At 39.2% G+C, this 72,089-nt stretch overlaps 3 protein-coding genes and 1 pseudogene across 4 annotated transcripts in view; all 4 read right to left on the reverse strand.

Moving 5' to 3' along the window:
• Positions 1-3,240: 3,240 nt before the first annotated feature.
• Positions 3,241-4,877, reverse strand: LOC113052810 (fibroin heavy chain-like; the record flags this gene model as incomplete). Its single annotated transcript, XM_026217266.1, has 5 exons — positions 4,865-4,877; positions 4,599-4,736; positions 4,371-4,526; positions 3,636-4,148; positions 3,241-3,437 (listed from the first exon to the last, which is right to left on the reverse strand). Coding segments are annotated over exons 1-5 (1,017 nt in total), but the record flags the coding sequence as incomplete, so codon positions are not given.
• Positions 4,878-5,279: 402 nt separating this feature from the next.
• LOC113052662 (fibroin heavy chain-like) lies at positions 5,280-7,712 on the reverse strand (annotated as a pseudogene).
• Positions 7,713-36,685: 28,973 nt separating this feature from the next.
• Positions 36,686-39,969, reverse strand: LOC113052836 (thyrotropin-releasing hormone receptor-like). Its single transcript, XM_026217285.1, has 3 exons — positions 39,809-39,969; positions 38,317-39,135; positions 36,686-37,042 (listed from the first exon to the last, which is right to left on the reverse strand). Exons 2-3 carry the CDS (start codon positions 39,085-39,087, stop codon positions 36,686-36,688), a joined length of 1,128 nt encoding a protein of 375 aa, XP_026073070.1. The 5' UTR covers positions 39,088-39,135; positions 39,809-39,969.
• An 18,469-nt stretch (positions 39,970-58,438) lies between these two features.
• Positions 58,439-72,089, reverse strand: part of LOC113052663 (phosphatidylinositol 4-kinase alpha-like) — a 47,181-nt gene continuing 33,530 nt past the window's right edge. For both annotated transcript variants that reach the window (XM_026217056.1, XM_026217057.1), the window contains 19 exons: positions 70,648-70,806; positions 70,160-70,239; positions 69,864-70,063; positions 69,242-69,332; positions 68,008-68,175; positions 67,856-67,909; positions 67,569-67,689; positions 66,577-66,706; positions 66,424-66,494; positions 66,270-66,342; positions 66,114-66,184; positions 65,221-65,321; positions 64,499-64,603; positions 62,621-62,746; positions 61,709-61,829; positions 61,479-61,638; positions 61,304-61,393; positions 59,245-59,328; positions 58,439-59,152 (listed from right to left, as the gene is read on the reverse strand). In XM_026217056.1, coding sequence (XP_026072841.1) covers positions 59,101-59,152; positions 59,245-59,328; positions 61,304-61,393; positions 61,479-61,638; positions 61,709-61,829; positions 62,621-62,746; positions 64,499-64,603; positions 65,221-65,321; positions 66,114-66,184; positions 66,270-66,342; positions 66,424-66,494; positions 66,577-66,706; positions 67,569-67,689; positions 67,856-67,909; positions 68,008-68,175; positions 69,242-69,332; positions 69,864-70,063; positions 70,160-70,239; positions 70,648-70,806 — 2,057 coding nt within the window. In that variant the 3' untranslated portion in view covers positions 58,439-59,100. The remainder of the gene's footprint in view (positions 59,153-59,244; positions 59,329-61,303; positions 61,394-61,478; positions 61,639-61,708; positions 61,830-62,620; positions 62,747-64,498; positions 64,604-65,220; positions 65,322-66,113; positions 66,185-66,269; positions 66,343-66,423; positions 66,495-66,576; positions 66,707-67,568; positions 67,690-67,855; positions 67,910-68,007; positions 68,176-69,241; positions 69,333-69,863; positions 70,064-70,159; positions 70,240-70,647; positions 70,807-72,089) is intronic.

Genomic DNA, 72,089 nt, shown 5'->3' on the forward strand with positions numbered 1-72,089 from the left:
CATGCCCTTCTCTCAGTGGTGGAGCTACCTCGGCATGTCCATTGGTAAATATCTTTTCCATAAATGCCACATACTGTTGCTGCATCTCAGGTTTTCTCTTCAGCGTCCGTTGCAGGCATGTGAAACGATTAACAACTTGTTCCTTATTGTTTGGCAAGGGCTGGCGTGGTTCTCTGAATGGTAAAGGAGCTACCCAGATTTTGGGTAGATTGGTGCTACCGCATTCAGAGCATTTCACAGAAGACTTGCATTCCTTGGCAAGGTGAGAAACAGAAAAATAGCATTTGATACATATTCTTTTCTCCTTGAGGAAAGCCTTTCTGTCATTGAGGAGTTTGTTTCTGAATGTTCTGCATTTTTTCAGGGGGGGTGGTTTATTGTGTAGTGGACATATTTTGTTAGGGTCATCACTGGTTGCACACACATCTGTTTTGTGAACTGTGATGGGTTTGTTGGTTTGGAAACTCTTTACCATGGATCTTTCTGGTTTCGTAGTTGTTATAACACTGCTTTGATGCATAAAGCTAGGGTCATTTCGCTTCTTTGCTTCGCAGCACACAAAGTTAAAGAAATACTCAAAGGAAGGAAAGTGACCATGATTTTCTTCCTTGTACCATGACCCAGAAGTCACCCACTTGTCCTGAAGCCCATATGGAAGGTTATCTACAATTGGTGCGATCCCACATGAAGTGTCAAGGTATGACAGACCTGTTAGATAACAGTCTTCTTTAGCAGCTTGGATTTCCATAAGCTAATCCCCGAGTAATTTAATGTGGTCTTTAGCTGAAATCCTTGGAAAACTGTCCAATCGCTGAAACAGTGACCTTTCAATGATTTCCGGTGCAGCATAGCACTCACGTAGTCTTTCCCATGCTTTGTTTAAAGCAAGATTGGGGTTACTGACATGCACTGAGCGGGTCCGCTTGACCGTTTCGCCAGATTCCTTTCCCAGCCATTTAGTCATGAGGTCTAATTTCTGGGTTGCTGTAAGGTGAACTTCACGAGCTGCACTGGTGAATGAGGAATACCATGAACGATAATTTTCAGGCTTATCGTCAATTTGGTATAGTCCTGAACTAACGAGGTCTCGTCGAGCTAAATACTGTGTGTCAAAGGCTCTGCCTGAGGTGGTGTGCTAGCTGGAGGAATGTATTGAGCAAAGTAAGGCTTATCAGGTGTATTCATGATGGGGGTGGTCCTTCCAACTTCTGATTTAATCACACCTGAAGACAGATCATATAGGTTTCTTGCAGGTATGTGCATTTCACCATTTTCAGACTTTGGTTCATTTTTGATAGACTATGCTTGTGAAGTGTCTTTCGCAGCTGGACTCCATGTTACGAAGCTGGTAAGAGTGGAGGGGGGAGCATGATCCTGTAGGTTAATTTCAGAAATGACAAATTCACTGGTATGTTCAATTTTAACTTTCTCTGATTCAGATCCTCCTCTTTCAACTGCAGCATGCTTTGCTAATTCAGCATCTTCCAACTCTTGTGCCTCCACAGCGGATGCATCAGCTTCTCGTTGTAGTGTTAACACTTCCAACTCAGTGTCTATTCTTACTGTTTCCAGCTGATTTTGAGCTTCTCTTGTGGCCTTTCCCATTTTCAGTTTAGCCTCTTAGCTGGCATAAGATGCTCCCACTTTGGCGGCTTCAGCTCTGGCTCGGGCCCGGCCTGCACTGGCCGATGACGCAGATGACTTGCCACTTCTTGCACTGCACACAGATGACTTGCTGCTTGTGGCCATCTTAACCACTTAACCATCAAATTATGCCTTTTCACTGTAGTGTTCTCATGCAGTGTGTTGAAACTCTGCCTAAACACCAAGTTAAACCATAGCCAATTAAGACAGAGTCGTAGTAAGGTTGACAATTTACGGTCACTCTTCCTCATTAACATTTGTGGTGAAAACTGTAATAAAACAATACAGCAATATTCAGTGTCCAGTGTCTTGACTAACATAGCATTATAAATGACTTTAACATAAGCATAAACCGCTGTTCTCTTTGTAGCAACAATTTCAATGGCTATAACATTGCTGAGAGCTTGTACACAATGGTAAACAACAATTTTTAGTAACTTATCAAAACAACATCTTTTTAACAAAATCATCACTAATATGTGATCTTTAACGTATCTAGTGTCATATTAATGAACTTACGGCATTGCTGTTTGCTTTATTCAGCCTGTGCAAAAGGCTCATGACACTGATTTATAATGCAGATGCACAAAAGCATGCTCTTCTCCATCACTGGGAGTTTTAGTTCAGAATTAATGAGATCCTGACCTCAGGCATTCATAGGCTTGTTTTTAAGACAAAAAAAAAAAAAAAAAAACCTGTAGAAGGTGCAGAAAACAGGTGGTGCCATTTGAGCCCCCGTGACATGTGGTATATTTTGTGTCAAAAATGGTCTAATACTGCAAATGTCCAGGTCTCATGGAGAGGAACTTACACAAAGCACTGATGCCAGAACTGGGTTATGCGAGAAAGTCAAACACCACAACTTTCAAATAAAGCAATTTTCTTTTTATTTAAGGGAAGGAGGCAGAGATGGTCTTTCTGAAATGTTAGAGCAAAAAGGGAAAAATCCTTATGAACATAGCACTGAATTGAAAAGATCCAGAAGACGTTATGCAAAATTCCAAGAAAAGTTTCAAAGACAATTTCCCTGACCACAATCACAGACCGCTTCCCTGGCCACTACCAGATCCCTGGCCATAGCCGCTTCCCTGACCAACTCCCTGTCCACTACCAGATCCCCTGACCAACTCCCTGTCCACTACCAGATCCCTGGCCGTAGCCACTTCCCTGACCGTAGCCGATTCCCTGACCAACTCCCTGTCCACTACCAGATCCCTGGCCGTAGCCGCTTCCCTGACCATAGCCGATTCCCTGACCAACTCCCTGTCCACTACCAGATCCCTGGCCATAGCCGCTTCCCTGACCGTAGCCGCTTCCCTGACCAACTCCCTGTCCCTGACCAACTCCCTGTCCACTACCAGATCCCTGGCCATAGCCGCTTCCCTGACCGTAGCCGCTTCCCTGACCAACTCCCTGTCCACTACCAGATCCCTGGCCATAGCCGCTTCCCTGACCGTAGCCGCTTCCCTGACCAACTCCCTGTCCACTACCAGACCCCTGGCCGTAGCCACTTCCCTGACCGTAGCCGATTCCCTGACCAACTCCCTGTCCACTACCAGATCCCTGGCCATAGCCGCTTCCCTGACCGTAGCCGCTTCCCTGACCAACTCCCTGTCCACTACCAGATCCCTGGCCATAGCCGCTTCCCTGACCGTAGCCGCTTCCCTGACCAACTCCCTGTCCACTACCAGACCCCTGGCCGTAGCCACTTCCCTGACCGTAGCCGATTCCCTGACCACTACCAGATCCCTGGCCGTAGCCACTTCCCTGACCGTAGCCGCTTCCCTGACCAACTCCCAGTCCACTACCAGACCCCTGGCCGTAGCCGCTTCCCTGACCAACTCCCTGTCCACTACCAGATCCCTGGCCGTAGCCACTTCCCTGACCGTAGCCGCTTCCCTGACCAACTCCCTGTCCACTACCAGATCCCTGGCCATAGCCGCTTCCCTGGCCAACTCCCTGTCCACTACCAGATCCCTGGCCATAGCCGCTTCCCTGACCAAAACCAGTCCCCTGACCGCTTCCCTGTTCGGCGCCCTGTCCGCTTCCCTGGCCCTGTCCGCTTCCCTGGCCCTGTCCGCTTCCCTGGCCCTGTCCGGCACCCTGTCCGCTTCCCTGGCCCTGTCCGGCACCCTGTCCGCTTCCCTGGCCCTGTCCGGCACCCTGTCCGCTTCCCTGACCGGCACCCTGTCCTGCACCCTGTCCGCTTCCCTGACCCTGACCGGCACCCTGTCCGGCACGCTGTCCGCTTCCCTGTCCCTGTCCTGCACCCTGTCCGCTTCCCTGTCCTGCACCCTGTCCGCTTCCCTGTCCGCTTCCCTGGCCCTGTCCTGCACCCTGTCCGCTTCCCTGGCCCTGTCCTGCACCCTGTCCGCTTCCCTGGCCCTGTCCTGCACCCTGTCCGCTTCCCTGACCGGCACCCTGTCCGCTTCCCTGACCGGCACCCTGTCCGCTTCCCTGACCGGCACCCTGTCCGGCACCCTGTCCGCTTCCCTGTCCCTGTCCTGCACCCTGTCCGCTTCCCTGACCCTGACCGGCACCCTGTCCGCTTCCCTGACCCTGACCGGCACCCTGTCCGCTTCCCTTGCCCTGTCCGGCACCCTGTCCCTGTCCTGCACCCTGTCCGCTTCCCTGACCCTGACCGGCACCCTGTCCGCTTCCCTGACCCTGACCGGCACCCTGTCCGCTTCCCTGACCCTGACCGGCACCCTGTCCGCTTCCCTGACCCTGACCGGCACCCTGTCCGCTTCCCTGACCCTGTCCGCTTCCCTGACCCTGTCCGCTTCCCTGACCGGCACCCTGTCCGCTTCCCTGGCCCGGTCCGCTTCCCTGGCCCTGTCCGGCGCCCTGTCCTGCACCCTGTCCGCTGCCGGCGCCCTGTCCTGCACCCTGTCCGCTTCCGGCGCCCTGTCCGCTTCCCTGGCCGCTACCGCCGCACTGGCTGCTTCCCTTGCCCTGTCGGCTTCGTTCACTGCATGCATGGCCACTGGTGGTTGGGCAGCATTTCTGTGTGGCAGGACACTGGCCATCATGGACACAGTTTTTAGCAGACAGTGGAATGTTCTTCGGGTCAGGACATTGACCTGGTTTCACTGCATGGACACAGACGTTCAGCTTTAGTTTATGCGCATAGACTGTATGCCATGTCAATATACAGCAAAAGACTTATGCCACAGAGTGAATTTTATTCCAAGAATTATTCCAGTGTATTTTGTAAAGCCATCCGGTGACATGTGGTATATTTTGTGTCAAAAATGGTCTAATACTGCAAATGTCCAGGTCTCATGGAGAGGAACTTACACAAAGCACTGATGCCAGAACTGGGTTATGCGAGAAAGTCAAACACCACAACTTTCAAATAAAGCAATTTTCTTTTTATTTAAGGGAAGGAGGCAGAGATGGTCTTTCTGAAATGTTAGAGCAAAAAGGGAAAAATCCTTATGAACATAGCACTGAATTGAAAAGATCCAGAAGACGTTATGCAAAATTCCAAGAAAAGTTTCAAAGACAATTTCCCTGACCACAATCACAGACCGCTTCCCTGGCCACTACCAGATCCCTGGCCATAGCCGCTTCCCTGACCAACTCCCTGTCCACTACCAGATCCCCTGACCAACTCCCTGTCCACTACCAGATCCCTGGCCGTAGCCACTTCCCTGACCGTAGCCGATTCCCTGACCAACTCCCTGTCCACTACCAGATCCCTGGCCATAGCCGCTTCCCTGACCGTAGCCGCTTCCCTGACCAACTCCCTGTCCACTACCAGATCCCTGGCCATAGCCGCTTCCCTGACCGTAGCCGCTTCCCTGACCAACTCCCTGTCCACTACCAGACCCCTGATCTGGTCCGGCACCCTGTCCGCTTCCCTGGCCCTGTCCGGCACCCTGTCCGCTTCCCTGGCCGGCACCCTGTCCTGCACCCTGTCCGCTTCCCTGACCCTGACCGGCACCCTGTCCGGCACGCTGTCCGCTTCCCTGTCCCTGTCCTGCACCCTGTCCGCTTCCTTGTCCTGCACCCTGTCCGCTTCCCTGTCCGCTTCCCTGGCCCTGTCCTGCACCCTGTCCGCTTCCCTGGCCCTGTCCGCTTCCCTGGCCCTGTCCTGCACCCTGTCCGCTTCCCTGGCCCTGTCCGCTTCCCTGGCCCTGTCCTGCACCCTGTCCGCTTCCCTGGCCCTGTCCTGCACCCTGTCCGCTTCCCTGACCGGCACCCTGTCCGCTTCCCTGACCGGCACCCTGTCCGCTTCCCTGACCGGCACCCTGTCCGGCACCCTGTCCGCTTCCCTGTCCCTGTCCTGCACCCTGTCCGCTTCCCTGACCCTGACCGGCACCCTGTCCGCTTCCCTTGCCCTGTCCGGCACCCTGTCCCTGTCCTGCACCCTGTCCGCTTCCCTGACCGGCACCCTGTCCGGCACCCTGTCCGCTTCCCTGTCCCTGTCCTGCACCCTGTCCGCTTCCCTTGCCCTGTCCGGCACCCTGTCCGGCACCCTGTCCGCTTCCCTGTCCGCTTCCCTGACCGGCACCCTGTCCGCTTCCCTGACCGGCACCCTGTCCGCTTCCCTGACCGGCACCCTGTCCGCTTCCCTGACCGGCACCCTGTCCGCTTCCCTGACCGGCACCCTGTCCTGCACCCTGTCCGCTTCCCTGACCCTGACCTGCACCCTGTCCGCTTCCCTGACCCTGACCTGCACCCTGTCCGCTTCCCTGACCCTGACCGGCACCCTGTCCGCTTCCCTGACCCTGACCGGCACCCTGTCCGCTTCCCTTGCCCTGTCCGGCACCCTGTCCGCTTCCCTGACCGGCACCCTGTCCGGCACCCTCTCCGCTTCCCTGACCGGCACCCTGTCCGGCACCCTGTCCGCTTCCCTGTCCGCTTCCCTGACCGGCACCCTGTCCGCTTCCCTGACCCTGTCCGCTTCCCTGACCCTGTCCGCTTCCCTGACCCTGTCCGGCGCCCTGTCCTGCACCCTGTCCGCTGCCGGCGCCCTGTCCTGCACCCTGTCCGCTTCCGGCGCCCTGTCCGCTTCCCTGGCCGCTACCGCCGCACTGGCTGCTTCCCTTGCCCTGTCGGCTTCGTTCACTGCATGCATGGCCACTGGTGGTTGGGCAGCATTTCTGTGTGGCAGGACACTGGCCATCATGGACACAGTTTTTAGCAGACAGTGGAATGTTCTTCGGGTCAGGACATTGACCTGGTTTCACTGCATGGACACAGACGTTCAGCTTTAGTTTATGCGCATAGACTGTATGCCATGTCAATATACAGCAAAAGACTTATGCCACAGAGTGAATTTTATTCCAAGAATTATTCCAGTGTATTTTGTAAAGCCATCCGGTGTTTTAAACCATCCTAAAAAGGAGAAATTCAAACCTAAATCTAGACAAGGAGTAACAGAAGGCAAAATGTAACTTCCTAATTAAAAAAAAAAAAAAAAAAAAAACACACACCCCCACACATGCATTAGATTTTTTTTTTTGGAGGACCCTAGCATCCATTATAAAATGGAAACTCACTTGAACCAGGCTCACTGGAAACAGGATCACATTGAAATCGAGAGCAGTCATGTCCTTCAGAGCAGTCGTGTCTTTCAGAGCAGTCATGTCTTTCAGAGCAGTGTCTATCATAAGAACATCCTCAATGGGATAGAAAGTCTTTCAGCCTCAGCAGACCGCCAATACCTTAATACAATATTACATATTTATCTGCTTCAAATCAAGCATTTTAAAAGATCTACTACCCATTCCTTATCCTACACACAAAGATGAAGGGTCACTTATTTTTTGGGTTTCTTCAGGCTGCGTAATGAAGTCAACAGATCACTCACCTGGAGTAGCATCTGTTATGTTCAAGTTTCCAAACAGACACAATAAAACCGCACCAAACAAGCAATACATTCGAGCTGTCATCCTCCCAGCCTACAATCTCACAATGGCCTCTGCTGGAAAATGGGCTGAATTGGCAAGTCAGAAGGAGAAGATAACTAAATATAGCCAAAGCGCATAAAACTAAAACAAATAAATGGTGTTGTTATAACAGCAGCCTCTGTAAATGGGGTTTTAAAGATCCAAGGAGATAAGGTCAACTCCAACTCTGATCAAACTCACCTGCCAGTAGCTTTCTAGTAATCTGAATGGAAGGCCTTGATTAGCTTGTTCAGGTGTGTTTGATTGGGGTTGTATGAGGTGAGCTGCATTCAAACCATTCACGTTTTTGGTGTCTTTCTTATCTGATGCACACATTTGAGGTCTTGGAGTTTTCACCAATGAGTTGATGAGTTAAATCAGGTGCGTTTGAATAGGGAGACATCTACAATATGCAGTGTTGGAGAGTCTCCGGGACCAGAATTGGGAACCACTGGTATACAGCATGGAAAGAGCGCTCCCTTAAAATGTATTAAAAAAGGTCACTCTTTCATCACAACCTCACAAAGTTAACCATGTGTCTACACAATGTGTTTTTACTCACTTAAAATGTCTACACAATAGAAAGTTTTTTTAAATTCATTTTTTATGAAGTTATGAGCATGATTTAACTCAGGTTTCCAACCTAAATACAATGCTTTGTAGAAGTAAACAAACATGTCTGTGATTGGCTACTTTGCTGCCCTCTGTGAAAATGCTTTATAAAATCATATGACGCTTTCCAAAACAGAAGGGCAGATACACTGGATTAATTTCCAAATAGACTTCGTCGTGCTATTATTACAAGGAAGACAGATCCTAGACCAGGAGTTATGGGCAGCTAAAAACAATCAGTTAGACCAGTGGTCACCAACCTTTTCAAGCCCAAGATTACATCCAAAGTCCAAATGTAAACCGATACACCACACAAAAATTATGAAAAAACAAGGCCACAATGTAAGTTCTACTTTGAGATTCTTTGTTGCCTGTTAGCACTAGCAAAATATTTAACTATACAAACTATCAACTATAATTCAACATTTTCAACAGTAAAATAACATTAAGTATTTCCATAGGCTTATTATTCATATATAAATCCAATAATCAGTCAATTACAGGCCTAAGCCAATAATGTACTGTTGCACATTCCCTTTTAAAACATATTTCAAACACTTCAAAATGGAAATACTCAGGTTAGTGCAACTAACATACACAATATTATGACTCTTTAGTCCGGATGACATCGCATCCCATTTTTCCAAAAAGAACTTCAAATTGTGATTCGTCTGACCACAGAACAGTTTTCCACTTCGCCACAGTCCATTTTAAATGAGCCTTGGCCCAGAGAAAACACCTGCGCTTTTGGATCATGTTCAGATATGGCTTCTTTTTTGACCGATAGAGTTTTAGCTGGCAACGGTGAATAGCACGGTGGATTATGTTCACCGACAATGTTTTCTGGAAGTATTCCTGAGCCCATGTTGTGATCTCCATTACAGTAGCGTTCCTGTATGTGATGCAGTGCTGTCTAAGGGCCCGAAGATCACGGGCATCCAGTATGGTTTTCCGGCCTTGACCCTTACGCACAGAGATTGTTCCAGATTCTCTGAATCTTTGGATGATATTATGCACTGTAGATGATGATAACTTCAAACTCTTTGCAATTTTTCTCTGAGAAACTCCTTTCTGATATTGCTCCACTATGTTTCTCTGCAGCATTGGGGGAATTGGTGATCCTCTGCCCATCTTGACTTCTGATAGACACTGCCACTCTGAGAGGCTCTTTTTATACTCGATCATGTTCCCAATTGACCTAGCAAGTTGCAAATTGGTCCTCCAGATGTTCCTTATATGTACATTTGACTTTTCCGGCCTCTTATTGCTACCTGTCCCAACTTTTTTGGAATGTGTAGCTCTCATAAAATCCAAAATGACATTTGGCATGACATTTCAAAATGTCGAACTTTCAACATTCGATATGTTATCTATATTCTATTGTGAATAAAATATAAGTTTATGAGATTTGTAAATTTAATTCCTTTCCTTTTATACTTACAATTTTTTCAGTGTCCAAAATTCTTTTGGAATCGGGTTTGTAAATTTTATTGAAGCGTGAAGAAACTTTCTCTTGAGTGGAGTAGCGGTTCATGAAATGATGCAAGCAATGTGATTGGCTGATAAATAAAAATTTTTGTTGGACCCACTGCATTGAACTTTTTAATTTTTAACACGTTTATCACAAAACAACACACACAAAAAATGCATGAAAAAATTACTTGTCCATTTTTAAGAGTGCATGACTTATTGATCAATTTTGGATTTGGATTCGAATTGAAGCCTAAGGATCCAATGAACAATTCACAAAGAACCATCTTCTTCAATCCTGAATGAATCAGCCATTTAAACAAATAAAATGAATGAATAAATGACTCGATGACTTAATCATTAAGACATTTACCACCAGCTACTGGCAGTTTTAGTTTATTATTTAGAGCAGTGGTTTTCAACCTGTGGTCGCGGTGGTATTGCAGATGGGCCGCCAATTACTATTAAAATAAATAATATTGTTAATGTAAAAATGTCTAAGTCATAACATAACATCATGTTAACGGATCAGAGCGTTCACACTGCACCCGGTAAAAGGCTAGAAATAAAAACGCTCAAAATAATTAATATCTAACACATGAGCCAGGGGTGCAACTATCCAGTGTTAGAGGGGATAGTTACCTAAATTTTATCCAGTTTTTGTTTATGACCATTTAATCTTTAGACACTTAAAAATATTCTCCCATTTTTTAAACAGGAGTGATTTACCATTGCGACAATACCTCAGTCTTTCTAGAGTTACAACTTCAGATATCATAGATTTCCACATCTGTTACAAAAGCTTTTTAATCAAGAGCAGTGAGTGATTTCTTTGTTGTTGCTGTTCGATTAATATAAAGACTGTCACTTTAAGATAATGCACTGATACAGTGGCCTGCGTTCAGCCGGGTATGTCTGCTGTAGGATAGGCCTACTTACCAAAACGGGCATTTTGACATAATTTTTGTCTGAATTTGTCCATTTAAATAAAATACTTCAGAGAGAGCTTATATTTGCGCGCGTTCTGAGGCGCTTCTGTTTGCGCGCTTCGGATGAGCGCATGCACAAACTTCTCACTGCGCGCGCGAGTTCGCGTACTCTGACTCTTAAATGTTTTTAACGGACAAAGCTTAAATTAGTTTAGTTTAAACACAGATATCAACGTGTGCTGTTTTGGTCTATCAGCACCCGGGTGATGACGGAATAAATGACTGCTCATATTCCAGTTATATTCTCCGAACATAGACGCAGAGCCGGCCCGTCCAACAGGCGGTCACCTGGGTCCCTCTTTGATTTGAGGGCCCCGCGAATGATGTCACGCATTTATAATTATTTTGTTTTATCAAATGTCCACATATAGTATGAGTGGTAATGTGTCATTTACAGCGCTTTTGTAATGCACAGACCCCATTAAACACGATACAATTCACAATGATGGTGAGCAAAATACAAAACATATTTTATTAAAAGACCATCTCTGAATAATTCATACATGACAAATAGCTGAAAACGATAATGAAATAATAATAATAATAAACTGTCTAAATAAAAGCGGAAAAAAGATTAGAAACATGCACATCAGCACCACACTCTATTTAGCATAACACCTCCCACAAAAGGCTATTGGGTGAACTAGAATGTTGTAACGTATTCCTAGTACAGATTCCACATATTCCACTTAGCCATAACTCTGCCATAACTCTGTAAATTCCTCGAGAAAGTTTCTTAAATAAGTCTAAAGTTATATAACGTCATAAGTCTGGTTGATATTTTTATCGACGTATTTCTAATTTATGCAATGCACATTGATGCTATACGATATCTTTCCTGAGCCGAAAAAAGAAAGAAGAGAAAACAGATGAAGAAAAGCAGGCTCAAAGTAAAGGTATGTTTCGCTAAACATAATACATTATTTATTCGTGTAGTATTAATACTTGATTTAATAAATGTGATGATGCCCATGATCACAGACATACTGTACTTGTGTGATATGTGAGAAAAATAAGGCCACATTCAGCATGTTTCATTAAATAATCAATTAATTATCCATCCCACTAATTCATGCAAAAAAAAAAAAAAAAAGGTCTCCTCCTCTTTCCAAATTTAAATCTGATTAAATATTTTTACACATGTATTAGGCCTACATGTTGAGTTTGTTACAGGCAATAAAAATGTATACACTTAAATATTGAAATTGTATTTTATGTGCTCTCTTCTCACTGTTTTTACACCAGTTTACACTCAATTTTTTTTTATCTCGCCTAGGGCCCCACAACCCTTCGGACCAATTTGCTGCCCTAGGCAAGATTTTACCTGGCGCCCCATGCATCACAGCCCATTTCACTCTGTCATTGTGTTCATGATTTAGCATTATATATATATATATATATACACACACACACACACACACATTACAGCAGAACTGTTTCCAACACTCATAATAAATCATCATATTAGAATGATTTCTAAAGGATCATGTGATAGACTGGATGTCACATGTGACACTGAAGAATGGAGTACTGCATCACAGAAATAAATTATAATTTAAAGTATAATAAATTGAAAACAAATCAACAAACAAATCTGTATTTTTGATCAAATAAATGCAGGCTTGATGAGCAGAAGAAACTTCTTTCAAAAACATTAAAAATAGTAATGTTTCCAAACTTTTGGCCTGTACTGTATCCCCCCAAAACTGCACAACTGTACAGTAAAACATTAATAAAAAAGTGATAATAAAAAATGCGTCTTAAAACTGACATGATTGTACAAAATCACAGTCTGGGGACTCAGAACTCAGAACAACTGCTAACGTTAAGTTTAAGGTAAAAATAACTGCCATGAAATTATAGTATCTTACTCCTATGCAATAAATTGTTCTTTACATCTCTTTACCTCTGTCTTTATTCTCTTCTCTTCTTTTTGGCACTGTATCTATCGCAGACTATGCTCATTTATAATGTGTCATGTAAATTCGGCTTTCCGTCACAATCAGGAAACTTTCACCGTGTCTAGAACTGGCGCGAGCTGCCAGGCCCGTTTCTACGAGCTGTGTGTTAACAAAAGCAGTGCTGTCTACATTGGATGCGGCGTCGGGCACGCTACACAACAAATTACCAACAACTGATCGTGCGCGCGCTCTGTTTCTGACGCACTTAAAGCACTCGATGGGCGGGGGAAGATTGAAGAGCCGGACTTTTTATTTTTATTTTTTATTAATGGTTATTAAATAGTAGCCTATTATAAAAAAATATATATATGTAAAAAAAAAAAAAATTCACTCGTTCACTTATTCTGGCGCCCCTATGGATGAGTGGCGCCCTCAGCATTTGCCTGTACCGCCAATGCCGCGGGCCGGCCCTGGCCGGCACTGCATAGACGTCACATTTTAAGTCCTACCTGTTGCCTTTCACCAATCACTTATTTAGCTGCTGTCGCATCCCTTGACATGTCATCTCCTTTTCCCTCATTCTTTTTCTATTTTTAGCCCCCAAGAGCTTTTCTGTTTCATCCATCTTTTTCGAGTTTCAACGACAACACACTAACATTACTGCTGCTTACTCAGCGCTCACGCCGCCTGTTAGTCCTCTAAAAAAATAAATAAATAATAAATACATATATATATATATATATATATATATATATATATATATATATATATATATATATGTATGTATGTATGTATGTATGTATGTGTATGTATGTATGTATGTATGTATATATATATATATATATATATATATATATATATATATATATATTTAAGTACGCACACGCAAAGCAGTGTGTATCTGATGAAGCACGTCTGGTTTTGTGACACCGCAAAGGAAATATGCGTGCGAACAGAGAGACTCGCGCTCGTGCATTATTTTAATGTGCTTTCTTGTTAGGGCTCAAGCCCGAAGGGGCGAAGAGCCCTATTGTTCTTCTAAGGATTATTCTTATTAGGGCTCAAGCCCAATGGGCGAGAGGCCTATTGTTTTCCTTAGGATTATTTTTTATTATTATTATTAGGGCTCAAGCCTGGAGGGCGAGAGCCCTATTGTTTTCCTTAGGATTATTTTTTATTATTATTATTATTTTTTTCCAACGTTACGGGGGCTTTTGGGGTCCTTAACATGCTCGAAAACTCTTGAAAATTGGCACACACCTTGGAACCTGCGGCCATTAGGGCTGGGCAGAGACAGATATACGGGCGTGGCACAGGGGCTCTACAGCGCCCCCTGGAATACTGAGGGCCATATATCATACATACTTGCACGTAGACACACGAAACTCGGTACACATGTAGATCTCATCAAACCAAACAACTTTCGTACTGCATGTCATAGGCTCCGCCCAACAGGAAGTTGGTTATTTAGGGTTTAGTATTCATATTTTTCGTCAAAGTTGTGGGGGCTTTTGGGGTCCTTAACATACTCAAAAACTCTTGAAAATTTGCGCACACTTTGGAATCTGTGGCCTTTAGGAGCCTGCAGAGGCTGGGACCCGGGCGTGGCACAAGGGCTCTACGGCGCCCCCTGGATCACAGTCAGAAATGTTGATGTATAGCTCACACATACTCACACATATGCATATGAAACTCAGTACACATATAGATCTCATCGTGCCGAACAACTTTCGTATCGCATGTCATAGGCTCCGCCCAACAGGAAGTCAGCTATTTAGAGTTATGTAAAAAGCGCATGCTCTGGAATTTGAAATACTTGTCATAGGTTTTTTTGCAGATTGCCACCAAATTCGGTCAACATGATCTCAAGACATTGGGGATGAAAAATTGCCAGGGGATTTTTGATATCTCTAACGGTTTGCTCGTGGCAAGGTGTTGAAATTATGGCGAGAAATGAGAAACAGGAAGTGTCTAATACCATCCACATACATTTACTGATTTTAATCAAACTTCATCAGATTATTCTTTGTATGATGTCGATCGCATATATGTGACTATTAGGAGTCAAAGTTATAGCGCCACCAACTGGCAGCAGGAAGTGTGTCATTTTCAAAATGCTTTGAATTCAGCATCTTATTATTACTCAATTTGCTTCAAACTTCATCAGAATAAGGTTAAAACACAGCCTATATAAATCTGCTGGGGGGATATTGATATCTAAAAATATTGTTGCCGTGGCAACATGTTAAACTGGAATACTTCTCAGGTGATTTTGAGGCATATAACATGCTTAGAATTTCATCAAACTCAGAACACATATCAGTATTTATGATAACTAGACACTGGCAAAAGTTCATAAGAGGGCGTGGAAGAGGCACTCTATAGCGCCACCTTTTGTCAAAAGTGGGGGGGTTAGTTTTAGCTACAGACACCAAACTCGGTACAAAAATTGTTCTCATCAAGACGGACAACTTTCTAATTCACAGTCATCAGCTACGATCAACAGGAAGTCAGCTATTTTGATTTGAATGTGGATTTTTTTTTTACATTTAGCTGTGAATTAATGCATACTGCTCAGAGGAGAGTAACACTATACACACCAAACTTTGTCTACATGATGCCAAAACATTTTAAACAACTTAATTTGCCAATGGATTTTGGATAGCTTGAACGGTTTTGTCTCAGTGATTTTTTTTAAATGACATTAAAAATGGAATTATTAATTTTCCTGCATTTTTTAATTCCAAACACTTCAAAACCTTTTTTCATACAGACAAAAAGTCATTCTATGTAAATATGGATAGTTTCACGACTTTACAACACTGTATGGGTAACAGAAAATTAAAAAACTGTCAGACATCTCATCTCACTTCTGTCCCTCTGTTTGAGTGTATGTGCTTAGACTTCCATTGTCTGAGAGAAATTGCGCCCCTACAGGTGCAATTACCAGAGTTTTAGTTTCTCTTTTAAATCGGTTAAAATACAAATAAATACTTAGATTTAATTCACACTGACAAGCTAAACCAACATATATGATTATTACCGGGTCAGGGCTCATTAATAATTGATGTGTGGTCAGTGATACGTGAGAAACAGGAGAGATTAATCACCGCTCTGAGCAGGAGCGTGTGGAATGACGAGCTCAGAAAAAACGAGTTTATTCTTGTTTCATAGCTATTAAGAATAAAGTATTGCAGCGATATCACACAATTCACAAATTAGAACACACCAAGAGCTAAATTAAGATGTTTTTGAACTGTTTGTGTGAAAATTAAATATTTGTGGCTGCCTATCTGAAATCACCGCTCCGATCAGCGCGCACAGTGTCACAAGTTCAAAACTAACGAATTTATTCTTGTTTAAGAGCTTTTTAAAATAAAATATTGCCATAAATGCACACAATACACACATTATAACACAACAAGAGCTAAATACAGGTGTTTGTGACCCGTTTAAGTGTGCAAGACTATTTGAAAGCGCGACTGGCACAATAACATATATCTCTCGAGCTGCAGGATTCTGCCGTTCGTCGTACGAACGAACACATCACGGACAAGATTATTTCAAAATACATAATAGCTTGGCGAATATAAACGAAAACAGCCACGTGAACATAAACTGTTGAGAAATAAATCTGAAGTGGATCTACTGGATTTGAATATTAAGTGACCGCATATACCAGCTGCTTCTGTCTTCAATTTTAATCTATATATATAAAAAAGGAGACTCATTTGTCTTGGCTGCTTTTTTAATGTAGCGTATTTATTTATTTACTTTTTTATACATTTTGTATAATTTCATAGTTTATGTATTACAATTATAAAAACAAAAATAAATTTAGCCACTCACATAGAAATATCTTAGGCCTTATCCTTTTCTGACAGTTTTAGGGATTTTAAAAAATCCTAAAAAACCTTATTTGTGCTGCAAATAATAATTTCAAACTCATTTGATATGACATCCTATGACATCCTCTGACATGCTATTTATTTGAATTTACATAATGTCATGGATGTAACAGTAAATCTGTTCAGCTCACAGATGAAGACTAAGCTGTAATGCAAGCAGAACACTTATAAATCATTTAAGGATTTGATAACACTGTAAAATAATGTCTTATTTGCTAACATTAGTAAATGCATTGGTAACACTTTATAATAACTGCACTCATTAGTAAATAGTCAGTTCGTGCTTTATAAAGTCTTGTCCCAACATTAATAGTCATTAGTAAGCAGCTTATAAATACAGCCATAAATAACTTTTTCTTGGTTTATAAGGACATATTTTAAAAAGGAGAGTAAAGGGTCAGTTATCTTCCTAAGAAAAATAAAAATAAACAAACACAACACAGATTGATACAGAAATATTTATTTCAATATGCAATAAAAGGAAACTGTACACTTGAATTATATATATATATATATATATATATATATATATATATATATATATATATATATATATATATATGTGTGTGTGTTGGTATGTGGGAAGCACAGTTTTTGAGTGCACTGTAGACTTGCTCTCCAGGTGGATTCTGGTTGTATGCAGTCCATAAGGTATGGCTTTGTGTGTACATGTGAACAAGGAGAGGACACAAGACGTTTGAGATCATTTTTAATGGAGTTCAAGTAATAAAGAAAGACATTTGTTATGCATCTACATCCGTCTGCATGGACTCTGTACGTGTTTTAAACTTGCTAACCCCTATTATCAACGGCATTGGAAAGCCAATACACACACACACAGACACATGTATATATATATATATATATATATATATATATATATATATATATATATATATATATATTTATTTTTATTTATTTTTTTTTATCAAGTGTACAGCTGTACAGTTTCTTTTTATCCATCTTGAAAAAATATTTCTGTGTTCTGTATCCCTCTGTGTTGTGTTTGACTTTTTAGTTTGGTAGATGAATGTTCCTTTAAATCTCATTTGTGAATGATTTAAATGTATAAATAGTCTTTGCTTTAGATGAGCTCACAAAGGACTGTCACCATTAGGACTCCCTATGCATAGGGCCCGGGATCTTGTGCAGCGCCCCTGCTGACAACTAGAATAACGTTATAATACTTAAAGTATGAAAATACAATGATTGAACTTTATAGCTTAAGAACAAAACATTTATAGCTGTATTTATGAACTGTTTAATAATGCCTATTAAAGGAGTGCTATTATTATTTTTCAAATTTAGTTATACTGTAATGTTGTTGTTTCAGCATAAAAAAAAGTTCTGCAAAGTTACTAAGCTGAAAGTCCAATTCAAAAGGAGATATTTTATTTAACAAAAAACACTTTTTAAAAACTATAATGAACAAATTGTTTGGACTACAACAAATATTGTCCGGGATTTGTGATTTCACAAATATGGACGAATGGGATGAGAATTGGTTGAGCTGCACTATAGAAAGCAACGAGTGTGATACATATGTAGTTGACCATGAAGCCTGGAAGAGAAAAACAAAACTCCTTATATTCAGGTGTGAAGAATTATTAGGCATTTTTTCCTTTACTGATAAAATAAGCCCAAAAAAAGGTTTAACTCAGATTGAAAAATGTGTTTACTAAAGTTATATATATTGTTCTGTGAATGTGATTTCAAAGTCTAGATGATTCGGATTAACCCTTTAACTGCCGTATCCCTTAAAACCTGACTGCCAGAGTGCTATTGTGAATGCATGTGCCCGCTTGGCACAGTTTACCTGATGCCACAGGGGTGGTGTTGCACTGATGGCTTGAGCCCGCCATCGCTGCTTGCAGCTATATTTATTATTATTATTATTATTTTTTCCAACGTCTCGGGGGCTTTTGGGGCCCTTAACGTGCTTAAAAAGTCTTGAAAATTGGCACACAGATTGGAACCTGCGGCCATTAGGGCCGGGCAGAGACTGATACACGGGCGTGGCACAGGGGCTCTACAGCGCCCCCTGGAATATGGAGGGCCATATATCATACATTCTTGCTCGTAGACGTATGAAACTCGGTACACATATAAATCTCATCAATCCAAACAACTTTTGTATTGCATATCATAGGCTCCGCCCAACAGGAAGTTGGCTATTTAGGGTTTAGTATTCAAATTTTTCGTCAAAGTTGTGGGGGCTTTTGGGGTCCTTAACATACTCAAAAACTCTTGAAAATTTGCGCACACTTTGGAATCTGTGGCCTTTAGGGGCCTGCAGAGGCTGGGACCCGGGCGTGGCACAGGGGCTCTACGGCGCCCCCTGGAACACAGTCAGAAATGTTGATGTATAGCTCACACATACTTGCACATATTCATATGAAACTCAGTACACATATAGATCTCATCGTGCCGAACAACTTTCGTATTGCATGTCATAGGCTCCACCCAACAGGAAGTCAGCTATTTAGAGTTATGTAAAAAGCGCATGCTCTGGAATTTGAAATACTTGTCATAGGTTTTTTTCTCGATTGCCGCCAAACTCGGTCAACATGATCTCAAGACACTGGGGATGAAAAATTGCCAGGGGATTTTTGATATCTCGAACGGTTTGCTCGTGGCGAGGCGTTGAAATTATGGCGAGAAATGAGAAACAGGAAGTGTCTAATACCGTCCACATACATTTCCTGATCTTAATCAAACTTCATCAGATTATTCGTTGTATGATGTCGATCGCATATATGTGACTATTAGGAGTCAAAGTTATAGCGCCACCAACTGGCAGAAGGAAGTGTGTCATTTTCAAAATGATTTGAATTCAGCATCTTATTATTACTCGATTTGCTTCAAACTTCATCAGAATAATGTTAAAACACAGCCGATATAAATCTGCAAGGGGGATATTGATATCTAAAAAATTGTTGGCGTGGCAACATGTCAAACTGGAATACTTCTCAGGTGATTTTGAGGCAAATAACATACTTAGAATTTCACAAAACTCTGAACACACATCAGTATTTCTGATAGGAACTTAAATTGTGAATGGATTTTGGATAGCTTGAATGATTTTGCCGTGGTGATTTTTTTAAATGACCTTACAAAGGGAATCATTATTGTATTTTTAAATTTCAGCTTCCAAACACGTCAAAGAATTTTTTCATACAGATGAAAAAGTCATTCTGAGGAAATATGCATAGTTTAACGACTTTACAACACTGTATGGATAACAGAAAATTAAAAGACTGTCAGACATCTCATCTCACTCTGTCCCTCTGTTTGAGTATATGTGCTTCAGACTTCCATTGTCTGAGAGAAATTGCGCCCCTAGGTGCAATTCCCGAACTTTTACTTTCACTTTTAAATCGGTTAAAAATACAAATAAATACTTAGATTTAATTCACACTGACAAGCTAAACCAACATATCTGATTATTACCGGTTCAGGGCTCATGGATAAATTATTTCTGGCCAGAGATACGTGAGAAATAGGAGAGATGAATCACCGCTGTGATCACGAGCGTCTGGAGTAAAGAGCTCAGAGAAAACGAATTTATTCCTGTTTTAAAGCTTTTAAAAATAAATTATTACAGCGATATCACACAATCAACCAATTAGAACACACCAAGAGCTAAATTCAGATGTTTTTGAACTGTTTGTGTGAAAATGAAATATTTGTGGCTGCCTATCTGAAATCACCGCTCCGATCAGCGCGTACAGTGTCGAGCTCAAAACAAACGAATTTATTCTTGTTTAAGAGCTTTTTTAAATAAAATATTACCACAAATGCACACAATAAACCCATTGTAACACAACAAGAGCTAAATGCAGGTGTTTGTGACCCGTTTAAGTGGGAAAGACTATTTGAAAGCGCGACTGGCAGAATAACATTTCTCTCGAGCTGCAGGTTTCTGCATTTCGTCGTACGAACGAACACATAACGGACAAGATTATTTCAAAATACATAATAGCTTGGCGAATATAAACGAAAACAGCCACGTGAACATAAACTGGATCTACTGGATTTTAATATTAAAGTGACCACATTTACCACTTGCTTCTGTCTTCAATTTTAATCTATATAAAAAGGAAACTCATTCGACTTGGCTGCTTTTTTAATGTGTGCGTATTTATTTATTTACCTTTTTATACATTTTGTATAATTTCATAGTTTGTGTATTACAATTATAAAAACAAAAATAAATTTAGCCACTCACATAGAAATAGCTTAGGCCTTAACCTTTTTCTGACAGTTTTAGGGATTTTTAAAAATCCTAAAAAAAACCTTATTTGTGCTGCAAATAATAATTTCAAACTCATTTGATACTGACCTATGACATCCTGTGACATTATATTTATTTGAATTTACATAATCTCATGGATGTAACAGTAAATCTGTTCAGCTCACAGATCAATACTAAGCTGTAATGCAAGCAGAACTTTCACAAATGCTTATGAGTCATTTAAGGATTTGATAACACTGTAAAATAATGTCTAATTTGTTAACATTAGCAAATGCATTGATAACACTTTATAATAACTGCACTCATTAGTAAATAGTCAGTTCATGCTTTATAAAGCCTTGTCCCAATATTAATAGTCAGTAGTAAGCAGTTTATAAATACAGCTATAAATAGCTTGTCCTTGGTTTATAAGCACATTTATTAAAAAGGAGAGTAAGTTATCTTCCTATGAAAAATAAAAGATAAAAATAAACAAACAACAACACAGATTGATACAGAACTCAGAAATTTTATTGTGGATTTATGATAAAATCAGCCTGTAAATGAATTCATACTCCTCCTCATACTACTCCATACTCCTTTTTCAACATGATGCCAATATACTGAGATGTTAAATTGTGAATGGGTTTAGGATAGCTTAAATGGTGTTGCCATAGAGATTTATTAAAGTAACATAAAAAATACAATAGTTATTTTACTATATCTTTAAATTTTTCATTCTAACTCTTCATAATTTTTTATATAAGTAGAAGTCCTCATTTGAAGGAAGCACAGTAAGTTTCATAGCTTTATCATTTTCAAGAGCCAGCATAAAATTTAAAACTATCATAACTTATAAATCAAGCTTGCAATTCTTAGTACCAATAATGGCCACCAGAGGGAGCTATAGGATTACTTTTAAATAATTATTGTAGAAACGAGTATGATTTAAATAATTTATAGAAATCTTTCAAATAAAATAATATTTATTTAGGAATTTTACTGATAAAATGACCCTCACTTAATTAGAATAACAAGCTGAAGTATTGTGAACTGTATATTAAGAATAATTCTTTATAGGCTTTATGGACAGATACGTTTTGAGTGACTCTTGAAGTCACCACATCCTCTTTTACCACTGTTTAAAGAATTAATCTTACAGAACAGGTGCGAATGAATTTTGGATAGCTTGACTGGTTTTGTCGTGGTGATTTTTTGAAATAATAGTAAAAAAGGAACCAGTAAATGTCTTTTAATTTTTTTAAAGTGCAGCTTCTAAACACTTAAAAAAATATACACATAGAAGACCAGTCATTCTGAGGCATATTTCCTCAGAATGACTGGTCTCATGACCAATAGTTTCATGACTATACAACACTATATGGATGATAGAAAATTAAAAAACTATCATACATCTGATGTCACTCAGTCCCACTGTCACTGTGGGTAATGTGTGTGTGTGTGTGTGTGTGTTCGTGTGTGTGTTAAGTGAATTAGGTGTGAAACTATCAGGGAGCATTTAGTCTCCAGCGCCAACATTTTACAGAACTGCCACTTTCCTGGAGTCTCAGAATTACAATGTGTCAGGTTCTGAGAGATCTAAGATTCCCAAAAATGATTTTATTAGAATACCATGAAGTATTGTGAAATACTATATATTAAGGCTTTATATATAGGCTTTATGAACAGATTAGAGTGACTCGTGAAGGACCAGCACCACCTCCTCTTGTTCGATGGTTTGAGGAATATATCTTCCAGAATCCGGGATTAAGATTTAGGAGCTCATTTTTATTCCACCTCCTTTCCTGAAAGTCTGTCTTGCAGAATTGACTAAAAATTAATTTTCACATTAATTCCTAATTATTTAGCAATTCTTTTTGTCAGTTCTTCTTGACCTGTTTTTTCATCTTCTTTTCTGACCTCATGACACAGTCAGCTTTTTTTGTATAATGGTCAAGTCTTAACTTATCCATTTCTGTATTGCATTTGTGTTTGATATTTATCATGGGTATTTCATAATTTTCGACTTTACAGTCTGAGTTAACTCTTTTTTAGCGCATTTCATCTGTAAAAGAAAACATGCCTAATAATTCTGCACACATGAATATAAGGAGTTTTTTCTCTTCCAGCTTTCCTGGACTATTGTATAGCACTCATAAATGATTAAATAAAAAATAATGGTAGTTATTAAGGTTGATATGGTTTGGAATTGGTAAAATGTTCTTGGAAAAAAATCACAATAAAACAATGTTTTAATGTTTACGTTTGGAATATTAACTGACATGAATGAATGTTATATAAACATTGTTCATGTTAACATAATGTTTATAAATGGAATCTTATTGTAAAGTCTTACTAAAGTTATATATATATATATATATATATATATATATATATATATATATATATTGTTCTGTGAATGTTATTTTAAAGTCTAGATAATTCAAATTAACCCTTTAACTGCCATATCCTTTAAAACCTCACTGCCAGAGGGATATTGTGAATGCATGTGCCCGCTGGGCACAGTTTACCTGATGCCACCGGGGTGGCGATGGCATTGGTGGCTTGAGCCCGCCATCGCTGCTTGCAGCTATATTTATTATTTTTTTTATTTTTTATTAAACCTTCCAGGGGTTTTTGGGGGTCTTAACATGCTCAAAAACTCTTGAAAATTGCCACACACATTGGAATCTGCGGCCAACAGGACGCCACAGAGACTGGGACCCGGGCGTGGCACAGGGGCTCTACAGCGCCCCCTGGAACGCAGTCAGAAATCATGAACCATAGCTCACACACACTTGCATATATTTATATGAAACTCAGTACACTTGTAGATCTCTTTGAGCTGAACAACTTTCACACTTTATGTCATAGGCTCCGCCCAACAGGAAGTCAGCTATTCAGGGCTGTTTAAAAAAAGCATGCTCTGGAATTTGAAATACTCCTCTGAGGTTTTCAACCCGTTCGCCACGAAACTCGGTGAACATGATCTCAAGACATTGAGGATGAAAAATTGCCAGGGGATTTTTGATATCTCGAACGGTTTGCCCGTGGCGAGGCGTGGAACTTATGGCGAGAAATGAGAAACAGGAAATGCCTAATAACATCCACATACATTGCCTGAGTTTGATCAAACTTCATCGGTTTGTTCGATGTATGATACCGATCGTATATATGTGATTATTAAGAGTCAACGTTATAGCGCCACCAACTGGCAGCAGGAAGTGAGTGATTTCCAAAATGCTTTGAATTCAGCATCTTATTTTTACTCGATTTGCTTCAAACTTCATCAGAATAATGACAAAACATGGCCGATGTAAATCTTTTGTGGGGATATTGATATCTTATATATTGTTGCCATGGCAACGTGTCAAACTTGAATATTCTGTTATGGTGATTTTGAGGCAGATAACAACCTCAGATTTACATGAAACTCAAAACACATATCAGTATTCTTGATAGCTAGACAATGGAAAAAGCTTTTAAAAGGGCGTGGAAGAGGCACTCTATAGCGCCACCTTTTGTCAAAAGTGGGGGGGTTAGTTTTAGCTACAGACACCAAACTCGGTACAAAAATTGTTCTTATCAACACGGACAACTTTCTAATTCACAGTCATCAGCTACGATCAACAGGAAGTCAGCTATTTTGATTTGAATGTGGATTTTTTTTTTACATTTAGCTGTGAATTAATGCATACTGCTCAGAGGAGAGTAACACTATACACACCAAACTTTGTCTACATGATGCCAAAACATTTTAAACAACTTAAATTGCCAATGGATTTTGGATAGCTTGAACGGTTTTGTCATGGTGATTTTTTTAAATGACAATAAAAATGGAATTATTAATTGTCCTGCATTTTTAAATTCCAAACACTTCAAAACCTTTTTTCATACAGAAAAAAAGTCATTCTGAGTAAATATGGATAGTTTCACGACTTTACAACACTGTATGGATAACAGAAAATTAAAAAACTGTCAGACATCTCATTTCACTCTGTCCCTCTGTTTGAGTATATGTGCTTCAGACTTCCATTGTCTGAGAGAAATAGCGCCCCTACAGGTTCAATTCCCGGACTTTTACTTTCACTTTTAAATCGGTTATAAATACAAATACATACTTAGATTTAATTCACACTGACAAGCTAAACCAACATATCTGATTATTACCGGTTCAGGGCTCATGGATAAATTATTTATGGCCAGAGATACGTGAGAAATAGGAGAGATGAATCACCGCTGTGACCACGAGCGTCTGGAGTAAAGAGCTCAGAGAAAACGAATTTATTCCTGTTTTAAAGCTTTTAAAAATAAATTATTACAGCGATATCACACAATCAACCAATTAGAACACACCAAGAGCTAAATTCAGATGTTTTTGAACTGTTTGTGTGAAAATGAAATATTTGTGGCTGCCTATCTGAAATCCCCGCCTCCGATCAGCGCGTACAGTGTCGAGCTCAAAACAAACGAATTTATTCTTGTTTAAGAGCTTTTTTAAATAAAATATTACCACAAATGCACACAATAAACCCATTGTAACACTACAAGAGCTAAATGCAGGTGTTTGTGACTCGTTTAAGTGTGCAAGACTATTTGACACCGCGACTGGCAGAATAACATATATCTCGAGCTGCAGGATTCTGGCTTTCGTCGTACGAACAAACACATAACGGACAAGATTATTTCAAAATAGCTTGGCGAATATAAACGAAAACAGCCACGTGAACATAAACTGTTGAGAAATAAATCTGAAGTGGATCTACTGGATTTGAATATTAAGTGACCGCATATACCAGCTGCTTCTGTCTTCAATTTTAATCTATATAAAAAATGAAACTCATTCATCTTGTCTGCTTTTTTAATGTGTGTACGTATGTATTTATTATTTTGCTCTAACGAGAATTAATCTATATTTAATTAAATCAATTACATTTTATTTTACATTTTATTTGTCCATTTCTGCATCTAAACGCCTAAAAACATAAAACATGATCTATTATACTATTGTTAGCAATTTCTTTATCGTCCAATTTTTCTGGTGTACACACTTTTATTTTCATAATAAACTTGTTTGTTAGATTATACACAGTTACAGTGGTCTATAATAAATATTAACAGGTTTTATTCAAGCTGTTTAGAATGATTGCAGTAGGCTAATTTTTTTAAATGTAAATCAAAAAAAAAAAAAAAACATTAATAGTTAAAAAGTTGTACTTTTTTATACATTTTGTATAATTTCATAGTTTATGCATTATAGTTATAAAAACAAATAAATGTAGCCACTCACATAGAAATAGGCCTTATCCTTTTCTGACAGTTTTAGGGATTTTTAAAAATCCTAAAAAACCTTATTTGTGCTGCAAATAATAATTTCAAACTCAAAAAGTAAATAGTCAGTTCATGCTTTATAAAGCCTTGTCCCAATATTAATAGTCAGTAGTAAGCAGTTTATAAATACAGCTATAAATAGCTTGTTTTTGGTTTATAAGCACATTTATTAAAAAGGAGAGTAAAGGATCAGTTATCTTCCTATGAAAAATAAAAAAATAAAAATAAACAAACAACAACACAGATTGATAAAGAACTCAGAAATTCTATTGTGGATTTATGATCAAATCAGCCTGTAAATGATTTCATACTCCTCCAAGAAGACACAAGTAGTTCACACCAAACTTTTTTTAACATGAAGCCAATATACTGAGATGTTAAATTGTGAATGGGTTTAGGATAGCTTAAATGGTGTGGTCATAGCGATTTATTAAAGTAACATAAAAAAAATACAATAGTTATTTTACTATATCTTTAAATTTTTTCATTCCAAACTCTTCATAATTTTTTATATACGTAGAAGTCATCATTTGAAGGAAGCCCACTAAGTTTCATAGCTTTATCATTTTCAAGAGCCAGCATAAAATTAAAACTATCATAACTTATAAATGAAGCTTGCAATTCTTAGTACCAATAATGGCCACCAGATGGAGCTATAGGATTACTTTTAAATAATTATTGTAGAAACAAGTATGATTTAAATCATTTATAGAAATCTTTCAAAGAAAAATAATATGAATTTTATGTATTTTACTGATAAAATGACCCTCACTTAATTAGAATAACAAGCTGAAGTATTGTGAACTGTATATTAAGAATAATTCTTTATAAGCTTTATGGACAGACATGTTTTGAGTGACTCTTGAAGAATCAGCACCACATCCTCTTTTACCACTGTTTAAAGAATTTATCTTACAGAATAGATGCAAATTAATTTTGGATAGCTTGAATGGTTTTGTCGTGGTGATTTTTTGAAATAACAGTAAAAAAGTAACCAGTAAATGTCTTTTATTTTTTTAAAGTGCAGCTTCTAAACACTTCAAAAAAATGTACACATAGAAGACCAGTCATTCTGAGGAAATATGCATAGTTTCATGACTATACAACACTATATGGATGATAGAAAATTAAAAAACTATCATACATCTGATGTCACTCTGTCCCTCTGTCACAGTGGGTAGTGTGTGTGTGTTTGTGTGTGTGTTAAGTGAATTAGGTGTGAAACTATCAGGGAGCATTTAGTCTCCAGCGCCAACATTTTACAGAACTGCCACTTTCCTGGAGTCTCAGAATTACAATGTGTCAGGTTCTGAGAGATCTAAGATTCCAAAAAATTATTTAATTAGAATACCATGAAGTATTGTGAAATACTATATATTAAGACTTTATATATAGGCTTTATGAACTGATTAGAGTGACTCGTGAAGGACCAGCACCACCTCCTCTTGTTCGATGGTTTGAGGAATATATATCTTCCAGAATCCGGGATTAAGATTTAGGAGCTCATTTTTATTCCACCTCCTTTCTTGAAAAGTCTGTCTTGCAGAATTGACAAAAAATTAATCTTCACATTAATTCCTAATTATTTTGCAATTCTTTTTGTCAGTTCTTCTTGACCTGTTTTTCTCTTCCAGCTTTCCTGGACTATTGTATAGCACTCATAAATGATTAAATAAAAAATAATGGTAGTTATTAAGATTTATATGGTTTGGAATTGGTAAAATGTGCTTGGAAAAAAATCACAATAAAACAATGTTGAATGAATGCTATATAAATATTGTTCATGTTAACATAATGTTTATAGACGGTTTCAACGGCATCAACATAAACAAACGTTAATGCGCGTGAGCGCTTTTGTGGACCTAACTTAACTTCCGGTAGACTCCGAATAGAATAAATAACAACAGCCAAGTCCCTCTAGAGTAGATATTTTTTGATAACAAACAAAATGTGTTTTCTGTGTGGATCAGGCGGACTTAATGAAAATGCTAATTCATTATTTGCCAGCAGGAGATGTTTTAAAGCATAGACATAAAGCGCAAGAAGTTTCCCCAGTAACAGCTGTAAACAAAGCAGAGCTGGTACCCTCACATGCTGCTTTATCAGGCATATAACATGCAAGTCTTCTTTTAGAAATACAGCGATATAAAAACACCCGTGCCTCGTTTTGATATTTAAACATAAATGTAAGGAATTATTATTATTAAACGTGCAGTACGTTACGTAACGTTACGTTACTCATGTTTATTTAATGAAGCCTTTTTGAAAATTGATCAGTTTTAAAATTGTGGCGAGTCTCCAAAAATAAATAAATGTATGGGAAACACATCCCGCAGCACAACCACCTGAGCCCAACTTCAGTCTACTCATCACCTTGGCTTTAACTGCGTTTGTAGATGGCACCGCAGCCAGACCGATATACACAACACAGACCGGAAGTTAACTTAGGTCCAGGCGCGTGCGCCCGATGAAACCATCTATAAATGGAATCTTATTGTAAAGTGTTACTAAAGTTATATATATATATATATATATATATATATATATATATATATATATATATATATATATATATATATATATATATATATATATATTGTTCTGTGAATGTGATTTTAAAGTCTAGATGATTCGGATTAACCCTTTAACTGCCATATCCCTTAAAACCTCACAGCCAGAGGGATATTGTGAATGCATGTGGCCGCTGGGCACAGTTTACCTGATGCCACCGGGGTGGCGATGGCATTGGTGGCTTGAGCCCGCCATCGCTGCTTGCAGCTATATTTATATTTATGCGCTCTCGCTGCTGACGGCATACACATACTATACACACTGCAAACACCTGAGGCACCGCTACAATTAATGAGCTCTATAAACACTGCATGGCGAAAGAGAAACGGACAAGGGATTTTTTTTTTTTTTTTTTTTTTTTTTTTTGCCATAAGTCTATACATTTTGTTACATCTATACCAGTGCTTTTAAGTGGGCAGGTACGCACCTGTACTCAGTACCGCCACTTCCAAATATAGCTCTTGAGCGTACCACCACCTCTCCATGCGCCCAGAACGTGCTTTTAGCATACCAGTACGTTCATTTGGACATCTGTTTTAATAGAGGTTTATAATCCTTTGCCTGCACTGCTGCTTTTCAGAGCGCCCTTCACAATGCACGCTTCCTAATTCTTCCTAGTTCGGAGTATGGAGCGTGAATCATCATCAGTTCGGGAGTTCGGGAGTTAGGAGCGGCTTCGCGGATCATTTGAATCAGTTCGAGAGTTCGTAGCGGGTGTGCAAATTATTTGAATCAGTTTGGGAGTTCAAGCGGGTTCGCGAATCATTTGAGTCAGTTCGGGAGTTCAAGCGGGTTCGCGAATCATTTGAGTCAGTTTGGTGATCGTGAATCATTTGAATCAGTTCGGCAGTTTGTAGCGGGTTCGCGAATCATTTGAGTCAGTTCGGGAGTTCAATGCGGGTTCGCGAATCATTTGAGTCAGTTTAGGGATCGCGAATCATTTGAATCAGTTCGGGAGTTCGTAGCGGGTTCGCGAATTATTTGAGTCAGTTCGGGAGTTCGTAGCGGGTTCGCGAATCATTTGAGTCAGTTTGGGGATCGCGAATCATTTGAGTCAGTTTGGGAGTTCGGAGCAGGATCGCGAATCATTTGAGTCAGTTCGGGAGTTCGGAGCGGGTTCGCGAATCATTGAGTCAGTTTGGGGATCGCAAATCATTTTAATCAATTCGGGAGTTCGGAGCAGCTTCGCGGATCATTTGAATCAATTCGAGAGTTCGTAGCGGGTTCGCGAATCATTTGAATCAGTTCGGGAGTTCAAAGCGGGTTCGCGAATCATTTCGGTCAGTTTGGGAATCGCGGATTATTTGAATCAGTTCGGGAGTTCGGAGCGTGATTCATTTGAGTCAGTTCGGGATTTCGGAGCTGGTTTGCGAATCATTTGAGTCAGATTGGAAGTTTGAATGCAGTAATGCAGTAGCTCTTTCTAAGGGTATTTTTTCAAAATCCTTTTGCACATTTTATTTATGTTCAGTAGTTCTTTCTAGCTCAAGCAAATCCACAAACTAATACAAGGATTTGTTATGAAGGATGCTGCCGATGCACCCCAGGGGGCCGGAGATAGAGCCCACCGAGGGAGGAATTTTAAAAGGCCGTATCTCGCCGAGGCCGAGAGCCAGGCACTTCAAACTCGGGTCGCTGATAGACCCCGTGGCCCCCTATCAGACGCCGCCACCCCAGAGCCGGTGCACTCCAGGGGGCCGGAGATAGCACCCACCGAGGGAGAAACTTTGAACGGCCGTATCTCGCCGAGGCCGAGACCCAGTGTTGACTGCTGTGTATAAAAGCCCTTCAATATAGTTGTTGTGTTACCTCAGGGGATGAGGGGACTCATCAAAAAAATAAAAAAACAGAAAATACATTTTGGCTATAATAGAGTACCGGCACCTCTTTTGGGCCACTTAAAGCACTGATCTTTACTACAGTGATAATTTTGACTTATGTCTGTTCTAGAGACGTTACAACTTTTTGATAAACCTCTAATTGGTTTTCTTTTGGAAATATGTTTCAAATTAATCCTGAATGCATTTATGACTGTAAAAGCATATCAGTGTGTGTCACAATCGCAAAATTTATCAAAGAAAAACAGTCATTCTTCGTCATCTACTGGTGGTTTGGTTTCATATTTATAAGTACAGCATTTTTCCCAATATATTTTACTTGTATGCTCAAAAATATTTAAAACATTAATCTTATTAAATTATGCATTTGAAATTCTGTGTTGTAAATGCATTTATCCACCTCAACTTCATCAAACGTTCTGTTTAAATACATCTGTTTCCTCTGCAGTGAAAAGATGGGAGTTTGATAATAGTATGCACACTCTAATGCGAACATTAAAAATTGCAAAAATAAATTACTTCACTGCTCACAAAGAGAAGCATGAACACAGGTGTCCAAAATAGTTTGTGGAATAATGTGCTTTTTTACTTGAAGCATATGTTGTCTTTTTCCTTTATTTTCTTGTCAGAGCGCACCAGAATGCTTAATTTAACTAAACTTTTAAAAATTTTATTATCTAGTATTATTTCATACCTGCAAACTCACAAGAGATCAAAAAGGTGACATAGTTCAGAATATGACCCTGAGTCAAGAAGGACATTTTCGAGAATTTAGCTTTTAACTCACAAAAAAAAAAAAAAAAAAAAATGAAATAGTCATAATTTACTCACCCTTCATAATTAATCGCTTACCAGCTCTAGTTTTTATATAATCTGAAAAAATGAGGATATAATGTGTATGAAAAAATAACCTAAATAAGATTTTTATGTAACTGTAAATCATTTATAGTGGTGTCATATCTGCTCCCAGATTGACCTTTTACAAAACAAATACAGGAATACATTGGCTATAATATAATTATATACATGTTAAAAGTTCACTGTCCCTTAAAGAGCCACACAGATGGGAAATCAAAAATTACCTGTATTACAGTGTATGATGTAGCTGTCCATCAGTGTAAACAATGTGCGAATAATTAAACCAAAAAGTACACGATTTATAAAGTTATTGGCTTCTAAAGTAAGGAGTCGACTCTGAATCGCTGAAACGAGTCGTTATAGATTTCAAATCTTTTGCCCATCTCTATGTACTTCACTAGGAGCACTTTGCATAATAATCTCCGCCTACCGTCTTGAGAGAAACTGACCTCTGACCTGCCCCCCCCCCCCCACACACAGACGCTCTGGTTGGTGTGAGAGCATCATGTCGAGGAGACAGTGTGTTTTTAATTGTAAAGGCAAGTTTGTTTTATTTTCACTGCCAAAGAATGAAGATCAGAAGAACCAATGGCTAAAATTCATTTTTACCACAATACCAGAGCAGTACAACAAATCTCTTTTGTTGTGTTCACAACATTTCACTGATGACTGCTTTTCTAATCTCGGTGAGTACAAGGCGGGATTTTCAAAGCGTTTGGCCATAAAAGAGGGTTCATTACCAACTTTATTTAGACCAACGAGCATCTCCGAATCACAACGCGATGTATGATTATGAAGTTATGTGTCTGTTTTCTCCCGAGCGTCTTATCAGTATGTGTGCTGTCTGCAGCCTGTCTGCGCTGATCGTCGTGTACAAACACGTCATTAAAATGAAGTGTAACTCTGTGAATACTCAACGAAGAGACATGAGAGAGATATCTATAGAAAGCTTGACATGTCTACTTTAAAACTAAATAAGTGCTGCCGAAAATATTCTGTGATAAAGTAATCCATATGAAAACAACGCAATGTCTGTTTTTCACGTCTCCCTTCATTATATCTAATGTGACCACGCCCCCGCACTGAACGCGCTTTTCAGATTCAAACTGAAGCGCACGGCTTGAATACACCCACACAGAAGAAAAAGCAGCGAGACTGTTCAAGTTTTTTATTTGACTGTTTGCTTCGCGATGAGAGGAATAAGACATAATTCACCCCAAACAGATGCCAACGCATTGTTTACCGTGGAGGTGTGTGCGGAACAACCAATCAAACCTGACTATGTTAGTTGACCAATCAGAACACAGTATGCTACCGAAAGGTGGGGTTTAAGGAAACTGAATCTTTTGAACAGCTTCGTGCGAACCGTTTGGGTTCTCTGAGAATTGAGGTAATTTTAAAATGATATTTTGACAAAATGACAATGTTTTTTAACCTTGGATGGATTTAAACCTATTGTACAGGACTTATAAACAGTGATAGGAAGCTTAGAATTTTCATCTTACTGGCTCTTTAAACATGACTTAAAGTTTTTTTTTCTCTCTCTCTCTCTCTCTCTGTAAAATGTGTGAAGCCATCAAAACTGAACACTGTGGTTAAAAAAAAGAGGTATGTATTGAACCGTTGGCTAAATGTAATGTTGCATCCCAAATATGTATGTAGATAGCCTAGGCTATGTGTGTATTTATTTGTGTGTCTGTTGATAGGCCTATGCAAGTGAAATGATTTGCATTTAAACATATCCGCAAAAGTAGCCAAAAACGCTGTATTACGCATGCCAGGCCAGTAGTTGGCGCTGTCACCTTGTTAGTAAACAGTACCTGCAGGGAAGGCTTGATTATATGATGTATTTGATGAGTCTCCACTGTTCGTAATATTGGTGAAGTAAATCCACACTTTTTAGCTTTAGCAAACTCTTAAGCAGCGACAACATACCCATACTCTGCCATTGTTGTGTATGTTTGTTCGCGCTTGCCTTTAAAAGTACTGCGCAATACCTAACATGTACTATACGATCACTAGGGCTGGTACAATCAATGCATCACAAATCGAGAAATGATTCTGCATCAATTCTGAGATTTTCAGAAGGCATCGTGATTCTCTCTTGAATTCTGAGCTTAGTTTTTAACTACGTGCTTTAGAAATAGCCATATTCTCTTTGCTTCCAGTTCCTTACACACACACCACTTAAACCTAAAATATGAATTCATAATGTTTGAAAAGGCTAAAGCGAATTACAAGGATGTTCACAGAATCGATTCGAGAGAGAATCACGATGCATTACGAAAATCTCAGAATCGAACCACGAATCGCAATGCATTGATTTATTTTTTAATGCTCTCTTATTTGTTCATCATCTTTAATCATTATCATCTTAACTGGAAGGTTGCTGGTTCAAAACCAGCCTTCAACTATTCTTGAACAGTAATTTCAGAGAAGGAGCAAGTTATTAGATAGTGATTAAAGACCCTTTAAGACAAACTTATTTTTTTATGAATTGCATTTAACCAAATGGGGTCAGTTTTGATTTTGTGTGTTCTTTAAACAAAAGTATCTGTGTGTGTGTGTGTGTGTGTGTGTGTGTGTGTGTGAGTTGTGAATTGTTTTTTATTCTCTTTTGTTAGTCACTTTGAATAAAAGTATTTGTTTAATGCATAAATGTAAATTGGAAATGGAAACAAACCAAAATGAAGAATGCATCTACTGAGTATCTACACTAAGTAAACAGTTTAGGGTTGGTAAGATTTTTTTAATTATTATTCATTACATTGATCAAAAGTGACAGTAAAGGCATTTATATTTCTATTTCAAATGAATCCTGTTCTCTTGAACTTTCTGTTCATCAAAGAATCTTGAAAAATAAAATGTATCACAGTGTTCCACAAAAATAAAAAAATGTTTTCAACATTGCTAATAATCAGAAATGTATTATTCATGATTTCTGAAGATCATGTGACACTGAAGACTGGAGGAATGATGCTGAAAATACAGCGGAGCATCACAGAAATAAATTACATTTGACTATATATTCAGAGAAAACAGCTATTTGCATTTTTGTTTTTCTTTTACTATTATTCTTCAAATAAATGCAGCCTTTCTTAGCATGAGAGACAACAACAAAAGACCCCAAATGTTTGAACAATAATTTATTATTTCCATGAAGCAAGATGAGATCTATGGATGGCAGAAAGACAGTAGTTTGTCTGTTTACCAGGCTTAAGTTTGAGTGTTGCAACCTTTGAAACATTTAGTGCAAGTAAAAAGTGAAAAAGGTGAATTCTGGGAACATAAGAGTGCTATTTATGAATAACCAATCGCTGACGTGAAGAGCATGACAGAATGCAAAACAGAGTGAAAAAATTAAAGCATGAACTAAAATAGCTAAAATCCAGCAAACACAAATAACTAAAAACAGAACGGCAGATGATGTAGCTTCTGATGTAGCTTCAGTTCAGAGAAATGTGAACTGTAGATGTGTTTGATCAGAGGTGGATATAGAGACACACGTGTGCTTGTATTCCCACTGGGAGTGATGAAACAGCTATTTTTACCTGGCGACTGTCAGGAATGAAATCCTAAAATGAAGCAGAATGACAGATGAAACAAGTAAAGGATTCAAGAAGCACCAAGCTAAATTTACTTTCTGAATTTTTTTTTTTTTTTGCATTTTCTTTTTTTTCAGGATATCAGTGCATTTAGATGAAAATTACAAAAAATACAACGAAACAGAGACTGAAGAACAAGTTCAATAAACAGCCATATCACTGACAATTTTATACTATCATATTAGTATCACTGAGATACTATTAAAGTTTATTATTAATAGTTTGAATTCATAAACAGCAGAGAGGCATGCGAACAAACTGAATTATTCTCCTATTTATCAGCACTACTATACTGTTTTTCTATGGATCTACTTACTAGTGAACACTAAAACCACAGTGACATATGCAGTGCTTTAAGTGGCCCCAAAGAGGTGCCGGTACTCTATTATAGCCAAAAAAAAAAAAAAAAAAAAACTTTTTTTTTTTTTTTTTTTTTGATGAGTCTCCTCATCCCCTGAGGTAACAACAACTATATTTAAGGGCTTTTATATACAGCAGTCAACAGGCAACCTTAATAACAAATCCTTGTATTAGTTTGTGGATTTGCTTGAGCTAGAAAGAACCACTGAACATAAATAAAATGTGCAAAATGATTTTGAAAAAATACCCTTAGATAGAGCTACTGCATTACTGCATTCAAACTTCCAAACTGACTCAAATGATTCGCGAACCAACTCCGAACTCCCGAACTTACTCAAATGAATCACGCTCCGAACTCCCGAACTGATTCAAATAATTCGCGATTCCCAAACTCACTCAAATGATTCGCGAACCCGCTTTGAACTCCCGAACTGATTCAAATGATTCGCGAACCCGCTACGAACTCCCAAACTGACTCAAATGATTCGCGATCCCCAAACTGACTCAAAAGATTCGCGAACCCGCTACGAACTCCCGAACTGACTCAAATGATTCGCGAACCCGCTCCGAACTCCCAAACTGACTCAAATGATTCGCGATCCCCAAACTGACTCAAAAGATTCGCGAACCCGCTACGAACTCCCGAACTGACTCAAATGATTCGCGATCCCGCTCCGAACTCCCAAACTGACTCAAATGATTCGCGATCCCCAAACTGACTCAAAAGATTCGCGAACCCGCTACGAACTCCCGAACTGACTCAAATGATTCGCGAACCCGCTACGAACTACCGAACTAATTCAAATGATTCGCGAACCCGCTTTGAACTCCTGAACTAACTCAAATGATTCGCAAACTCGCTACAAACTCCCGAACTGGTTCAAATGATTCGCAAACCCGCTACGAACTCCCGAACTGGTTCAAATGATTCACGCTCCATACTCCGAACTAGGAAGAATTGTGAACGTACTGGTACGCTAAAAGCACGTTCTGGGCGCATGGAGAGGTGGTGGTACGCTCAAGAGCTATATTTGGAAGTGGCGGTACTGAGTACTGGTGCAGACCGGCCCACTTAAAGCACTGGACATATGCTAATACACCATTTACATGCAATAACTGTATTAAACTTTACTGTAATATTATTCTGACACCACTACGCTTTATACAGAAATATATACACTGTAAAAATTCTTCATCAGGTTTTAGAAATGTAGCATTGCATCAGTGTCTCATCAATGGATGCTCTGCAGTGAATGGGTGCCGTCAGAATGAGAGTCAGATAAAAACATCACAGCACTCCAGTCCATCAGTTAACAGCTGGAGAAGTTGAAAGCTGCGTGTTTGGACTCTCATTCTGACGGCACCCATTCACTGCAGAGCATCCCTTGATGACACACTGATGCAATGATGCATTCTCATATTCTTCAATGGCCTGAGGGTGAGCACATATTCATCATATTCAGATCAAGCAGGGCTAAGCGTGTCTGTTTTCACACTGCCGTGTTTCTTCATACTGCTCTCACCGGAGAAGTCTTTTATGACGCTGTAATAAACACTTAAAGTGCTTTTGCTGGCTCGGCTCTGATCTGACCTGCGTTTACAGACGCAGAGCCTCTTAAAAGCAGCACGAAACTTCTGCGACATGGCGTTGTAGATGATGGGGTTGACGGCGCTGTTGGTGTAAATGCACATGCGACAGAAGAGCAGGAACCAGGTGTTGAGATACGGCGGATCCATGAAGGAATTCACAACCACTAGAGTCCGATACGGCATCCAGAGGAGAGCGAACAGAACCACCACCACCGCCAGCATCTTTGTGACCTGCAACACAAGTCAGAGTAGTACAACAGAGTAGAAGAAAATAGAAATATGAGCTGCTGCAATGTGTATTTACTTTTAAATGCAGAGCAGTTGCACACGATTGCATAAGTTTGATACTTTCTGAAGAAATGTGAGTTGCGCTTTGATTCTCAAAATATGGAAATCGCAACATGAAGCTTGAAGTTTTTGGAGGTTGATTGGACTCTCTCCGATAATGCTGGTCTCTAAAAAATTGCTCAGATCCTCCTTAATGTGAATTTTAGCCTTTTATATTTATCTGTCAGACAAGTCTACATGTCTCAAAAACACTCCTGCTGACATATTATTGATTATATATGTAAAAATCATATTTTTGTAAGATGATACAGAACATTATCTCCCTAAAAATAATAATAATATAAATTATGGCTTTAATTATGGATCATAAAAAACATAATAAACAGTGGTTTGAGAGACAGACTTGTAATCTAAAGGTCACTTTCATATTTGTATGACAAGATATAAATAAATATACATAAACAATTTTTATGAATTATATATGTGGAACACTTCGGAATATTATTTTCCCCATATTTTGACATATTTTCACCAGAGTTATTTGAAATATGAAAGTAGCCTCTTTACTTGCATTTAACATGTTTTTTTGTGTGTATAAAAAATTACTTTAGTGGACTTAATTTGATGTGGACACCAAAATGTTGACATCTCATTTTTGACCCTTAAACATATACATATATATATACACACACACACACACACACACACACTCACGCACACGCGCGCGCACACACACAGTCACACTCACACACACACACACACTCACACACACACTCACTCACACACTCGCACACGCGCACGCACGCACACACTCACGCACACACACACTCACTCACGCACACACTCACGCACACACACACTCACGCACACATACACACTCACGCACAAGCGCTCACACACACACAGTATGTATAATGTATATATCAGAGTTATTATAGTTAACTAAAACCATTAAACTTATTTTAACTAGTTCGCAAAGAAACAAATCACATTTTTATTTAGTAAAACTAAAATTAGTATTACTGAAATAAAAATGTCAATAATCTATATAAACATAAAAAAACTATTTTTATTTATTTCTTTAGAAATTATTCATAAAACAAATGAAAAGATATATGTGTATATTTTATCTGAATTACCCAGACTCACATGAATATATAAAATAAAAAGAATAGTTTGTTTCTTTATGATTTCTAGGATGTAGATGATTGACAGACCTGTTTTCTGGAAGACGCTGCGTTTGCTCTGCAGGACACTTTAACAGAGCTGTGTCGACGGCTCCGATGGACGGAGAGCTTCTGCTCGGACAGATTCGCTGGCAGCGGGTCTCGAAACAAGATCCTGGCGATCAGACCGTAAAGAACCAAAGCCACGACGAGAGGAACCACATAAAACAGGGTGAAGTCCAGGAAGTAGATGGGCATATAGAGGTTCCTGGACACCCGATAGCCACAGCGAACCACGACGCCGTCAGAATAAACCGTCTCATTGGTGTCCACCAGGAAGAACCACATGATGCAGTACAGAGATGTGAAGATCCAGACGCAGGCGATGATCTTCTTGGCTCTCGATGCGGTGCAGATGAACTGGGCTTTGATGGAGTGGCAGATGGCGATGTAGCGCTCGATGGTGAAGGCAGTGATGGAGCAGGAGGAGACATTGATTCCCAGATACTGCAGGTACGTGATGCAAACACAGCCGGCATAACCGTAGATCCACGAAGACACAACCTCAGAGATGTTTGGTAAACCGGCGGCCAACAGCACGGTCAGATCAGCCATGGCTAAACTCACCAGGTAACAGTTGGTCGCGGTCATCATGTGTTTGCTTCGGATCACCACCAGAACCACCATGACGTTCCCCGCGATTCCCACGCCGCAGATGAGCAGCGACAGAGAGATGGTGACCGCCTGGACCTCCAGAGAGTTCTCCGGCATCATGGTCAGAGTCTGACCGGCGCTGGAGTTTCTGTCAGTGCTGTTATCCATCGTGGAGTTGCTCAAGATATTCCCATTATAGCCATCTCAACAAAACTCCTGGAGGAAGTTTGAGAAGAATTGAGAAAAATGCACACCATTTCTTTGATGAGTTTTCAGATTTCTTCAGAATTTTTATTAATATTATTAATATTTAATATTTTATTAATAAATTTAGTTAAAATTTTGTATTTTTATTGTCTTTTTTATTTCTATATTTTTTTTTTATTTTAGTTTTGCTCATTTTAGTACATCAAGTTCCGAAAATGAGAAATAAAATAGTTTAAATAAAATTTTAAAAAAAATGAATAGTGGAAAGAGAATAAATATATTTTTTATATGCATAGCAGAAAATAAAAAAATAGTGTACATAAATTTAAAAAAAAATATATATATATTTTAAATGCCTTTTTATATTTGATTTTGTTTCAATTAAAGTGTATTTTATTTATATGTTATTTTAAATGTTATTTTAGTCTGTTTTCAGTCAACCCTGATACACAATTCCATAATATTTACAGATTATTTTATACATTAACTGAAAAATACAGGCTTATCACAGACACTTTTTTTCATGAGTTGCATCACTTCCACTGTGACATTTCATGCAAAAGATAAAATAAAACAGTATACACAGTTGAAAATCTAACTTTTAAGAAATGAATGCAGTTGTTTCACATATTTCGTGTACAGATGAATGCATGTGCTCTCAGATGCATGAAATGTCCCTCACCGTGAAGCTGGATGATCTTCCAGACGATGGATCTTCAGTTATAGTTCACGAACGAAAGGTGTTTCTTCTCCAGAGAGCTGCAGCATCTGCTGAGAACCAGCATCAGTCCTCTTCTTCTCTTCTCTCTCCTCCTCTTCAATCTCTCTCTCTTTAAACAACATGAGTCTACAATGCATAAAACAACAGCAAACAAAGCCGACGTTTATTAGCCCAATCAGAAAAGAGTATCTTTTGGAGTATATTTCGATTATTTTGCATCTTCAGATTCCAGATTTTCAAATAAACATAAGTCATATTTAAGACTCTTTATAGTTCAGAGTTCAGTGCAGCAGATTATCTGTTATTTTATTTACTGGAATTTATTCTTAATGTCTGAATTTTCTCATTTGTTATCCAGGTGGTCATTAAATGTTTAGTTGACTTGTTTTCAGCTGATGCACACGTACTAAAATAAGTGCCATGCTTTAGACGTCAAATGGATTTCAGATCACATTGACATTTGTGATTTGTGTGTTTGATTGATATTTATTGCATAATATGAATTCTTTGTCAGCCTGATTAAGTTTATTTCAATTTTTTTTCTTAACTGGGACCTCGAACAGCATGCATTTTCCACATCTCCCTTTGAGACGTGTCCTAGCGGACAAATGAGGTTCAAAAGACCTTAAATATTGACATCAAACACTGACGTCAAAACACAGGTCAGATATCCAAATCAGACTGACGTCAGAAACTTGATGTCCATTTAATATCCACACATTGATGTGCATTCGTCCACCATCCCACTGGGAACTCTGAATCGACTTCAAACACTGATGTCAGAACACAAATATCCAAATCAGAAACTTGACGTACATTATACAGTAATAAAGCCATGGGTTGCTGTATAATGCAAAATGTTACAGAATTTGGCCAATTTTGAGTAGCGTTGCACAGAAAATTCAGATTGAGATCAGAATAGGTGCATTTCATGTTGAATTTACATCTGTATTATTGAAGTTTCAAGAAATTGTCTTTCATAGCATAGGTTTTTTATATCAGTGTGTGGATGTGAAAAGGTTTGATTTGCATTTTTGACATCAGTGTTTGATGTTAATGTTTGTTTCCTCAGCATCAAGGTGCCCGCTGGGACTGACTGATTAAAGGAAGTGATTGAGCAGCTCAAATGAGTTTGATATTGAATGCACTGTTTTTACATTAAAGGTAATATTGTAACATGTACTAAATGTCAGTGAATAAGCATTACAAATGTGTACAGGGAACTACTATGGGGATTTATGAAATATCACACACACAGAATAAATAATCCAAACTAACAGAGTAGAACAGAAAGATAGGCAGAAAATCGATCTGTATAAACAAAGATTAGTCAAACTGTACGATCAACCGATCAATAAACAGTCACACACCGCAGCAGACAGTGTGACGTGTGCAGAAAACATCTCATAAGTGCTGAAATCAGTGCGAATAAATCCATGCAAACACATTTCAGGTTTATAAAGTGCACAAACACACCAGACCGAGACAACAGTGCAACTTAGCATTAAGAGACAGTTAGAGAAACACACACACACTCAGTAGGGGATCTGGTTCTGATAGTACTGGATCATGTCATACGTTTTGCTCCTGGAATAAATAAAAAACATTTCATGCCATCTTATTTATATTACAAGCAGTTTTTTCTACTGAAACATTTCGGGAAATGTCATTCATTAATGAGTGAGATGATAAAAGCTGCTGCTTCCTTCTCATTCACTCCAGGGTTATTAAAATCATTTTAAAACATCAACGTCAAAGGCTAAATTCATGACAAACTCAAGTGATACATTTTAAATAATCATAATTATATTTTAATGAATTGCATAGAATAATTTAACAATATTATCTCTACAAACAAAATAAAAAACAAACAAAAATAATAATAATAATAATAAAATAACAATTAAATAATAATAATATTTAGCTATTACAAAACAAAGAGATGCATGTTTTATTGGTGTGGTGCTGATAGTTTTGTGCAACATTTGCAACTGTTTTATTATCACTTAATTAGAAGCATCACAACATTAAAATTTGTCATCTGTTATAGAGACTACTGAAAAGACATTAAGAAGTATTGAAAATAAAAAGAAAGCTCTGTAAACACTTGCATTTTACAACACTATAAGCGTATCCCATCAGGTAATGAAATATTCTACACGCACTTGAAGTCTTCATGCTCACTTGAGGGGTTAGGATTAGGCAATCAGGTAACGAGGTGGGTTATAATTTGGCGGGGGGGTTCAAATTGGGCAACCCTGATCCTCATGAGTTGATCTGCTCCCCCTAAAATAATCACTGGGTCATAGATGTCTTCATCTCATGTGAGTGGACATCATTTTAAACATACTCTGCTTAAATACTATTAATTTAAGTAAACAAATGTTTAATAAGGAGCAACATACCAAGTGCTTCTTCATAATATTCTGTCATCAATTACTCAGACTCATATTTTCCAAACCCACATGACTTTAATTTTACAATGAAACACATACCACAGTGTTGTTGTTGTTTCCATTCAGTGAAACATTCCTCAAAACATCATCTTTTGTTTTCTACAGTAAAAAAGAAAGTCATACAAGTTTGGAATGACACGAGGCGAGTAAATGACAGAATGTTCATTTTTGGGTGAACTATCCCTTTAAGGCAGCATTTCTATTTATTATTATTTTTTTGTTTTTTACATTCAGGGCTTAAACAAGGCAAGAGTTAACTACTAATACAGACATGATCAAAGATAGTAATTCTCAGAACTGCAGAGAAACTACCAAGACTTCATAAAAGGTAAATAATTTAAGTTAATCTGTAGATACTTTAATATATGAGACCCAGATCTTAAATATGATGACCTGCATTTAGCACATTTTAAATGTAGTAAACTTCTCCAGCCACAAGAGGGGGCCACCTCACTAATAGTAGCTGAAAAACTCGCCTAGCATAACATGCTACAGCTAAAGAACAAAGTATAGGCCAAAAACACAAACAAATGGCCACAAAATTAAAGGGTTAATTCACCTAAAAAATTACTTTTACTCACCCTCATGTATTTTCCAAACCTGTATGAGTTTCTTTAAATATTTTGAAGAATGTTGGAAAGTTCAATAAATGAATGGCAGAGGGCCGAGCCAGCGATGATGTAACTAAAGTACTTTATACACAAAATGCTCATAGAGCATTAGCAAGAGTAAGCATTACTTGAGTTCTGCATGAAGTGCTTGTGTTGAAACAGGCAGGATTGTATTTTTACTAATGGACTTCACACTGGTTAGTGTAACTGGGCTGGAATGAGGATGTTTTATACAGCCTGAGATCTAAGGGGAATTCACAACATAACTTTATGGCAGGTTTATGATAAGGGGACACACCTGTTTTGAATGAGTGATGTTGTGCTTGTATGTTTTGACACAATTACTGTTGGAGGAATGTATCCATATTGTCAGATTTTGTTGGATGTCGGTCTGACAGTGAAGCAAGGGGACAGTGGGATACATGATGGTCTGAGTCTGTTTGTGCACTATGTGTTTCTAGCACTTTTTAATGACTGAGAGATGTTGAAGTCAAATGCACCCAGGTAGAAATCCTTCGCTGGATCTGAGACAGAACCAATGATCTCTTCAACCAAGTGCTCCAGCTGCTCTCAAATGTCAGCTAGAAAACACACAAATCCCACAGAACAGAAGAGTAAAGCAAATGTCAAATATTATCTGTATAATGGGGTTTACTTACAGTCTCTGGCAAACTCCTTCCAGCTTCATGCTCTTCTAGAGGTTTTGTGACGTGTCTGGGCGATGCCTTACAGAAGTTTCTGGAAAACTGAAGCAGAAACACACACACACACACCTCATTCATGCATACAGAGAAACACATTATGTGCCAAATGTTTGTTAAAGTTAATTGAAAAAATTAAATTTAAACAGTTACTTTGCTGTGATAACGAGTGATAAATCTGTGTTTGGTGAATGTTCTTTTGTATTCCACAGAAGAAAGTTGCTGACAGATTTGAACAGAAGCATCTTCCTTCTTATTCTTTCTTCCTTCATTTCTTTTTTCTTTTCTGTTCATACCAATGAACTCGATCACCATGAGCATGAGGCAAGCCACATTAATCGCTGAGTGCTGTCCAAACATGTTACAGCACAAGGATTGAATCAACCATCTTTAGAAGGGGTTTTCCAGCCCAAAGTGAATCCAACAGATCAATCTCAATGACCCAAGAACTACCAGGCTATGGAACCTTCTGGAACTCCAACGGTAAAACAATCCCATCCCATTCCTCATAGGCCTCGCTCTTAAAGATGATAGAGGAACTCTTTGAAAGATGACATTGCAAGTTGAAGGATCTTCACGCTTCTGTTGAACTTTCTGAAGTTTGTCCATACAGCTGTAGTCTCATACTGAAGACCTCTGTCAACTGGACACCACTTACTCATTTGAGTAAATAAAAACACAAACAAAACGTCACTTATTTATTTATTTATTTATTTAAAAGTGGTTTCAGTCAAACTATCCATCCTCCTTCCAGGCTTGGAGAAGTGAATCCTGGCAGTTTGCTGAGGTCTGGGCAGTGGTGCAGTCTGCTGAACTTTTTAACCAAGTAGAACACATTTGAACCAATTTGCCCCACAACTACACACAGATGTAGCCAGATGGAAGATGTTGAGAATACCCGAGTCAAGTTCAATACACCAGAAAGAATCTGGTATATAGGTAGAACCAAATCACTGACACAAGTAAACCACTGCTGTATCTTTGAAAAAGACAAAGCTGGCGTGTTTACTGTGGTGGCTGACTCGGGTGTAGTGTCGAGTACTGGCATGTTGACCTCAGTGAATTCTGGTGAAGACATGCTGACGGAGAAAGAATCCAACTTGCTTCTTTGGTAAAGAAGCTCGATCCGCCTGTGGTCTCTGTTCACCGTTTTTCTAAACTGCCTTCTCGTCGGAGGTGTCTTGTCGTGTCTCTGCCCCCCTGTTCTCTCGGTGCACATTGGAGGAGCGTGCCTCTGCCCCCCTGTGCTCTCGGTGCACTTCGGAGGAGCGTGCCTCTGCCCCCTGTGCTCTCTGTGCGCGTCGGAGGAGCGTGCCTCTGCCCCCCTGTGCTCTCGGTGCACGTCGGAGGAGCGTACCTCTGCCCCCCTGTGCTCTCGGTGCACTTCGGAGGAGCGTGCCTCTGCCCCCCTGTGCTTTCGGTGCGCGTCGGAGGAGCGTGCCTCTGCCCCCCTGTGCTCTCGGTGCACTTCGGAGGAGCGTGCCTCTGCCCCCCTGTTCTCTCGGTGCACGTCGGAGGAGCGTGCCTCTGCCCCCCTGTGCTCTCGGTGCACTTCGGAGGAGCGTGCCTCTGCCCCCCTCTTCTCTCGGTGCACGTCGGAGGAGCGTGCCTCTGCCCCCCTGTGCTCTCGGTGCACTTCGGAGGAGCGTGTCTCTGCCCCCCTGTGCTCTCGGTGCGCGTCGGAGGAGCGTGCCTCTGCCCCCCTGTTCTCTCGGTGCACTTTGGAGGAGCGTGCCTCTGCCCCCCTGTGCTCTCGGTGCGCGTCGGAGGAGCGTGCCTCTGCCCCCCTGTTCTCTCGGTGCACGTCGGAGGAGCGTGCCTCTGCCCCCCTGTTCTCTCGGTGCACGTCGGAGGAGCGTGCCTCTGCCCCCCTGTTCTCTCGGTGCACGTCGGAGGAGCGTGCCTCTGCCCCCCTGTGCTCTCGGTGCACTTCGGAGGAGCGTGTCTCTGCCCCCCTGTGCTCTCGGTGCACGTCGGAGGAGCGTGCCTCTGCCCCCCTGTTCTCTCGGTGCACGTCGGAGGAGCGTGCCTCTGCCCCCCTCTTCTCTCGGTGCACGTCGGAGGAGCGTGCCTCTGCCCCCCTGTTCTCTCGGTGCACTTCGGAGGAGCGTGCCTCTGCCCCCCTGTGCTCTCGGTGCGCGTCGGAGGAGCGTGCCTCTGCCCCCCTGTGCTCTCGGTGCGTGTCGGAGGAGCGTGCCTCTGCCCCCCTGTTCTCTCGGTGCACGTCGGAGGAGCGTGCCTCTGCCCCCCTGTTCTCTCGGTGCACGTCGGAGGAGCGTGCCTCTGCCCCCCTGTGCTCTCGGTGCACTTCGGAGGAGCGTGTCTCTGCCCCCCTGTGCTCTCGGTGCACATCGGAGGAGTGTGCCTCTGCCCCCCTGTTCTCTCGGTGCACTTCGGAGGAGCGTGCCTCTGCCCCCCTGTGCTCTCGGTGCACGTCGGAGGAGCGTGCCTCTGCCCCCCTGTGCTCTCGGTGCGCGTCGGAGGAGCGTGCCTCTGCCCCCCTGTGCTCTCGGTGCACTTCGGAGGAGCGTGCCTCTGCCCCCCTGTGCTCTCGGTGCGCGTCGGAGGAGCGTGCCTCTGCCCCCCTGTGCTCTCGGTGCACTTCGGAGGAGCGTGCCTCTGCCCCCCTGTGCTCTCGGTGCGCGTCGGAGGAGCGTGCCTCTGCCCCCCTGTGCTCTCGGTGCGCGTCGGAGGAGCGTGCCTCTGCCCCCCGGTGCTCTCGGTGCACTTCGGAGGAGCGTGCCTCTGCCCCCCTGTGCTCTCGGTGCGCGTCGGAGGAGCGTGCCTCTGCCCCCTGTGCTCTCGGTGCGCGTCGGAGGAGCGTGCCTCTGCCCCCCTGTGCTCTCGGTGCGTGTTGGAGGAGCGTGCCTCTGCCCCCCGGTGCTCTCGGTGCACTTCGGAGGAGCGTGCCTCTGCCCCCCTGTGCTCTCGGTGCGCGTCGGAGGAGCGTGCCTCTGCCCCCCTGTGCTCTCGGTGCACTTCGGAGGAGCGTGCCTCTGCCCCCCTGTGCTCTCGGTGCACTCCGGAGGAGCGTGTCTCTGCCCCCCTGTTCTCTCGGTGCACGTCGGAGGAGCGTGCCTCTGCCCCCCTGTGCTCTCGGTGCACTTCGGAGGAGCGTGCCTCTGCCCCCCTGTGCTCTCGGTGCACGTCGGAGGAGCGTGCCTCTGCCCCCCTGTTCTCTCGGTGCACGTCGGAGGAGCGTGCCTCTGCCCCCCTGTGCTCTCGGTGCGCGTCGGAGGAGCGTGCCTCTGCCCCCCTGTGCTCTTGGTGCACTTCGGAGGTGCTCTTGGTGCTCGTCGGAGGAAGGTGTCTCTGCTGCAACGCCCGGCCAGAATGAGAGTGCACAAGCTGCTGCAAGGTGTGTTTATAGGGCTTGGTGTCAGAATGCATCCAATGAAAAGTCACTGCTGATGTCATGAGATTTGACGTCAGAAGGCGGAAAATTCCAGTCCAACACCAAAATAACTTTCATTTTCATGGAAGAGAAAACATTTCCAGGATAGGTGTTTGATGTCATTCTTCTAGCTCTTTCCATCAATGATCAAGCAATTTGTTTTTTTGGAAAAACACTTTAGCAAATACTTTATTTTCTACTAGTCCGATATTAAATTGGAATTACAGTAACTTTAAAAACACCACTTTTATGCTCGTGAACCTTAAACAAATACTTATATTGGTTCAATACACTGCCTTATATTCATTTGAATAATTTAAAATAAAAAATATAACATGGACAATAATGCAAACATAAACATTAAAAAACAGAGATTGCTGTTAATGTTTTCTCTGTTTATCCTTCCAAAGGAATTATTAGCTTGTCGAAATTATTGTTTAAACTGGAAAAAGTTCAGTGTGTCATGTGATGGTATGAGCCTCCTATAAATTTAGATAAAAAAAAACGTATTCCATTCCAAAATTTCTGTTTGTCATAAATCAGCGTTATTTCTGTAGCACTTTACACAATACAGACTGCCAATTCAAAACACAAATGTCATGAATTTTTCCATAGTGCAGAACAATAATCTGGAATGTTTGCTACCATACATTTAATCTTTTGGTGTTTTGGAAACAACTAAAATGTATTATGATGCTTTGTAAAATGGCAAAATTGAGTTACATTGTAAATTTTATTGAAATGAAATCAAAGACATTAGACACAATGTAATTCATGTCCTGCTCAAATATGAGGCTGTGAAGAGAGTGAATTCTGTTCTCAAGGAAATTCACGTGTGGTCTGATAGGTGTAAAGAGCAACTAAGGGACTGCTTCTATTAGACTAACTGGGACATTTTCTTCCAATCTTGTCAGGATGCGGATGAGCTCACAGACACTATTACATCATATTTATCTGAAACAAAAAAATTTAGAAAATCTTCCAAAAAAACAAGCCCTGTGTATCTTTCTTAATGAAAGAAAGTTTGCTTTTTAAAAACAGAATTACTGTGTGAGAAAATGAGACATTTGAGGTGGGGGGAAATATGGGGCGTTAACATGACGTGTTTTAAAGCCTTAAGCTGCTAGCAAGATTAAACTTGTTTTGAGTGAAGTGCAGGGATTCTTCTGACCAAATTGTAAGCAATTTAAAAGGCTTAAAATATAGGCCGGAATTGACTGACTTTACCTTACCTGAGAATAATAAAGTTAAAGGTAATAAGATTAAAGTTCATACCACGTAAGAAGAACTTAAGATAAACGAGTCACCTTCATTGAACAGGAGTCAAATGGGATTGGAACAAAGTCCTTCTTTGTTCCTATGTTCCAAAAACATCCTACAGGTATGTTCCAGGATTAAGGTTGAGGATGGGATTAGGGGAACATTTACCTTTTGGGTACACCATCTCTTTAACCACACATTAGTTGTGCTTGTAATACATACTTGTGATTTCCTATGCTTTACTATTTTTTCTTATAAAACAGTAAATTCGAAAATTCATGGATAACAGCAATGGTAATGTGTGTGAATAGAGCATAAGAAATGTAAGCGCGTTTAGCAACAACCACGCTTGCTGATGCTAACGGGCTATAAGCTAATAGCAGACCCGGGAGATCAAAATAAAACTAGTGATAGCGAGGCGCTCTGATTGTTATTGCTGTAGAATACAATAGAGGATATATTCACACGTTATATAAACTGAAACGATGATGTATAAAATTGATTTTAAAGTTAAAAATAGTCGATAAAAAGAATATAGTGACGGTGCTCAAACGCAGGACAGATGCCAACAACAAACAGGAAGTGACGCCTTTCTTTAATGCCAGTCCTTTGACTGATCTTTGCCTAAATTAAATGAATTTGCCCTAAATTAAAAACAACACCAACATGTGCTTGTGAAACTTACAAATAGGACAAGCAATCCAGGTGTGTATATACTGTATATTATACACAATATAATGTCAGTTACAATGTAATGTTTAATGTATTTAACAGTGTAACCTCCAAACATTAAAATAAGTAATAAAAAAAATTTATGTTTTTAATTTTTTGTCATCTAAAAATATAAATGTGTGAGGGGGATAAATTCATTTCAGTTGTGGGTATCTGTGTTACCCCAGAGCACAAAAGCAAATATGCCAAATATGATCCTATCTTAAAACATACATCAATGTAAAGCTTATTTATTCAGCTTTCTTGTGATGTATAAATCTCAATTTTGAAAAACGAATACTTTAGACTGGTTTTGTGGTCCATGGTCACGGCGACACATGGTGAATTCTGGTTTGTTACTGAAGTTGTGCTTAACATGCAGCCTTTTCTCCCTCTTACATTTACATTACATTACATTTATTCATTTAGCAGAGGCTTTTATCCAAAGCGACTTACAGATGAAGACAGCGGAAGCAATCAAAAACAACAAAAAGAGCAATGATATATAAGTGCTATAACAAGTCTCAGTTAGGTTAACACAGTACACGTAGCATGGGATTTTAAATAATATAATAAATAAAAAGAAAACCGATAGAATAGAAAAAGGGGTCTTTACACACACACACACACACACACATATATATATACAGAATTAGAATAGTGAGTGCTAAAGTTAGAGGGTCAAATAAATATTGGAAGCCAGTCAAAATCAATAACCAGAGGTGTGACGTGTAATCTTTTTGGCTCTCTTACACCGTGTCATACAGGATGTGGGTTAACGGTATGATTTGTTTTATGCTGAACCCACAACTTCCTGCTTATGTGATGATGCTTTTTAGGGTGATTTACTGACAGCGGTTCTACTCAAATTGGGGGAAGTGAGGCAGAAAAATATCTACTATTGTGGTGCCTCAATAGTGTTATGATGGCTGTGTTTAAGCTCTGAACAATCATTCAATTAAATAAGTTTGCTTCATTGAAGTTGATTAGTTATTAGATTTAAGGAACTGCTACACTAAATGTTCATTGTCGATGTGGTTAATAATGGTGTCTTTGGCGTAGAGTATTTTCTCTGTATTTGGAGATTGGCTTTGGGACTGAGCACCGAGATTGTGTACTGTCCAAATGGTTTGGTTTACTGCAGTGTACTTTAGCTGAAGCATGTTGGGTCTTGTTGTTCATGTATATTAAAACTTCAGGTGACTGGTAAATAACTTTTTTTTTGTTTCCTTTTTTAAAAGGGCAGACCTGTCACTGTTTCTTGTACATTTAAGTTTTTTGGGTATGTACTATTTTTTATTTTATTTTGATTTCTTTGGATAATATTAAATATTGTTTGTTTTATTTGTCTTTTGTTATCTGTGTGTTAATCTCCTTTTTGTCCCTTTACTGGTGGCAGGTTGTGTGAGAAGAGTCTTGAGGAGAGATAATCCCTATTTTTATGGACTTATTTTTGGCGAACAGATGTTTTAATTTTAGGACAATAAAAGTATATTTGCTAAATTTTCAGTTTGATTTTTTGTAATAGATTTTTGGATTTATAGAGCCTCCTCCTGCCTTTTTTAGGAAGTGGAGTAGTCAACTTATACTTCCGATATACATAAATCTTTTCATTGTGCAATATATGTTTCATTTGCAGGACCTTTTGTTATAATCCGTTTTACAAATTTGTGATTTAAATGGGGTTTAAGAACAGGGAGGATGTCTCGTTAGCATAAGCACAATAACAAGATTAACCCATAGTTCTGAATGAAGTGCTTGTGTTAAAACAGACAGGAGTGTGTGTTAACTGATGGATCAAACACTGGTTAGCGGGACTGGGCTGAACAGGGTGTGTTTGAACTGGGATCTTAGGGAAAACCTGTAGAACAGGTTTATTATAACAGGACATATGATTTGAGACTTTTTAATGGAGGGTTGTATCTTTAATGTCAGATTTTGTTGGATAACGGTTTGAATGTTACTGAGAACAGTGTAATGGAGGGGAAATGGGGACTGAAAAGGATGATGGGATTCAGGATGATGGTCTGAGCTGCTTTGTGCTCTGATTTCACTGGATTTTAGTATTTCTAGTACTTTATAATGCCCATGAAATTGGTGAGTGAAATCTGCTGGTGGAAATCTTTAGCTGGACCCAAAAGAGAACCAATGATCTCTCAAACCATAGACACAGAGACAGACAGACCGACTGAATAACAGAGCAAAGCAAATTGGGTTTAGTTACCGTTTGATTATCTCCTTCCTACTTAATACTCTTTAAGACGTTCTGGTTGCTGACAATCACAGAAGCTTCTGGAGAGTTCAAGTGTGCCTAGTGTTCCTCACTGAAGCAGTTCAGAAAGTTCGCCCAGATAGCAAAATTATGTAATTAATAACTCACCCTCATGTCGTTTCAAACCCGTAAAACCTCAGTTTATCTTCTGAACAGAGTTTAAGATATTTTAGATTTAGTCTGAGAGCTCTCAGTCCCTCCATTGAAGCTGTGTGTACGGTATACTGTCCATGTCCAGAAAGGTAATAAAAACATCATCAGAGTAGTCCATGTGACATCAGAGGGTCAGTTAGAATATTTTGAAGCATCGAAAATACATTTTGGTCCAAAAATAGCAAAAACGACGACTTTATTCATCATTGTCTTCTCTTCCGTGTCTGTGAGAGAGAGTTCAAATCAAAGCAGGTTGTGATATCCGGTTCGTGAACGAATCATTCGATGTAACCAGATATTTTTGAACCAGTTCACCAAATTGAACTGAATCGTTTTAAACGGTTCTCGTCTCTAATGCGCATTAATCCACAAATTACTTAAACTGTTCACTTTTTTTTTTATGTGACTGACACTCCCTCTGAGTTCAAACAAACCAATATCCCGGAGTAATTCATTTACTCAAACAGTGACTGACTGAACTGATGTAAAGAGAGAACTGAAGATGAACACAGAGCCAGATAAGAAGAACCGAGGAGCTGATGATACTGCGCATGTGTGATTCAGCGTGAAGCAGACCGACACACAGAGCGTCTGAACTGAACTGATTCTTTTGGTGATTGATTCTGAACTGATTCTGTGCTAGTGTTATGGGTGCGGGTAAACTGAAGGCTTGAATCAAGGACAATCATCGCCAATGACGCCATTACGTCGAGCGCAAAAGAACCAGTGAACCGTTTTCTTCAACCGGTTTATTGAATCGAACTGTCTGAAAGAACTACTTTCTCTTCACTCGTGAACGAGTCAGTCTATTGTTCGTTATCTGGCTCGGCTCGGTGTTCATCACATCAGTTCAGTCAGTGTACTGTTTGAGTAAATGAATTACTCCGGGATATTGGTTTGTTTTAACTCAGAGGGAGTGTCAGCCACATTAAACAAGTTAACATCTTAAGTCATTTGTGGATTAATGCGTATTAGAGATGCGAACCGTTTAAAACGATTCAGTTCGATTTGGTGAACTGAATGATTCGTTCATGAACCGGATATCACAAATTGCTTTGATTTGAACTCTCTCTCTCACAACAGACACGGAAGAGAAGACAATTCTGAATAAAGTTTTTGCTATTTTTGGACCAAATATTTTCGATGCTTCAGAATATTCTAACGGACCCTCTGATGTCACATGGACTACTTTGATGATGTTTTTCTTACCTTTCTGGACATGGACAGTAGACCGTACACAGCTTCAATGGAGGCACTGAGAGCTCTCAGACTAAATCTAAAATATCTTAAACTGTGTTCTGAAGATGAACAGAGGTCTCACGGGTTTGAAACAATATGAGGGTGAGTTATTATTGACATAATTTTGCTATCTGGGTGAACTAACCCTTTAAACACTGACTGCTGTCCAAACTTATGAGCTGTGGCACAGGACGACAGCAGCTGCCATTAAAAGGGCTTTTCAATCCAAAATGGAGTCAACCCTGCAGCTGTACGCTCCAACAACCTCATGATGTCAGTCCTGAAGATGTACGCTCAGAGGTTTGACACGAGGCTCGTCAAATTTGACAGAACTTACAGTCAGTCGCAGCCACATACAACGCAATCTCGGCCGTTCATAGCCACCTGCCATCTGAGCATGTGCCAGAAAGTTCAACAACATCTAATCACAAGTCAGAGATCTCAGGTGATTTGACGTCAGAAGAATAAAAAAAAAAAAAAAAAAAAAAATGGAGTTCCCCTATCTTCTGACAACAGTTTTGTTTGCTTTGAAGGGAGAACTTTTACAGGAAACCTGCTTCACTCTATTCTTTATTGCTCTTTTTTTAAATCAGTGATGCTGAATATGCTTTATCCCACATCACACATGAACTAATGTCCAAAAGAGTTGGACTCAACAGCTCAAAATAGATTCAACAGCTCAATCTCGAACGGCCCAAGAACCTTCTATAAGCGCAACTCGAGAGCAACTCCATCTCTCTCCTGATAGGCATCAGTCTAACCAGTCCTAAGATAAATAAATTATGACTTAGCTTGTTCTCAGAGCAAACAAGCTGAAGGATCTTCTCCTCACCTGTTGAAGGTCTTTGATACTGAAGTTTGTTCAAACGGCTGAGTACACGACATACAGACGACCACACCACATCGACCACACCAGAGAAGATACACACACACTTGAGTGAACAAAAACTCACAAGAAGAGTTTATTTTATTTTAAGTTTTATTTTAAAATAATTGTCAATATGGTCTGCCCACTCCTCACCCACATTTTTAGGGGTTCATTGGATGATTTCAGTGTTATCAAGGCCTTTTTTCCAAGGGGTTCACCGAATGGTTTAGGTGTTTTCAACACATTTCCAGGGGGTTCGCCGAATGGTTTCCGTGTTTTCAACACTTTTCCAGGGGGTTCACTGAATAGTTTCAGTGTTATCAAGGCCTTTTTTTTCAAGGGGTTCTTTTAGATTATTTCAGTGTTTTCATCACATTTGTAAGAGGTTCCTTGGGTGGTTTCAGTTTTCTCTCCACATTTCTCAATCAATCTGTTTACACCCAAAATAATTTTGCACACAGCTGATCCCAACTTGAGCCAGCTGAACCCAGTTAAGAAAATATTAACCAAGTTGAATAGACTTAAACCAATCTGGAACACAGGCTCAGTAATCTGGAACAGAGATTCGAGTGGCTTTCCTGCTTCCCTCAAGCGTCCAAACCATCGCCGGATTTTTCCAAAAGGCCGAGCAGGCGACTGTTCTGTGGTAACCAAGTCAGGTTCAATTGTGATTAGAGATGACATATCTTTTACCTTAGTGAACTCAAGACGACTTTCTGTATATTATTTTAGGTTTCTAGAAATTTCTACAAGCAGCTGAATCACTCCTGGCTTCTTTCTCCCTGCAGATGTCCGTTCAAATGAGCGAGGGTAGGACGCGTTTACAGAATGTATGTAGTCTCCGCCCACTTCCTCCTTGAGCTTGTCTCCGCCCACTTCCTCCATGAGCTTGTCTCCGCCCACTTCCTCCATGAGCTTGTCTCCGCCCACTTCCTCCATGAACTTGTCTCCGCCCACTTCCTCCATGAGCTTGTCTCCGCCCACTTCCTCCTTGAGCTTGACTCCGCCCACTTCTTTGCTTTTGTCTCCGCCCACAATAAGCAGAACATTTTCAATACAAAATGATGTCCTCCCTGCAGCTGTATGACAATCTCATGATGTCAGTCATGCAGGCATACACAACATCCAATCAAAATGTGAAGATCTCAGGTGATTTAACGTCAGAAGATGAAGAACAAAAAAGGAATAGTAAAGGAACACCTCTTTTGTTTTGTTTTTCATTTTGTTTGAAGAGTGAACATTTACAGGAAACATGCTTCAACCTGTTATTTATGCTCTTTTTTTAATACAAGATGCATAGAATGCGTTTCCTTTATTTAGGAACAATAAAGCCCTTTTTATTATATTAGACAAAGATTAACATTTTTATTAATATTTTTAAAGAAGAAAATGTATAAACAAAAGGACTCATCACTGAGGTCAAATAAGCTACATATACTTTCAGTTTAATATACTGCCCTCTATTCATTTGAACATTAAAAACAAAAAAAGTTCAAGTAAACAAAATACAAAGGCTAGCAAAAACAGAAAAGCATTAGGTATTTCCGTAGGTGTGTCATTTAACTGGACTTTTAACTATTGAGTTTAACTGGAAAAGACGTGGGCATTGAGCTAATGCTCTCACTTATAAATTTAGATTATTATGAGTTCCCATTAATGCATTAAAAATGAGTACTTAATTTATTAGTAATGAATACATCTGTTCATTGTTAGCTCATGGTAGCTCACCTTCCATTTAATGATATTAACAGGAACTATTTTTGATAATGTTTTTGTCAGGACATGCACAGGAGTCAAAGGTAGGTGAATTCAGTACACAGTGTTTATTAGTGATTCAAGTGTTCGGTAAATACTCCGTGTTTACAAGTGCAGGCAGTACGATGCACACAGGGGATTGGATCATAGACAGGTGAGTACGCATAATTCAGGAGTGTCACAGCCACAGTCACAGATCGCTCATATTCGTTCTCTTCCTTTACAGAGGCCGAAGTCAATTCCAGCTCAGGATAAACACAGGAGACTACAGAGACCGTTTAATCACAAACTAGAAAGAAAAAGATATCCAGGTCAATATTACCTATATAAAAGGGTGTGTGTCTTTAAATATGTGTCAGATTTTCATTGGCCAGAGGGGAATGCAAGTCACCATTGATTTTCATGAACAGAGTCAAGTCATCATTGATCTTCCTGAATCCAGTCTAAACACCACTGAATTACCAGAGTCTCTCCACGCATCTGCTGAACTACCAGAGCCTCCCCACGTCTCGGCGGAACTACCAGAGCCTCGTCATGTCTCAGCCAAACTCTCTGAGCGCTCGACTGATCCTGTTGTGGCCACAGAGGCCACCCTTAACTTGTTCATGTTCTCTGTTTCAGACTTGCCTAACCAGACTTGCTCTCCTGTGTCGATCCCACTGTGGTGGTCTTCTGCGCTGCCTGGGTGAGCTTCTGTCTCGACCGCAGGGATGTGGTGGTCTTCTGCGCCGCCCTGGTGGGCTTCTATCTTGACCGCATGGCTCCAATTCCACCTTGCTCCTCTCTGGATTCCTGCCCTGTCGGTTCGGCACTGGGCCACTGAACCTTATGTTCCTTCCTGGACTTGTGTTTTGTTGTTGTTTTTGTTTCTTGTTCTTCATCTCTCGGTTTCCCTCTATGGACCTGACCCTCCGTCCCTCCCCTTGATCCTCCGCTGGTCCACCTCCCTCCTGTTGGATCTCTTATCTCCTGTGTTTCCCTGGGTTCCGATCGTAACAAATATATCAACGTATATTCCATATATGTGCCAATCTTCCTGTTGCCAGCAGGTGGCGCTTTCATTATAATGGAATATTGGCCTTCAGAAGTGTTCAGGCCAGGACTCTTATCAAACATGTGGAGTTTGGGGAAGATCGAACATTTTACTTCTCTTACTGTGGTGAGACATAAAATGTTGTCAATTTTGTGACACGCCCTTTCACAAAAACTCAAGATTTGCATAATTTAACATCGCACAGGCCTTTAGATTAGACTGACCACAAAAAATACATTAATGTCCAAAAAAATTGGTAGGAGTTGTTTGTCGCAGTGTAAAATGTCACTACCAGTTGCCAATAGGTGGCGCTATGACTATAACTGAATATGGGCATGTAGATCTGCTTAGGTCCGAAGTCTTATCTAACATGTGAAGTTTGGGGCAGATTGGACATTGTATGTCTATAGTTATAGCAACTTCCTTTTTCATTGCGAAACATCAAAATTCGCCAGGCCTCTACGGACACGCCCTTCAACGAAAACTCAAGATCTTCGCAATTTAACAAATCGCAAAGGCCTTTAGATTAGGCATACTAAATTTGGTGTTGATCTGAATAAATCTCTAGGAGTAGTTCATTAAAATACAATGCATGGAAATGACAAAAATTACACAAAATTTGCTCATAATATTAAAAATAATTGACTTCCTGTTGGGATTAGAATTTTGCTCCAAGAGTCTTTTTTGTAGATATTGGTGTGTTACATATGTGTGCCAATTGTCGTGCATGTGCGAGAAACATAGCTGGGAGGCTGTTGATTTTTTTAGTATAGGTGGCGCTGTCGAGCCATTTTGCCACACCCTCTTCTGAATCCTATATCAGACGAAAATTTTCACCAGGTTTGACGCGTTTCATGTATGTTTAAGCCCTCAAAAATGCGATTCTTTCTGGAGAAGAAGGCTCAGGAATACTTCCAGAAAACATTGTAGGTGAACACAATCCACCGTGCCATTCACCGTTGCCAGCTAAAACTCTATAGGTCAAGAAAGAAGCAATATCTAAACATGATCCAGAAGCGCAGGTGTTTTCTCTGGGCCAAGGCTCATTTAAAATGGACTGGAAAGTGGAAAACTGTTCTGTGGTCTGACAAATCAAAATTTGAAGTTCTTTTTGCAAAACTGGGAAGCCATGTCATCCGGACTAAAGAGGACAAGGACAACCCAAATTGTTATCAGCGCTCAGTTCAGAAGCCTGCATCTCTGATGGTATGGGGTTCATGAGTGTGTGTGGCATGAGCAGCTTGGAAAGGCACCATCAATGCTGAAAGATATATCCAAGTTCTAGAAAAACATATGCTCCCATCCAGACGTCGTCTCTTTCAGGGAAGACCTTGCATTTTCCAACATGACAATGCCAGACCACATACTGCATCAATTACAACATCATGGCTGCGTAGAAGAAGGATTCGGGTCCTGAAATGACCACCCTGCAGTCCAGGTCTGGAGTTGAGCAACTAGAAGCCTGTATTAGACAAGAATGGGACAACATTCCTATTCCTAAACTTGAACAACTTGTCTCCTCAGTCCCCAGACGTTTGCAGACTGTTATTAAAAGAAGAGGAGATGCCACACAGTGGTAAACATGGCCTTGTCCCAACTTTTTTGAGATGTATTGATGCCATGAAATTTAAAATCCACTTATTTTCCCCTTAAAATGATACTACATCTCAGTTTAAACATTTGATATGTCATCTATGTTGTATTCTGAATGCATTATTGAAATGTGAAACTTCCACATTGCATTGTTTTTATTCACAATTTGTACGGTGTCCCAACTTTTTTGGAATCGGGTTTGTATTTTCTATAGGTGAGTCATTACACTGGAATATTAACTATTGATGTTAACTGGAAAAGAGGTTTTGTGTGCATTGATCTCACACTCTAATAAATTTAGACTTTTACTTTTATTTTAAACGATTATTATGAAACACTGAATGAAAAAAAAAACAGTAACACTTTACAGTTAACTTTTAAACTTACACTTAACAGTTAAACTTATGTTTTTAACTAATGTCAACAAATGCAATGTTATTGTAACGTGTCACCAAAACCATGTCATCCTTTCCTTGAAATTGTAGACTCACTTTTCTAAATTAAATGTAAAATTAGAGAAAATGTCAGTAAGCATTACAAATGTGTACAGGTGATTACTGTGGGCATTTATTAAATAGCACACACACAGAATAAATAATCCAAACAAACAGAATAGAACAGAAAGAGAGGCAGAAAATTGATTTGTATAAATGAGCGAACAAAGATTTGTCACACTGTACGATCAACTGATCAATAAACAGTCACATACTGCAAAACAAGCAGTGATTCAGAAACACGAACACATATTCAGAGCTGCAAACACTACCAAGAAAAACCAGACAATTAACTCCTCAAACATCTCTCCTCTATTACATAATAAACATTCAAATACTGATTTTTGTTAATTTGTGCATTAATGTGTAAATTTGTCGCCTCTAAAATATAACATTTGTCTGTAGTCCAAGCCTTTTGTGTCCATAACCACATCTGCAGTAGTTTAACAACCACATGATTTAACTGGAAATTAAGACTGACAACAAAATCACAAAATCTGAAAATTAAAGTGGCTCAAAAGTGATTTTGTAATTTTAAAAGCATCGTGCAGCAGACAGTGTGACGTGTGCAGAAAACATTTCATAAGTGCTGATATCAGTGCGAATAAATCCATGCAAACACATTTCAGGTTTATAAAGTGCACAAACACACCAGACCGAGACAACAGTGCAACTTAGCGTTAAGAGACAGTAAGAGAAACACACACACACACTCAGTAGGGAATCTGGTTCTGATAGTACTGGATCATGTCATACGTTTTGCTCCTGGAACAAATGAAAAACATTTCATGTCATCTTATTAATGTTATGCAGAGTCGGGGAAATGTCATTCATTAATGTGTGTGAGAGACACTGACCTGCTGCTCAGGAAGCAGTTCTGAATCACTTTGATGATAAAAGCTGCTGCTTCCTTCTCACTCACGCCAGGGTTAAAACGCTGCCTACAACACACACGGTTCACTTCAGATCAACAAACTACAAGCTATTCATTAATTAATTCTGTTTATCATCTATCCATCTTTATTCATCTACTGTATATATCAGCATACTTGTACTATGCTAAAAATGTCTTCTATTACTAGCACTTTTCATGTTTATTTCCCTCTTAAAGATGAAATGCTGATGTTCCTTGTTTTTAAGTTGCTTTGGATAAAAGTATCTGCTAAATGAATAAATGTAAGTGAAAATGAAAATACATGAGGGCTGGGCAAGTTAACGTTGGTCCGTTGGCTCACTGGCTCTGAATACACAAACAGACAAACAGATGCAAGCGGTGCGACTCGACAGAATACTATAGGATTGGCAAGACCATGTGATTTGCCTGTCCGACATTGTTGTCTTGTTTTAAAACCGTCAATCGTTTGAGGAAACCAATTTTTGCATTCCACAGGTCAGGGGTGGCGGCACCAAAGATCTGTCCCCAATGGTCTTAGTTCTAGGGGTGAGAAGACTATGAGTGTTTGTGGAGCGGAGGGAACCTGCTAAAATCTGTTGCATAAGTAGTTCTTTAAGGTAAATGGGGGCATTGTCATGGATGCACTGATATGTGAAAAGGGAGACTATGTATTCGATCTGGATGGAAATGGGAAGCCAGTGTAATGATTGAAGAAATGGTGTGTTGCAATTTAACACTCCTAGCCACACTCCACACCAGGAAGTTAGCGAGGCTCAAAGAGCGTGCCTACAAACTTTTATCTCTGCCCATGACAGAGCTCTGCAGAGCGGAGGCTTCAGCAGGATGACTCTAAAATGAGAGGAGACCTAACAATGTTCAACCCTTGTAGGGTATTTCTTAAGAGTGCAGGTCTCAGCATGACAACTCCCTAAAGATATAGGAGAGCTGGCTACACTCAGCGCCAGAGGCAGTTAGTTAAGGCTCAAAGGAAAGAGCCTACAAACTAATGTTACTGCCAAAAATGGAGCTCTGAAGAGCGGAGGCTTCGGAAGGATGACTCTCTTGTAAAGAAACTCTTAAGAGTGGAGGCCTCAAAAGCAGCAAAATTGGGTAGAGTTGTTGATAGTGATGATGATGATGAAGAATCAATATCAGTTTTCATATATAGTTGTGTTTCATTGTTTAGCAATTGTAAAGAAATTCCCAAGTGATTGATGACTTTACAGAGGGGAAAGCATGTATAAAGAATGAATAAAACTGGTCAGAGAACAGATCCCTGTGGAACCCCGCAGGCCTTCCCATGGCTACAAATTCAGATCTGTTTGTGAAGAATGACTCAAACCAGCGCAGGATGGTGTTATTACGCTGGAGAAAGGTCCAGGAGTACGAGGAGTGATGGTGAACCAGCATCAGCTGTCATCAGCAGGTCATTTGTGACTCTCACTAAGGCTGTTGTGGGCGGAACAGAAGCCGGACTGAAACTTTTAAAAAAATTTATTGCATTTGAGGTGGTCCTGAAGGTGGCTGGCAACTACTTTCTCCAGAACCTTAGAGAGAAATGGCAGGTTGGATATGGGCCTGTAATTAGGTGGGTTTCTTGAGTAGTGGTCTGATTATGGATGTTTTTAGGGCAGACGGTATGTGACAATGCAATTATTTGCGATTAATAACAGAAAAATAATGCGATTAATCGCTATTTAAAAAAAAATAATAATAATCATTGCCCAGCACTAATATCTATCATTTAAGGCCATATCAAAATAATAATAAAGGCTAAATTCATGTCAAACTCAAATATAAAATAAATTGAAACAAACTCATTCATTTTCCATGTTCATAACAAAATAAATATATGTACATGAATACTGATTTGTGTTTATTACTTCAATTCCAATTGCGTTCAATTCCATAGTTTGATACCATAGCATAAATCTTTTTCAATATAAATGAAATATAGTTTCCAATATGAATAAAACAAATCTAATTTCCTTTCTGCTCCACTGTTAGTTGTTTGAACTCACTTGAGCAGTTTGATGGTCTGACCGCGGAAGCAGGGCAATCCTGTATCCAGCATCAGGGTTACCAAGGCAACCACAGCATCCATATATGGCCTGCGGCGTAACAGAGATTCATACAGTCTCTCAGTTTCTATCAAACACACACACACACACACTTACACTCACACAAACATCTCACCTGACGGCCAGGTATCCGCGCACACACATCTCCATGAACCACTTGAATGGCGTGGCCTCCATCTTCCCGCCCATGATCATCACCATCTCATCAGTCAGTTTGATGTCCGGCTCCCAGCCCAGATTACCACCCGGAGAACTCTCGAACATGAAGCCGAAATCTAAAACACACGCACACATAAGAAACACACATGATAACACAGAACAGACGTTCATTGTTAGATGTCTCACCGATGTGGATGAGGTGGCCCTGTCTGTCCAGCATGATGTTCCCATTGTGTCTGTCCTTGATCTGCAGCAGGAAGAGCAGCAGACTGTACGCGGCCATGCTACGGATGAAGTTATACCTCGCCTGATAGACACACGAGAGAGAGACGAGAGAGACAGAGAGAAACACAAAGAGAGAGAGAGAGGGGGTGGGGGCAATCAGAAAACCAGTGTTCATCAATGCTTCAAGACCCTCATTGTTCACAGCTGGTTTCACTAGGGATGAAAATGTCTGCTAAATTCATTAATTTAAATGTAAAATGCATAAATGCAAATGCCCCTAACTCTGGCTTTTGTTTTAAAAACTTTTTTCTAAATATATGGGAAAACCTGAAAGAGTAAAAAGAATTTTAATTTTTGCAAAACTGTTGCAATCCTTGATCATTAAAAATAATTATTATTATATAAATAATAAAATCATTAATTAAAAAAAAAAAATAATAATAATAATAATAATAATAATAATATTATATATATATATATATATATATATATATATATATATATATATATATATATATATATATATATATATATATACATACATACACACACACACACACACACACACACACATATATATATATATATATATATATATATATATATATATATATATATTAATGAGCAGTTTTCATATTGATTAGTAGCTTATTTTGATGTGTATTGTGTGATTTTTTTTTTATTATTATAAGTCATAATTTGGTCTGAATGAATGACTGAATGAATGAATAAATTAAGGAAAATAAAAAAATATTAAAGTCACAAAAATATAAGTAGGAAATATTGATTTGTAGTTGTTTTAAATTATTTTAAATACTGTATTGTATGATCTTAAATCATTTTAAGTCGTGATTGTCCTCTGGCTTTTCTCACTTTCTGGAAGGCCAGAGTGGATTCGTCTCCATACTGGTTACGGAAATAATCGTACATCCCGAAATCCGTCTGTCGTCCCAGCTGATCTCTGGACTTACAGTCTGGGATGCACTCGATGACGCCACACTGTCACACAAACACAGGAACATCACATTAATAACCAACAACATCCAGACACAAAGCTGCTAGCATCACACCTGCTGGATTCATTTCTCTCAGATTCACTCTCATATATTCAAAATCAGATCGAGAACAGCACACAGACATAAACTAATATTATAAAGGGAATTATTATGCAATACAGGCAGTGAGATGAGTGTGTTTGTCCATTCAGGTAATGCTCAGTCTGCTTCAGTGAGATTTACAATCAATAAACTCGTACTGTTAGGATGTCTTATTTCATCAGTCGTGTAAGTTTAGACACAGAAAAATGGCCAGTTACACAGTCAACATGAATAATGAGATGAGGGTTTTTTGCTGCGCTGCAAATAGACAGGTTTTATGCTAAAAAGGTTCTATAATGACAAGAAAGAACCCTTTTGGCACAAAGGTTCTTTAGGCTTTTATTCATTCATTCATATCTTGAATTTTGTGTTCATTCATATGCATTCATAAATGTATTTCAATACACCGAATAATGCAGTGAAAGAACGCACTCAAAATGCACACGTGCACTAGTATGACTTCATCATGTAACTTTACATTAGCCTAGATGCGTGCACTTTTTAGGCACGATTTGTTTAGTTTTTGAATATACTTGATACTGTTAAAAGACACATCATTAAAACAAAAAATACGAGTTCACATATCACACCTAAACACGCGTGGAAAACGTAATTAGAACTAGCTACTGAATTAGTTAAAAATGCCTGTCCATATACAGCTTCGCGAACCCCAAACTTACTCAAATGATTCGCGAAACCGCTTCGAACTCCCGAACTGATTCAAATGATTCGCGATCCTCAAACTGACTCAAATGATTCGCGAACCCTCTTTGAACTCCAGAACTGACTCAAATGATTCGCGATCCCGCTCCGATCTCCCAAACTGATTCAAATGATTCGCGATCCCCAAACGGACTCAAATGATTCGCGATCCCTTGAACTCCCGAACTGACTCAAATGATTCGCGAACCCGCTACGAACTCCCGATTCCCGAATTGACTCAAATGATTCGCGATCTCGCTCCGATCTCCCAAACTGATTCAAATGATTCGCGATCCCCAAACGGACTCAAATGATTCGCGATCCCGCTCAGAACTCCCGAACTGACTCAAATGATTCGCGAACCCGCAACGAACTCCCGATTCCCAAATTGACTCAAATGATTCGCGATCTCGCTCCGATCTCCCAAACTGATTCAAATGATTCGCGATCCCCAAACGGACTCAAATGATTCGCGATCCCGCTCAGAACTTCCGAACTGACTCAAATGATTCGCGAACCCGCTACGAACTCCCGATTCCCGAATTGACTCAAATGATTCGCGATCACGCTCCGAACTCCCGAACTGATTCAAATGATTCGCGATCCCCAAACGGACTCAAATGATTCGCGATCCCGCTCAGAACTCCCGAACTGACTCAAATGATTCATGCTCTGAACTCCCAAGATGACTTAAATGATTCACAATCTGAAGTTCCCATACCAATTAAATCAGACCAGGACAAAGATGAAACCATCATTACCGATATCAAACCTAAACCTGCCTAAAATCAATGCTAAATGATCACAAATGAAAATTGGTGGGGTGCCAATCCAGTGAAACTCAAAAATAAAAATACAACAAAATACATTTTTTAAATAAAAACAATTTACACATTAAAGATTTAATTCAATAAATAAAATAATAATAATAAAAAAGAAGAAAAAAACTCACCCCCGGTGCTGTAGCGACCACTCTATATGGAAAAACGAACAGATCGAGTCCCACCAGCTGGAAGATGTTTTTAAACAGACCGATGATCTGCAACGCCAACATATCCTGGAGAGAGAAAGGCAGAAGAAAAGACAAAAAATAAATAAAATAAAAGAGAGGAAGAAAAACGTCTAAAGCACTTCATCAAACATTTCCATATAAATATGAATTTATATGTTTCAGTGCGGTCAGACGAATAATCATGATAAATCGCATCCAAAATAACATTAGTGTGTATAGTATATATTTATTATGTGTATATAAATACACACACATGCATTATATATATATATTTAAGAAAAATATGTTACGTTTATATACTAAATATATTTACATACATATATATATACATACATACATACATACACACACACACACACACACACATATATATGAATGTGTATTTATAAATACATAATAAATATACACAACACACAAGTTTTATTTTGGATGCAATTTATTGCGATTGATGGGCTTTAAAATATTAAAATACAATGCATTTTTTAGTTCGTGTTTTCTATAAACTATTACACTTCTGTATGCGATTCATCTTGTGCATTAGTAGCTAACAGGTGTGAGTATATATCAGCTATTTACAACAGCTTCGAGACACTGGTTTATCCAATCAGATTTCATAGCCAAAACATAATTTGATATGTAAATAAGGGACGGCGAAATGAAACCTGTCTGCAGTCGTCTCCGACTTTAAAGATGGCCGCCTGCCAGCAGATCTTCTGTGTGTGTTCTCCAGCTTCATCCAGCGAGTCTGAGCGACACAGCAAACCTACAAACACACACCAGCGTTGACAAGCTTGAAACGCACCAGAACCCATTAGACTTTCATCTTCACACATTTCCAAAATTACTTTTTTTCGTGCACTTTTGAAATGTCATGTCATTTAAAGATGGAAAAATCTTTCCTTTTAATTGCATTTTATTTTTACATTTTCATTATTTATGCAATATTTTTCTGTATGTGCATTTTTATGCATGTCATGCATTCAATTTTTTAAAATCTTTTTATTATATTTTACATTAGTTTTTTTAATTAAAGCTTAATTTCTGCCACTTATTAATGCCGGGTCTTTTCCTTCCGTCATCTGTTAGAATACTAAAAACTGTGATTATTCAATTTGTTCTTTCATTTATTTATCTGTTTTTTTATGGTCGTTTCCACCAAAAAAAAAGGGTAAAATCTCACTATTTTATTTTATTTATTTATTTTTTTACATTTCTTTGATTTTGAATCAGGAGACATAAATTATTCTGAGGAGTCTGAATAGTGAGATATAAACTCACCACAAAATAATAATAATAATAATAAAATAATAGTTAAAAATTCTGATATAAAGTTGCAAAAGTTGCAATAAAGTTGCAAAAAAAAAATGCAATTTCTGAGATTAGATCTCAAAATTCTGAGAAAATGAAGAATTGCAAGATGTAAACTCAGAATTTCTTTTCTCTCTCTCTCTCAGAGGAAACAAGCTTCCCTGATATTGAATATTATATTATATTAAAATTATTATTAATTATTATAATATTATATTATAGGAATGACCGAATGAGTCTGTGTTACCCTCTTTCTCCAGTTCACTCACTCCACAGCGTTTCACCTTGAATTTGGCCAGATACGGCGCTTTGGCAGCACTGAGAGGGAAAAACACACAGAAACACACAGGTTTTCTTGTGCATCTAACACACGTGTGTGTGACGTGTTCAGCGCTCATCGTACCTCTGCATCGGCAGTCCTGATTTATAGTCAATGTCCAGGACGATAGCTTCAGGGTTACTGGGCAGATAACAGCCTGAGCAGCAGAACAACAGTCAGTCGAGTCATTACGAGAGCTTGAGACATCTATCAGATGATGAGGAGGAGATATTCAGACCTGGCTGCACTTTGATATCGGCCAGGGCTCGCAGACACGCTCTCTTCCGCTCGTCACCTTTAGGAATCGGCCTGAAAGACCAGAAGAGGAGACTTCAGCTTCAAACACCAGACTGAAACAGGAGCAGAAAGATGTCAGAGATGATTCCAGTACTTGAGGATGGCTGAGACATTGGTGATCTTGTTGAAGAAGTCAAACTCGCGCTGGTAGAAGTCTTTAGCTGGACCTGAGAGAGAACCGATGATCTCTTCAACCAGCTGCTCCAGAAGATCCCCGATATCAGCTAGAAACACAACAAATTAATACGTGACTGAAGAGCACTGAAAGGGCCGTTCACATCAAGAGCAGTAATAAAGCAAGGTATTAATAACTAATTATCAATAACGACAGAAAATTGAACTTTCAGAGTGATTATTTTTTAACCTTCTGAACATTAATAACACTGACAGCCAATCAGAGTTCACCTAACTTTAAAGTCACGATGAAATGCTGACTTGCATCCAATTTAAAAAAATTAACAAAAATAATTCAGCCATTTTAATTTAATGTGATCTAAAGTAATTGAAACTGAACTCAAAATGAATAAAAACTATATACAGATTTTTCTTTTTTTTTTTTTTTACTAAAACTAACAAAAAATTTAAATGAGACAGAAAATATAAGAATAAAAACTACACACACACACACACACTCAAAAAAGAAAAAAATTATAAAAAAAAAAAAAAAAAAATTAAAAAGAAACTTTTTTTTTTTATTATATATAATATAATTTATAAATAATATATATATATATATATATATATATATATATATATATATATATATATATATATATATAATAAAAAAAAATACACTCAAAAAAACATATAATTATAATCATTATATAAAAATACAAATTTTTACCAAAAATTTAAAAATCAAACAAAATATAAAAATAAAAAATAAAATGTTAATTGAAAACATTTATTTATTATATGAACATTTATATTAATGAAAGAATCGTTCACAATAAGACCTACGACACAAAAAAAGCTTGGATTCTTAAAGTAGCAGACGACAAAACTGTACGGACTTAGAATAACCAGAATGTTATTGCTAGTTTGCGTGGATGCTAATATAGTTATCATTCTTGGAGCTTTATTTACGGTCTTTCTGGTGTCCCTCTTCATCGGTGTAGATGTTGGTCTTCATGTTCCAGATGAACTGATGTGCCAGAAGCTGAGACTTCTGTGCCGCCCACAGGATGTATTCTCTCACGTACCCCATCTACACAGCAGCATCGTTACTGCACTCTCCTCTCAGAGCACAGGAAACCAAGAGATGCACAACATGACCAGCGTACAACACGTGAATCATACAAATGATGCATGCAACTTTTTAAAATCTGACTCTGGACATGCAAATCTGTGACACACACACACACACACTATACCTTGTCATAACGGAGGGCCTGAACAATTTGTGGGATGTAAAACAGAATAGCATCCTGTTGATAATATGAGAGAGAGAAATCTGCATTAATAAAAGCACTCAAACTGACCTGGGATAAAGACGTATGACAACACCATGACCCGTGTGGCGTACCGGAGGGAAGGAGCGCAGGACTTTGACGGCGTACTGTGCGGTCAGCGGATGCGGTGGATACATGCTGGAGAAATACGAGAGTCCTGTGGGAGGATCGGCCGGAGCCCAACACAAGATGTGACTCAATTCCGGAGAATCAGCGTCGATCGTGTGCCATGTCACTAAAAACTGCAGATTTATATATGAAATAAATCATTAAAATACATTTTTAAAGAACTTGAAATTAATGAAAAATTAGACTAAAATAAATAAATAAATGTGATTAATAAAAATATATTTAGATTAATTTTTTTTTAAGTCAATCATATTTTTATTATTGCAAATGTTTATTTAAATTTGAATCTATATTTAATTTATTTAATTGGTTAAATGGTTAATTTATTTAATAGGTAAAAATCAATATATAAAATAAGCAAAGAAATACATTTTAAAAGAACTTAAAATGAATAAAAAAATTTGCCTAAAATCTAAAATGTGATTAATATAACAATACATTTAGATTGATATAAAATAAAATAAAAAGTTGTAAAAAAATAGGTCAATAACATTTTATTTATTTTATTGTAATTATTTACTTACATTTAAACCTAATTTTAAATCATATTTTATTTATTTTAATCAAATTCATTTAATTGGTTAAATGGTTTCATTTATTTAATAGGCTAAAATAAATAAAATAGGTATAAATAAATAAAATCAATATATATTAAATAAACAAATAAATCTTTAAAATACATTTTTAACAGAACTAGAAATGAATAAATTAGACAAAAATAAATACAAAATGAATATATGTAAATATAAAATGAATAAAACAATACATTTAGATTAATATAAAATTTGAAAAAAGTTATGTTAGACAAAATAATCACATTTATTTATTTGATCGCAATTTATTTAAATTTGTATCTTATTTTTAAATCACATTTAATTAATTGTATTTTATTTGTTTTAAATATTAATTTAATTAATTTAATTAATTTTTTTTATTTCTTCCACTGTCCTCATCTGTAAGTTGCTTTGGATAAAAGCGTCTGCTAAATGAATAAATGTAAATTGTTAATTTATTTAATATGTTATAATAAATAATGTATAATAAAAAAATTAAATCAATATATTAAATAAACAAATAAATAATTCAAATACACTTTTAAAAGAACTTAAACTAAAATAATCAGACTAAAATAATAGATGTCACGACTGTGTTGTGTTGTGTTGTGTTGTGGACGTTCACCTTCACAGCTTCAGGAACGTCACTGACGGCTCCCGGATCCAGCCGAACCAGACGGGTCACTTCTGAGAAAATGGCATCAAGGTTCTTGAACCTGTAATATATATATATCATGTAGGAAGAGTGGAAACGCTTTAGCTAACCATCATCAGCAGGCATTATAAAACATCTGAAACTCTTAACACAAACCAAAACTAATATTCAAATGGTTCTAAATAAAGACAAGATACAATCAGTGTCATGTGTGCGCTTCATTCATTCACAGCAAATACATGAGCTGAAAAAACACACACTCTCTTCTGAGTCTCGTCTGCTCACCGAGGCTGCAAAAAATACAGTAAAATCGGTAAAATTGTGAAATATTTTTACACTGTTAAACTGTAATTTATTTCTGTGATGCAGCGCTGTATTTTCAGCATCATTCCTCCAGTCTTCGGTGTCACATGATCTTCAGAAATCATGATTATATACCGATTCACTGCTCAAGAAAACAATTATTTTAGTTTTTTCAGGATTCACAGATGAATAAGAACAGCAGTAATCTTTTCTGACATTATGCATGTCTTAGTTTGATGCATCCGTGTAGAATAAAAGCCTCCGTGAGAGAAGTGTAGTGTGGTAAGACCTGGCCGGCAGCTGTAGAGCGAGGTACGGCGAGATGCTCCACGCCAGATTAACGTTGTCCTTCCACTGTTTCTCGGTCAGGCTGATGTACTTGGATCTCCAGTTGGTGATGCTGGTCTCCACAGACTGTTCGGCTGAGATCTGCAGCTCCTGGCTGCCCAGAGGATTGTACCACGTGGTCAGACGCTCCACCTCACTGGCCTAACAACACACAAACGGTTTAATCATATACTAACGCCAGTCTTTTATAAAGAGATACCATTTCATTCATCTGAAAACTGATGGCTATAATCTCACCAGCAGAGCCAGCAGCAGCGTTCTGCGCTTCATGAAGTATTTATGCAGTTGTGTTCCTCTGTTCGTCTTCTTTAACAGACCTACAAGAGACACGAATTTATACGGTCGCATGAAGAAAATAATTGAGCAAAGAAACATTCAGGTTTGCCATAATTACAGCATGATGTTTGTTGATGAACTGAATAGATCTGTATAATGACACTACTTCATGTTTATTATTGTGAAGCAATGAAACAGTCTGTATTATATAAAGAACTATAGACTAATATGCAACTAGAAGAACAGCTTAAATAAAAGTGTTTGCATCAATATAACAATACAGAATGAGCAGATGTGTCCAAAAAATAAAATAACTGCTAGTGTATTTTGTGTAGTATGAAGGCAACGAGAAAAGATGATGCAGCAGTAGTCAGTGTTGACAAAGACATACAAAAAAGAAGTACAAGTACTGTGATTGTGTGTGTGTGTGTGTGTGTGTGTGTGTGGACCTGATTTCTTGGAGAGCGTTGAGACGCCGCTGGACAGTGGGTATGTGTTGATCCAGCCCTGTGTGGCCTGCTGTCTGGAGCCCACCGCTGCGTCCAGACTGCTCCTGGAGTCCATCACCGCCATCACAGACAGACTGTGTACCGACACGTCCTGAGGATCTGAGAGCACACAACAACAGCATCATCAGAGTCAACATCATCAGCATCAACAGCATCAGCAGCATCATCAGAATCAACATCAACAGCATCAGCATCAACAGCATCAGCAGCATCAGCATCAACAGCATCAGCAGCATCAGCATCAGCAGCATCAGCATCAACAGCATCAGCAGCATCATCAGAATCAACATCAACAGCATCAGCATCAGCATCAACAGCATCAACAGCATCAACAGCATCAGCAGCATCAGCATCATCAGCAGCATCAGCATCAACAGCATCAGCAGAATCAGCATCAGCATCAGCATCAACAGCATCAGCAGCATCAGCATCAACAGCATCAGCAGAATCAGCATCAACAGCATCAGCAGCATCAGCATCAACAGCATCAACAGCATCAACAGCATCAGCATCAACAGCATCAACAGCATCAGCATCAACAGCATCAACAGCATCAGCAGCATCAGCATCAACAGCATCAGCAGCATCAGCATCAACAGCATCAGCATCAACAGCATCAGCAGCATCAACATCAACAGCATCAGCAGAATCAGCAGAATCAGCAGAATCAGCAGAATCAGCATCATCAAAATCAGCAGCAGCAGCATCAGAAGCATTATCAGCAAAGGCATCTTCAGTATCAGCATAAGCAGCATCAACATCATCAGCATCAGCATCATCAGAATTAGGGTTCCCGTGACAGCAGATTCACTGATGGACATCAACATAAAAACAATATACATTTAATGTTTTAAAAAGTTTTATATATATATTTGTTTTTATATATTATATAGCATATTTTTAAAACTTATTTAAATATAAAATGTATGTTTATTTGCAATGGTTATGCTAACAAAACAAAAAAATAATTTATAACCGTAAAACAGCGACATCTGCTGACGGACACATGCTGTGCTGTCACAGGAACAGGAAGTGCATTCCTAACGACTACTTAATGTCAACACATGCCCTATTCACACCAAAGTCCCCACTCAAAGGGGATAGGGATCATCACTTCCATTTGGAATTTGCCCAGGAACCGTTTGTTACCGATACTAGTACCGGCACACCCCTAATCAGAATCAACATCATCAGCAGCAGCATCAACAGAAGCATTATAAGCATAAGCATCATCAGTATCAGCATCAACATCATCATCGCATACATACATAAGCTGTTCAAACACTGTTCATGTAGGAGGCAGAACCGGGAGGAACTGTCTGTCAGTATTGTTGAGGTAACGCACTGAATTTTTTTTTACTTTGAAACTATTTATGAAATTT

The sequence above is a fragment of the Carassius auratus genome, chromosome 33, assembly GCF_003368295.1.
Source record: "Carassius auratus strain Wakin chromosome 33, ASM336829v1, whole genome shotgun sequence".
NCBI classification, from domain to species: Eukaryota; Metazoa; Chordata; class Actinopteri; order Cypriniformes; family Cyprinidae; genus Carassius; species Carassius auratus.

Excerpts from the sequence above, each read along its gene's own strand:
- LOC113052836 (XM_026217285.1), bottom strand. The coding sequence starts at position 39,087 with ATGGATAACAGCACTGACAGAAACTCCAGCGCCGGTCAGACTCTGACC. Across the intron at positions 37,043-38,316 it reads CAGCGTCTTCCAGAAAACAG|GTCACAAAGATGCTGGCGGT; the intron begins GTCTGTCAATCA and ends CTTGTGTTGCAG.